Source organism: Streptopelia decaocto (assembly GCF_964273445.1).
Source record: "Streptopelia decaocto genome assembly, chromosome: 27".
Classification (NCBI taxonomy): Eukaryota; Metazoa; Chordata; class Aves; order Columbiformes; family Columbidae; genus Streptopelia; species Streptopelia decaocto.
The window spans coordinates 1,372,167-1,440,507 of NC_138682.1; the positions used below are offsets into that span (position 1 = coordinate 1,372,167).

Consider the following 68,341-nt stretch of genomic DNA (forward strand, 5'->3'; position numbering starts at 1 on the left):
CCTGCGAAGAATTAAGGGCAGGGGGAGCTGGGGGAACCGCTCGTGCAGCGGGCGATGGGCTCCGGAGCTGCAGGTGCAGGCGGTGGGGTCTGATCCCCCCCACAAAACACACACAGAAATAAATAAGATGTATTGAGAGCTTTACCTTAAGTGTAGAGTGTAAAAATGCTGCTTGTGTGTGTGTGTGCAGCGCTCGTGGGGACTTGTTGGGATGGAGGCAGATGCCGTCCTGCTCCCCGGGACCCCCATTTCTGCTGCAGTGGGGCCATCCCCACCGCAGCCCCAGCTACAATGCGCTGGTTGGACTGAAAACGGGTTGATTTCCTTCCTGCATTACAAACCTTTCTCTTTCCCAGCCAGCACGCTCATGATTTGCACTCAGGTTGAGAACAAGCAGATCCCAGCCCAGCACAGGGTTCATGGTTTGAATCGCTCTGCTCTGAGAGCCAAGGACACTCTGAGCTCTGCCCACAGGGGTGAGGCAGCGAGGAAGGGGATGGACGGACAGAGCTGGACTGACACCCACACGGAGCAATCACAGTGTTCCAGCCCATTAGCATCCTGCTCATTATTTAAGGAGAGTCGGGACTCTCTGGTTGTCTCTTCCGCTCTCTCTATGGGGCGCAGTTGGGGGAGTGTTTGGTTGGGACATTTAGTTCAGCCTTTTGCTGCTTTGCAGAGACCTCTGGGCTTTTCTGCCTTTCTCCTCTTTTCTCTCTCTGGGATCGGCTTTGGGACCAGGTGCCGTTTCCTGGCACTGGCTGCTCAGCGTGTTCATGAGGAATTGCCTTGACTATCTTTTATTTCTCTATATATTTACTAGTAGCGTATGAGTATTTTGTTATTTTATTAACCTGTGTTGATCTCAGTCCAGGTTTCTCCCTTCTGATTCTCTCCCTATTGGAGGGTGAGCGAGCGGCTGCGTGGTTGTGTTGCCCACTCGGGTTCAACCACAACACAAAAACAGCAGGAGGGGGAAAACAAACGCATGAAGGCGCCGGGTGAGGCGGGGACCCCGTGTCTGGCCAGGGGGGACAAGCACCTCGTGCCAGGGTAGGGATGAGCATCCCCCGCAGCAGCACCGAGGTGGGCGGACGGTGGGACCTGTGCTGGCTCTACCTGGTGCCGAAAGGTCCCCAGAGCGCGGTGCCATCATGCCAAAGCTCCCGTGCTTCACCACCAGCGTGACCGGGACATTAATCACAACCGGGTGTGCTCCTGTGGGTCAGTATTACCAGGTGAAAGCGGTGACGTACCTGCCCGGCACCAGATCACAGCCAATGGATGACACATCAAGAATTGCCCCAGCTGGCAATAACCCTGCAGGGCCCCCAGGACCCCCTCCCCGTTTACACTCTTTGGGGGCCTCTCTCTGCCCCTCAATCACACACAATCCTCCGCCAGCTGGGGACACTATGGCACGAGAAGCAAAGCCCCAGATCTCCCCGCTCTGCGCTCGGAAACACGCGGCTGCGCTGCAGAGACGGCGCCGGAGCCCTGGCCCGTGTTGTCTGTCTGTCTGTCTGTCCGCTCGCAGCAAGGAGGTGAAAAGCAGCCGGGCCCCCTGCAAGAGCCCGTCCTGGGTGCTGCTCCAGCCCTGGGCTCTGCTCCCTGCCCGAGCCGGGTAGGATGCTCAGCCGTGGCTCATCATCCTTTCCAGTCTGGGCGCTCTACCCACCAACCGCCTGCCAGCAGCTTACGTGACTTTCAGCTCGTTAACCGTCCCCAGGCCACCAGCCCTTCCAGGTCCCCAGGGAGGGCAGTGGGGACAGGCAGCGGGGACCCTGTGACACAGGGCAGGGACACTCACCCAGCTGCTGTAGTTTGAGAGTTTAAGCATCTTTACACACAAAACTCAGAGCTTGAAATGTTGACGGCGGGGGAACGGGGACAGATGTGAGTTGAAAGGATGAGGGTTGGTGCAACAAACCTGGGGCTTGATTTCCATGCCCACCCCCTCCCCAAAGATGCCCCCGGAGCAGAGGGAGGGTGGGAAGGAGGGAGAAGGATGTGGGGACGCACAGGGAAACTGAGGCACGTGGCAAGAGGAGGGCAAGGACGAGGCGGGAGGGATGGGGAGGGGGCAGAGGGATGCGGGAGGATGGGGAGGAATGGGGGGTCCCTGGAGGGAGGGGGTTTGGGGTGACTCACCCCCGGGTGCCGCTTGCAATGCCGGGAGAACCTTCCTCCGAGCAGGGGGCCCATGGTGGCGAGGGTGCGGCAGGTCCGGCTGGGTGGTGGTTCCCGAGCGCCGGCCGAGGAGGGCGGGTGGGCAGGAGACGCGAGGGAGGCGTCTGCGCTGGGGCTGGGAGGGACGGGGCGGGACGGGACGGGATCCGGGCCCTGGGATGCTGGGGCTGGACGGGGAGAGCGAGGCTGAGCGGTGGCTGCTCGCTCCCCCTTCCAGCCTCTCCCATAATGACAACCTCTCCCTTAATGACAACCTTTGTGTTTGGACACCCGAGGTGCCCACACGCTGCTGCACCCCAGCCTTGTTCGTGCCTCAGTTTCCCTTTCTGTGCACCGGACCAGCCCCTTCCCTCCACGTGCAAATCCCGCGCAGGTTGCTCCGCACCTTCCCGCGAACGATGAGTTGTGTGATTTGTTATGACAACCCCGCCGATGTTTGCTGCCTCCCCTCGGCGCCCCCCTCCACCCTCCCGTTTATGATAAATGACATAACACCCAATTTACATTTAGCAATGCAAATCTCCCTGGCAGTAACAGATGCTGCTGTGCATATGGAAAACAGCTATTTGTATCCACTGGCTCTTAACAAAAGACTGGGGAGCCGGACGGAATGGGCAGCCAAAAGCAGAGGGTCTGGGTGTCCCTGACACTTATCCGGGTGTGACCAAAAACGGGTTGATTTCCTTCCTGCATTACAAACCTTTCTCTTTCCCAGCCAGCACGCTCATGATTTGCACTCAGGTTGAGAACAAGCAGATCCCAGCCCAGCACAGGGTTCATGGTTTGAATCGCTCTGCTCTGAGAGCCAAGGACACTCTGAGCTCTGCCCACAGGGGTGAGGCAGCGAGGAAGGGGATGGACGGACAGAGCTGGACCGACACCCACACGGAGCAATCACAGTGTTCCAGCCCATTAGTGTCACACTAATTATTTAAGGAGAGTTGGGACCTTCTGGTTTTGGCTCTTCTGATCTCTCTGGTTCTTCTCTTCGCTCTTTTTGGCGCAGCCGGGGGAGTGTTTGGTTGGGATGTTTAGTTCGTCCTTTTACCATCTTGCAGAGGCCTCTGATCCTTTCTGCCTTTCTCCTCTTTTCTCTCTCTGGGATCGGCTTTGGGACCAGGTGCCGTTTCCTGGCACTGGCTGCTCAGTGTGTTCACGAGGAATTGCCTTGAGCATCCTTTATTTCTATTTTCTCTATATATTTACTAGTAGCGTATGAGTATTTTGTTATTTTATTAAACTGTGTTGATCTCAATCCAAGTTTCTCCCTTTTAATCCTCTCCCCTATTCAGGGGTTGAGTGAGCGGCTGTGTGGTTGTATCACCAGCTGGGGTTCAACCACAACACCCCCACCGCACAAGCGCTGCTCCATCCTCACCTCATTTCCTTCAGCAAAGTATAAAAGGACGAAGGGGAGAAACTTCTCTGGAGCGCGTGGAAATAAATAAACGCGGCCTGAACTGCAGCCGGCAGCGCCGTGTTGAGGCCTTTGTTGATATAATTAGAGTTTGGAAATGGGATTGATTAAGTGCCACTCCCCAAGACAGGGAGCATCCCGCCCTCGGCACCGGCACGCGCGTCCTTCACCGCACAGGGACAGCAGTGGGGTGCGTGGGGTGGGGATGTGGGGGCGTCCTGGGGTGGGTTAGAAGGGGGGGGTCAGTAGGTCAGAGAGGTTCTCCTGCCCCTCTGCTCTGCCCTGGGGAGACCACACCTGGAATCTTGTGTCCAGTTGTGGCCCCTCAGTTCCAGCAGGACAGGGAACTGCTGCAGAGAGTCCAGCGCAGCCACCAAGATGCTGGAGGGAGTGGAGCATCTCCCGTGTGAGGAAAGGCTGAGGGAGCTGGGGCTCTGGAGCTGGACAAGAGGAGACTGAGGGGGGACTCATTCCTGGGGATCAATATGGAAAGGGGGAGTGTCAGGAGGATGGAGCCAGGCTCTTCTGGTGACAACCAGGGACAGGACAAGGGGCAATGGGTGCAAACTGGAACACAGGAGGTTCCGCTTAAATCTGAGCAGAAACTTGTTGGTGGTGAGGGTGGCAGAGCCTGGCCCAGGCTGCCCAGGGGGTTGTGGAGTCTCCTTCTGTGCAGACATTCCAACCCGCCTGGTTCCTGTGTAACCTCAGCTGGGTGTTCCTGCTCCATGGGGGGATTGCACTGGATGAGCTTTCCAGGTCCCTTCAACCCCTGACACTCTGGGATTCTGTGATTCTGTGACTCACCGTAACCCATTTGGAGCTCCGCACAGAGCACTCGCAGGGATCCAAGCGGGTGTCCGGCAGCTCTAGGCACCTGAGGTGTCATGGGGATCCTGTTCCATCACAGGTCAGCACCCAGCGCGAGCTCCTGACTCCCTGCGGACGCACCCGGGACCTCTAGTGATGCAGCGGGATTCCCCGCCCACAGATCCTCCGTGCTCATTAATGCTTGTAATGAAGAGACAGCTTAATTGTGCTGTGCTTTCCTCTTCATGGTGATCACAGCCCCGCTGCTCCGGGAGCCCCCTGGGTACGGTGCCCACAGCCCCGCGGGAGCGGCTGCCGCGGGGGGGTCAGCAGGGGCCACACTGAACACCAGCAGACAGCGCTGGAGCTTCTGCTCTGTCCTGGCTCCCCTCGCTGGCACCGCGCACATCTGGTGGGGCAGCGCTTTGGGGGCGCACGAGACACCCCACGAATTTTCCTAGAGAGGCAAGAATGCGAGTGGGTGACCCGAGGAAGCACACACGTGCACGGATGCACAACACGGAGCGACCTCCATGCACGTCCAACGGCTCCGCGCTCCCGCAGCCCTGCACAGCTGCTCTACCTGCACACACACACGTGCATGGACACCTGCGCACACCCACACGCGTTCCGACAGACGGACACACACATGCCTTTGCGAGCAGACACACGCTTGCACACGTGCACACACACACACACCAAGATGACACTGATGTGACAGCGCAGTCCACCGGGGAGCTGCCCCGGATTGGGGGGGGAGCTGGGAAGACGAGTGGGGTGGGTGGGGATGGAGGGAGCTGCTCGGCTTCGGCGTCTCCGCTTGCAGCTGCCGTGGCGGGTTGTTTTACAACCGCTCCAAAAATATTATTCAAGATGAAGGAGAATCACGGCTGCTGCGAGCGAGCGCAGGGCCGGCGCGGGGAATTCATCATGCCGAATTGGGTGCCCCCCCCTCCCCGCACCACCGCAGTGATGAAGTGCTTCATTAATGGGAGATGCTGCAGCTCGGGGCGGAACGTGCCTGCACCTGAGCGTGCCCGTTTCCTCTGGTTCGCAGCTTGGCGCTCAGCGTCCCCCCCGTCCCCACACAGCCCACCCAACCCCATTGCATGGACCCCCCCACAGCTCCCAACTGCTGCCCCACAGCCCCCCCAGCCCCACAACAGCACCCACCGGTTTTTCTCCCCACCCCACGTCCCCATCTGACGGTGACACGGGCTCGTCCCTCGCTGCCGACAGGGACCTTTCCCTCGTTAAGGCTCCGCCGGTGCCGGAGCTGTAAATCTCGTTGGCTTTTGGCGGAAACCGCCATAAAAAATTCATACCAGCGAAAGCAAACAAACAATAAACAAACAGCCAATAATTAAACGGTGGATTAACAGGGTGTATTTCATCACCCCACAGAGCCCCGACGTGGGGAGAAGGGGCTGGATCCTGGGGGACACGGCCCCTCCTGGGGACAGAAGGACGTTCGTGGTCCGGATCCCTCGTGGTTGGTGACACCGGGTAGCACCAGCAGCTCCATAAAACCGCCCCGGGCAGCACTGTCACGACATATCGCGACGGTTTGCACAGCCGTTAATGGTGGAGCAACCACAGGTCTTTCCCCCTGCCCCCCTCGATTCGAGCACAGGTGGGACATTGCGCCCACCCCATGATGTCACCGATCCCTGTGACATCACAATCCCCTCCTTGCTCCTGCCTTGGCCGTAATTTGCCTCTGGGCGCCCGGCTTACCCAGGGGCTGGCCCCGCACCATCCATCACGCAGCGTTTGTAACTGGCACCTTCATTTAAAGGGCTGTAATCATCCTAATTCCCCCCATTAATCACGCGGCGCTGCGCCATGAGCACCGGGAGGACCCACTGCTGACCCACAACCGCTGCGGGATGGCGGGGGACACCAGCCTTGGGGACCCTGATGCCCCCCGCTCCGCTGCAAAACATGGAAGAGATGCTGCCCATCCTTGTCCCCACCAGCAGCGTCATTGTCCCCACCAGCAGCGTCATTGTCCCCACCAGAACACACTGGGTCCCCAGGACAGGGGGGTGTCCCCCCAGCCCCACGGCTGCAGGACACAATCCCTGGATGGGGGTTTTGGGGAGCTGGGGGGGGACATCAGCTTTTCCACACCCGCCGTGGCACCGGGAGGTGTTTCCTGGAACCAACCCCGCAATTAACCACCGACTTGGCCCCGTCCCACAATATCGACTCTTTTTTTTCCATAATTCTCCGAAGAAAAGCCCGAGCCCAGAGCTGCGATTTCCGAAGCCTGTTTTATAAATAACCGGGGTCACCAGCTGCCAATTGCTGTAATGCTGCCTTGATACAATTTAATAAGCATAATAGCCTCTTCCCTCATTGTGACAAAGATACAGGTGGGGACGGAGCTGCGCGAGAGCGGAGCACACGGCTCAGACACGTGGCGGGGACGCGCACGAGTCCGAGACACAAGCGCACGGTGAGACACATGTGTGCTGGGACGGCGGGGACACATCCTGGGGGACACACCCAGAGGGACAAGCCCTGCTGGGACACACCCTGGGGGACACATCCTGTTGGGACACACCCTATGGGGACACACCCTTGGGGACACACCCTGTTGGGACACACCCTATGGGGACACACCCTGGGGGACACATCCTGTTGGGACGCACCCTATGGGGATACATCCTGCGGGAGGTGCCCTGGGGGACACACCTTTACTGGGATGTACCCTGGAGGACACACCCCTACTGGGACACACCCCAGGGGACACACCCTTCCGGGACACGCCCTCGGGGACATGCCCTGTGGGGACACACCCTGGGGGAGACACTTTGGAGGGACATGACCTGGGGGACATGCCACGTCCCTACTGGGACACACCCTTCTGGGACATGCCCTACGGGGACACACCCTGGGGGACACACCCTGGGGGACACACCCTATTGGGACACACCCTGGGGGACACACCATGCTGGGACGCACCCCTATGGGGACACATTTTGGGGGACACGCCCTGCGGGGACACACCCTGGGGGACACGTCCTGGAGGACACACCCTATTGGGACACACCGTGGGGCACACACCATGCTGGGACGCACCCCTATGGGGACACACTCTGGAGGACACACCCTGCGGGGACACACCCTGGGGGACATGCCCTGGAGGACACACCCTATTGGGACACACCCTGGGGGACACGCCCTGGGGGACACACCCCTACTGGGACATGCCTTGGGGGACACACCCTGCTGGGACACACCCTGTTGGGACACGCCCTGGGGGACACACCCTGGGGGACACACCCCTACTGGGCCAGACCCTGCCGGGACACGCCCTGTGGGACACACCCTGCTGGGACGCACCTTGGGGGACACCCCCCGGGGGACACACCCGTTGGGGTCCCTGCCCGTCACCCCCGTGCCCGGTTCCGCCGCCCCGGGCCCTCCCGGAGGCCTCTGGCGCCCTCTGGCGGCCGCGGGTCGGGCCGGCGGGACCCGGGATCGGGCCCGGGGACACGGAACCTCCCGCAGACACAGGGACATGGGGCAGAGCTGCTGCGGACCCCAGCCCCAAAACTCCCTCGAGCGCCAGGGTGTCCCCCCAGAACCCCGTGGCTCCAGATGGGGTGGGGGATTCCAGGCTGGGGAGCGCCCTCCGCACCCCCGGCAGCTCCGGGTCGTGTCTCCGCGTCCTGGGCGCCCGAGCCGAGCCCTGGCAGCCGTCCCCTCCCCAGCTCCCCACCTGCCACCCCCAGACCTGCTGACTGATGCCAGAGCCTCCAAAATCAATTCCCATCCCGCCAGGACACGGCGCGAAGGCGACAAATCACGGCCGCTGCTCTGCAGCCCCAGCGCCTCATTTTTCTTGCTGAACTCCATAATAAGAAATCAATGGCAGACACTGCACTCCTGATGCGTCTCCCCTGGGACGGGTGCCAGCAGGTCCTCTCCCACCCCTGGCAAATCTTGGGTCCCCATGCCAGACCCACACTGCAGGGGGGGTTCCCTTCTCATTTCTGGCTCCATAATGACCCCCCTTCCCTGCACCCCAGACATCAGGCTGGCTCCCACCTGCAGCACAAACCCCCCAGCGCCCCAGCCAGCGGCTCCGGCAGCTGCGCCCCATCCTGCTGCACCCTCCGAGACGACCGTGGGGCTGGGGGAGTGCAAATAGGTCCCCAAAATACCAGGGAAGGGGGGGGCAAACCCATCCTGGAGCATCGCACAGCTGGAAGGCACCTGCAGGCTCCGTGCCAAAACCTGCAGCGCCAAAAGGACGGGGCAGGCGAGTGGGAAGGACCCAGGCGTCCTGCGGGCGCAGATTTTTTGGAGGGGGGGACACGGAGCCGCTGTCACGCGGCAGCTCCAGCAGCTGCAGAAGGGCCTGGGCTGGGGAGAGCCGCTCCAATTAGCTGTAATCGCGCTTCCCCGCGGTGCCTGACACCGAAAAACCTACATAATTACCAGCAGCGACAGGGAAGGCAGGACCAGGCGCTCATGCTTAATTGAGTGTTTACAGCCCTGTGAGGGGGGGGGGGGGAAACAATAACAGCTCTACAGAAAAGCAACCCCCCCCATCCCAGCCAGAGCGCCCTATCCCTTTGCTGTGGGGGTTGCTGTGTCCTCCCTGGGGTGTCCCCAGGACACAGGCCAGGTGGCCGCTGCCACCCTCACCACCTGCAGCCCTGGAGTCCACGCTTGACTTGCAAATGCAGCCGCAGGAGCTGAAGGTCTCGCTCCTGTCAACCAGCCTGAAATCCCCAGGGCCAGCTCGGGGTGTCACCGCGTCCAGAAGTGCCCCAGAGGTGGTGACAGGGCACGGGGACACACCTGCCCGAGGGCCGTGTCCTCCTACCGGGGTGAGAGATGCTGATCCCAGAGGGATGGGCAGGTTTTGGGGCTGGAAGGGTCACACCAAGGAGGGGCGAAGAAGTGACAGGCGCCACGCTGACACCAACCTGCCCACGCTGTGCCACCCCCAGCCCTGGTGGATATTGTCTCCTCGTTAATTTTTCATGAGCATAATGATAATTCTGCTCACTGCGTTGCCACGGACCCCATAACAATGAGCCGCGGTGCTTCCCCCAGGTTTGGCAGCACCGGTGCCAGGGGACAACCGGGCCAGAGGTCTCCAAAGGGCACAGCCGGGGGTCCCCCCATGGCACCCGGTCCTGGGTGGGCGCCGGCAGAATGAGAACGTGCCCCTGCGTGTGCTCCCTTCCTCCTCTGCCCGCTGTGCCCAGAGATGGGCGCGGGGCACCCAGGTGCTGTTTTCCATAAACTACAACACTTAGGAGGTGGCGGGGGGGACGTGGGGCGCACTGATGCCCCCCCACACCCCACAAGCGAGCTTGGGAGGGACAGAAATTGGAATTTCTGCCACCCCGAGTCCTGCCTGCCGGTGTCTGCCCCGTTCTGATGTGCCCAACTAGAATCGCCAATTCCAATAAACCCAAGCTAGATTAATTTTCATTTCCCCATGCAAATCAGTGCTAATTAGGATGGATTTAGTTCACATCACAGGGACTGTGGGGACAGACACTGCGCACGGTCGTCACTCCCCAGGCAGGCTTCGGGGCGGTTCAGCCCCCATTAACGATTTGGCTTCGGGGCGGTTCAGCCCCCGTTAATGATTTGGCTTCGGGGCGGTTCAGCCCCCGTTAATGATTTGGGAGGGCGGACCCCACAGTTTGCAGGTCAGGGGTCGGGGGGGGGGGCGGCAGGTAGAGCAGGGATTGCCCCTCTGACCAGGCTCAGCCCCCCACATCCCCCCGGCCCTCCCCATAGCATCCTGGAGCCAAATCCACCCCTCTCAGGGCTCCCCACAAGGGCTTTTTGCTACCCCCGATTAATGCCCATGTGGGATGTCGCTGGACCACAGAGGTGATGAGCGAACTGATGGGGGGAACACACGTACCGGGGGACCAGGGGGGTCTGACACCCAGGGACTCGGGGCTGTCAGGGCTGGAGCGAAGCGGTGACGGGGGGTCCCCGGGGGCCCCTTTTTCACCTTTTAAATGCAGATCGAGGTGGGGAGGCTGCGCTGCCCATGATGGTCCCAGCGCTGGGAGATGCCAGCGGTCCCCAGCAGGATGCGACCATCCCTGTCACCTCGGGGCTGCCCCGCGCTGCTGTGGGACAGGCGACAGCACAGCCCCCCCCACCCCCCCAGCTTTTTCAGATTCTGCCTGTGCCTTCTCCTTTGCCAAATATTTAACTAATTAACGCTGCCCGCAGGCTCCTGTTTACGCAGCTTGTTGTTGAGCCAAGAAAAGACTCCTGGCTGCCTCAGAGCAAAGACGGTGCAAACTGCAAATGGGACCCCCCAGGCACAAAGCTCAGCTCAACTCAGCTGGGGCACCTGAGCTGTCCCTGATACGCGGCTGCGCCCCTGCCCACGGGAGCCCTGCGCGCCCACAGCTGCGACAGCCCCGCGCCACTGAGCACCAGGCGGCCCCCAGGACCGGGGGGGGGCACATCCGAGCTGTGCAACCGCTTGCACTGCGGCCCCCCCCAGGACCGGGGGCACATCTGAGCTGTGCAGCCGCTTGCACTGGAGACACCAGGATCGGGGGCACATCCGAGCTGTGCAGCCACTTCCACTGCAGCCCCCCCAGGACCGGGGGCACATCTGAGCTGTGCAGCCGCTTGCACTGGAGACACCAGGATCGGGGGCACATCCGAGCTGTGCAACCGCTTGCACTGCAGCCCCCCGCAAGGACCGGGGGCACATCTGAGCTGTGCAGCCACTTCCACTGCAGCCCCCCCAGGACCGGGGGCACATCTGAGTTGTGCAACCGCTTGCACTGCAGCCCCCCCAGGACCGGGGGCACATCCGAGCTGTGCAACCTCTTCCACTGCAGCCCCCCCCAAGGACCGGGGGCACATCTGAGCTGTGCAGCCACTTCCACTGCAGCCCCCCCAGGACCGGGGGCACATCCGAGCTGTGCAACCACTTCCACTGCAGCCCCCCCAGGACCGGGGGCACATCCGAGCTGTGCAACCGCTTGCACTGCAGCCCCCCAGGACCGGGGGCACATCTGAGCTGTGCAGCCACTTCCACTGCAGCCCCCCCAGGACCGGGGGCACATCCGAGCTGTGCAACCGCTTGCACTGCAGCCCCCCCAGGACCGGGGGCACACCCGTGACTGTGCCGTGCCGTGGGGGACCCACGCAGCACAGCCCGGGGTCTGAGCGAGGCTGCGAGGCCAGAGCCAGTGTGACAAACAGCCAGAGGCGCTCCTGCCTCCTGCTCTCATTAAATTCCCCCTAACGAGCTCAGCACTGAGCCCTGGGGCCCAGCTGGACTCGGAGCTGGTCATTACTGCTGACAAGGACCTGTCAAAGCGGGAGATATGGGGCGGGGGGGTGTCCCATGCACGGCACCACCCGTGGGTGCGCATTGCACCCCCAGAGCTGGGGACGCCCACCCCCAAACCTCACCGGCTCCCCTTGGGCCCTTCCCTCCGCTGCTCCTGGACAGACGGACAGGGCTGCAGGACAGGACAGCTGCCCAGCCCTGGGTCTCCCTCTCCCAGGACCCGCCTGGAGCAGGAGAGATGGAGGATCCGAGCATCGCTCCCCCCGCTCTCCCATCCCCGAGCGGAGCTGCTGCTTCCCGGGAGCACCCTGGCACAGATAAGGAGCCCTGGTGATCCCCAGGGCACGTTTAATCTGGGACAGGACAGTTATTGGATAAATACCATGAATATGTAAATTGCATTTATGCTGATTTACAGCTGGGGAGGGGAGATGGTTCAGTTTAGTTTAATGCATTTATTTCCCTGCCTCGAGATGGAGAACAATCTCCGAGCGCTGCATCTGCCAAGCCAGAGGAGGCAATTCGGGCAGATGGATGTGAAGGGACTCATTTGTGGGGACAAGAGGTGGGCAGGACATGGGGTGCAGCACCCAGACACCTCTCGGGGGCTCATTGTCCTTGTGTGCACCCCAGAAGGCTGTTACCCCCATCCCCTCCACGCCAGTGCTGCTCCTGGGATGATATATGGATCCAGCACAGGACCACTGGTATTTCAATTAATTTCCAGGCCTTGCAAAGCCTCCTGACCTTTCCCGAGACGCAGAGAGAAATCGAGGTGATTAATCTGGCAGGTCGGGGTGGCTCCCCCACTCTGCCATTCCCTGTGCGTGACATGGGGTGGGATGGGCGGCAAGACCCCTTTGCATCAATGCGATCGGATGCATTGTTGTTGAGCGGAGTCGCAGCCCCGCTCTGCAAACCGCTGGGGCACAACCAGGCTGGGGGCACCGGGAACGGGACAAACACGAGCAACAGTGAACCCCAAACTTGTGCTCAGCAGCTGCAGAACGTGTTCCCCCGAGCACTCGCGAGCAGCCTGTGCTGGTTGGTCTGAAAACGGGTTGATTTCCTTCCTGCATTACAAACCTTTCTCTTTCCCAGCCAGCACGCTCATGATTTGCACTCAGGTTGAGAACAAGCAGATCCCAGCCCAGCACAGGGTTCATGGTTTGAATCGCTCTGCTCTGAGAGCCAAGGACACTCTGAGCTCTGCCCACAGGGGTGAGGCAGCGAGGAAGGGGATGGACGGACAGAGCTGGACTGACACCCACACGGAGCAACCACAGTGTTCCAGCCCATTAGCATCCTGCTCATTATTTAAGGAGAGTCGGAGTTGGGATCTTCTGGTTGTCTGTTCCGCTCTCTCTCTGGGGTGCAGATGTGGGGGTTTGGTTGGGACGTTTAGTTCATCCTTTTACCATTTTGCAGAGGCCTCTGAGCCTTTCTGCCTTTCTCCTCTTTTCTCTCTCTGGGATCGGCTTTGGGACCAGGTGCCGTTTCCTGGCACTGGCTGCTCAGCGTGTTCATGAGGAATTGCCTTGACCATCTTTTATTTCTATTTTCTATCTATATTTACTAGTAGCAAATTAGTATTTTGTTATTTTATTAAACGGTGTTGATCTCAATCCAAGTTTCTCCCTTCCCTTCTGATCCTCTCCCCTATTTGGGGGATGAGTGAGCGGCTGTGTTGCGGTTGTGTTGCCAGCGGTTGTGTTGGTTGCGGTTGTGTTGCCAGCTCAGGTTCAACCACAACATTGTCCCTTGCGTCCCACTCGCTGTGTGACACCAGTGACTCCCGCGTCCCTCGGGTGTCAGTATTGGGACTGGTGCTGCTGAGCACCCTCGTTGGTGACGCGGTTTGTGAAAGTTCGCCAAGAGGAAGACTACTGACTTCAGCCCAAAGACACCAACAGACAACCACCATGAGGCAGCACACGTGGGTTGGGGATATTACAATGATTTCGGGGATCCAATTGTAATATTACAGCCCATTCTAATAAATGGTCTGAATATGCATGAAGAAACGGGCATAAACCAGCAAGCTTTGGGCAAAAGGGTGTGCGAGCTTTGGGAGCGACCCCCTTGCACCCTGGCGCCACAATAAACATTCCTGCTCTATAACTCGGGTTGTTGAGCTCATTCCACAGGTCAGGGTGATGCGCAATGGGACCATAGGGACCTGCAGAGGGGGCACTGGGGATGGAGGGGACAATGGGGACTGGGAGGCTCCGAAAAGCAGCTGGGAGGCACATGGTGGAGCTGGGTGGGAGGGAACAGATTCACCTCTTAATTTCCTATTAACTGCTGATCAGTCCAATTAGATCCTGCATGTAATGAAGGCCATCTGCTCGGGAGGGCCCCAGCGCTCCCTCCCCATCCCAAATCACGCACTGTCCTTTGCAGCCACCACAGAAGCCCCCGAGCGCTGGCAGGGAAGGGGTTTGGGCACTGGAGTCTTATGAAAGGGGTTTTGCCCAATTTTCCTGATTACTCTAATTAAGTTGTTCTCTTCAGTTGTTAATTGAGACGGAGCCCTCCCCGCTTCCCTGGGTGGTTTCCCCTCTTCCCCAACCTACTTCTCAGCCACAGCAAATCAGCTTTCAACCCCCCCAGCCCCACGCAGGGCTCTGCAAATAAATAAATAGGCAGTCCCAGTAAAATTAACCATATGAAGAGCTGCAAATGAGCTGGAAAATTGTAATGGCTCAGCATTTAAAAGCTGTCAGGAGGGACGGCGGGAGTGAGCCCTGCATTGCCCCCACCCCCGGTATTTTCTGCTGCACATCGGGCACTGGGGGGGGACCCGCCAGGGTTGAGACTGGGAAGAGGGGCTCAAGGTGGGGGCTGCGTTGCCCTTGAACCCCCCCCAGGCCCCGCTCGTCAGCGAGGGTCTGACTATGAATATTCATGGTTGTGGCGGCGGTGACAAGGACGGGGCTCGCATAGCAAACAGCCGCCCTGGGTGGTGGAGAAGGGACAGGCGGCGACCCCCGGGAACGGCGGGGGTGCGACACCCGGGACAGGGGCACGCGCCGTCCGCCAGGGGGCGCCTCGGTTGCTCCTGTATATTTGCATATATTTGCATACGGCGCATCCGCGCAGCGCGGCAGCAGCGCCCCCACCCGGCCCGCGCCGGGAACGCGACCGAGAGGCGGCTCCGCCCGGCGGCCCCGTGGAGCCCGCGGCATCTGGAACGTTGTGTCCGGTTGTGGCCCCTCAGCTCCAGCAGGACAGGGAACTGCTGGAGAGAGTCCAGCGCAGCCACCAAGATGCTGGAGGGAGTGGAGCATCTCCCGTGTGAGGAAAGGCTGAGGGAGCTGGGGCTCTGGAGCTGGACAAGAGGAGACTGAGGGGGGACTCATTCCTGGGGATCAATATGGAAAGGGGGAGTGTCAGGAGGATGGAGCCAGGCTCTTCTGGGTGACAACCAGTGACAGGACAAGGGGCAATGGGTGCAAACTGGAACACAGGAGGTTCCGCTTAAATCTGAGCAGAAACTTGTTCGTGGTGAGGGTGGCAGAGCCTGGCCCAGGCTGCCCAGGGGGTTGTGGAGTCTCCTTCTCTGCAGACATTGCAACCCGCCTGGTTCCTGTGTAACCTCATCTGGGTGTTCCTGCTCCATGGGGGGATTGCACTGGATGAGCTTTCCAGGTCCCTTCAACCCCTGACATTGATTCTGCGATCGCGCCATCGCTGCCGCCGCTGTCACCGCGCGGACCCCCCGGCCCGACACCGTTTCCTGTCGCCATGGCGACGGGCGACACGCGGTCCCGGCCCCCGTCGCCATGGTTACCGCCGGCGTCACGTCCCGGGCCGCGCAGCCGCCTCCGCCGCGGCACCTGTTCCCGGCGCCGCTCCCCCCGCCGCGTTCCAAGGACTCGTCCTGTCCCGTCACCTGTCACCCGCGGCCCCTATTCGGGCTCTGCCGGGCCCGGCGCCAGCGCCCGGGCCTGAGCGGGGCCGGACTGGGAACCGGGGGGTCCTGCCCCTTCTCCCCGTGGCTGTGGGACCCCCGGGTGCTGCGTTGGGGGGCGGCGGTTGCACTTGCACACGTGTGTGTGTGTAAAGAACGTTTAATGGTGTTTTTACAAAACCGAGGAGCTGGTGCCTGGTCCCAGTCGGGGGAACGAGACACATCGGACTATGAATCCTCAATGTAAAACAAAATCTCTTCAAACTAATCCCGGGATGCAAATTGATACCTGTATTTACAAGTTAATCTGGGAGGACGGGTGGGCAAAGAACCAGGAATCCATATTTTAAACAGATCAATAAGGGGAAGGGTATTGTTAGAATGAGATGAATGAGATGGGTAAACTGAGGCAGGGCCGGGGGGGCTGTAAACCCCGTGGTACCAGCCACTGGGGAACAGGGGAGGCAATTTGCGATGGGATTTGGGGGATATAAGCGGGGGGGGGTTTGCGCTATTCTATATGCCGACCTTTAGGTAAAACACCCCATCTTGCAAAATCGTTATTGCTGAGAGATCTTTCCTGGGCCTTTTCTATTGGCAAGATGATTGTTTCCTACAACACGCAGCCCCCCAGCCCCATCTGCAGCCCCACAGCGACCCCCCCAGCAACTCCAAACCAGGACCAGCGCCGAATGGGGTAGCAGACGTGTATTGGCACAACACAGGATTACACAGCCCGGAGCGGCCCCGCTGACGGCCCCGAGGCGCCCGCCACCCCAGCGAGTCTGGGGGGGCCCCCTCCTTGCACCCAGCGTGCTAAAGCGCTACAACCCCCCCCCCAGGGGAAACAGCGCGAGAGGCGCCTCCCGAACCCCAGGCCTGCGCTTGTCCTGGTGGGGATGGTCCCCACCGGAGCCCCCGCTGCTGCGGCACCAGGGACAGGGGGTCCTGCTGTCCCCGTCCCCATCAGGGTCCGTCCGCCCCCCGGCTGGGGGGCCCTGGGATGCTGCCCCCGCTCAGATCTCCTGCAGGAAATCCACGGGGAAGAGCCCGACTTTGCGGCCGGTGTAGACTTTGACGTAACCATTCACCTCCTCACCCTTCTGCACCACGATCTGGGGGTGAGGGGGGGCGGGTGAGGCTCCTGTGAGCTGGGGGGGGCTGGGGCAGAGGTGTGGGGGGGCTGCAGGACCGTGGGCTGGGAGCGCGCGGTCCCGTCTCACCTGATCCTTCTTGAGCGTGATCTGCCCGATCTCCCGGTTGCCCACAAACGAACGCGTCACCTTGTGCACCCGCTCGCCCGCCCGCACCCGGATGATGAAGTTGGGAGGGAAGTAGCCAACTTTCTCACCGATCTTCCCCTGAAAGAAGTCACAGAATCATAGGATCACTTCAGCTGGAACAGACCCTCAGGATCACCGAGTCCAACCATAACCCAACTCCAGCACTAAACCACGTCCCTAAACCTCGTCTAAACGTCTTTTAAACCCCTCCAGGGATGGTGACTCCAGCACTGCCCTGGGCAGCCTGTTCAATGCCCCACAGCCCTTTGGGGAAGAAATTGTTCCCCAGATCCAACCTCAACCTCCCCTGGTGCAACTTGAGGCTGTTTCCTCTTGTTTTATCCCTTGGGAGCACAGACCAACCCCCTCCATGCTCCAAGCTCCTTTCAGGCAGTTCAGAGATCAGAAGGTCTCCCCTCAGCTCCTGTTCTCCAGCTGAACCCCCCAGCTCCCTCAGCCGCTCCATCACACTTGTGCTCCAGCCCCTCACCAGCTCCATCACCTCCTCTGCACCCTCTCTAGCGCCTCAACGTCCTTCTGATGATGCGGTCAGCATCATGGGTGTTGGAGCCGATCTGTCCGGCCCCCAGGTCCCCCATGACAAACACCCCGCAGCTCGTGGGGATTTAGGGTGCGCTTTGCGCTGCTCTCTGCTTTAAGCACCGCGTCCTTCCCCTCCGTGCTCGCAGGACACCAGCCTTACCCGCCACCACTCCTCGTTGGAGTCATCGACCACCGTGATCTTCTCCCCCGGCCTGCGAAGGGAAGGGAGGGCAGGGTGTTGGGGAGCTCGGGGGGTGCCCTCGTTCATCTGCGTTTGGTTGCGATCGTCGTCGTTGAGGCGAAGGCTTCTCCCCCTCCCCACCGCCCACCCCGCACCCTCCCTCGCCGCCCCCGCGCCCGCTCCGTGGCCGAGAGCTTACGGGAAATCGAGGTCGTCCTTCTCCAGGGCTTTAAAGCGATAAAGCGCCACGAAATAGTGAGACTGCAGAAAGCCACCGCGCAGCCCCGGCTGCGGCTTCTTGTTCTGGGGAGGGGGAGCGGGGGGCTTGAGGCACAAAAGCAGCCCCGGGGAGCCCAGCAGGGAGATCCCTGCAGCCTCTGCCCACCCTGCTCCAAGGCCTTCAGGGTGGAAGGGGAGTTCAACGGCTACCTTGTCATCTGCTGGGCTCTTCTCAGTCTTCTTGTCCCCTTCGGAGGTGCCTGGAGGTGGGAGGAGGGTGGTTATGTCGCTCTCGGTGTTGCCCCCTACCCCCGGATCTCCCATGTCCAGCAGAGAGTGGAGACCTGAACCGAGGACCCCGTTGCGCAGGGCAAAGTCCGTTCTCCCCATCGGGCTCCCTCCCTGCCCCACTTTCGTGTTCCTCGGCCCCCACGTGTGGTCGCCGCACTCACCGCCCTCGGCTTTGCCCTGTTCTGGCTTTGCGGCTTCTGGTTCCTCATCCATCATGGCAGCCAAGGGCTGCAAGGCAGAGGGTGGTCAGGGAGAGGGGGCAATGGGGTGCAGCGCGGCGCCAGGACCCTCGGGCACTCAGAGCCACGGGCCAACCCCGCACTCACGTTTTTCTTGTCGTCCTGCCCTTTCTTGCGCTCCTTGTTGGCCATAATGACGCCCGTCCGCAGGGTCTCGAACACGGGGTCGCTCCTGTTGGCTGCTGGGGCGCAGGGGTGGGGACAAGGTTCGTCTCCGGGACACCAGGAGGTGGGGGACCCCGCTGCGGGGACCGTACTTACACAGCAGCTCCTTGACGCAGGCGTATTGCTGGTCGCTGTAGAGGGGTGAGCTGTACGCCCGCCGAAACCCCGGGGGCTGGGGGGAAGAGGAGGACAGAGCATCACCCACCACCCAGACCCATGGGTGACCCAGGAGCGGGTGGGCGCTGGGGACCCACGAGCACGCAGAAGGGGAGCGACACCCGGGACCCCCGCCGGGAGGAGGGGAGCGAGCGCTTTGGCGCGGCGGGGACACTCACGATCTTGCCGAAGCAGCGCTGCATCTCCACGTAGGACTGGCAGTGGTGGTGGATGTTGGTTTTGCAGTTCTTGCACCTCAGGCCAAATTTGTTGTTGACTGGCGGTGGCGGGGTGGAAAGGAGAGGCAACGTGACACTGCAGCTGTGGCCTTGGCCCCCAGCCCTCGCCCTGCCCGCGGCCCCCAGCCCCAGCCCCCTCGGCACTCACGGACGATCATGCGGGCGCAAACGTCGCAGAATTTGGGCTTTTTGAAGTAATGATCTTTGAACTTGTGGGGTTTGTCGTTGACAAGTTTCTGGGGTTCGGGTGGGGGTTCAGGCTCCTCCTCCTCTTCTTCCTCTTCCTCCTCCTCGTAGATGTAGTAGATGGGGCCGCCCGAGGGGCTGACCAGCTCCCCGTTGGGCTGCGGCTCCGTCGCCGTCTCTTCCTTGGGTTTTCGATGGAAAAGTTGCTTCAGCTTCTGTAGCTGCTGGGGCGGGAGAGGAGGCATCGACATGGCAGGTGTGGGGAGCAGGAGCCGCTGCCTGGCTCCCGGCCCCCTCGCTCTGACCTAGAGGCTCCTCCACCCCCACGTGGGCACCCTGGGCACCCCACGATTGGGATGCTGCGAGGACAGGGACCCCGCGAGGTCCCCACAAAACCAGCGGCTGCGACTCCTCAGCACCACGTCGGTGTGGGCACCCTGGGGAGAAGCCAAGGTGGGAAACGGCCCCGCTGGAGCGGGATCCCACCTGAGCCCCGCAGAGACAGCGCTGGAAAGGCGGCTCCCTCGCCCACCCACCCGAGCTCCCCTGGGGGCACCCACTTACCCGGCTCTTGGGTTTCCCACCTGGAGCAGGTGAAGCCGCCGGCTCCGGCACTTCCTTCTCTGTCATGCTATGAGGGGAAAAGAGACAAATCATGGTGGAGGGAATGGCCAGACCCTGCTGGATGGGAAGCATCTCCCCGGCTGCTCCTCCTGCCCCAGCTGTGCCGCCCAAGGCCCGGGGCTCCCGGCCCAGCCCGGCGCTGCTGATGCTCAGTGCAGGTGGTGCCAAGTGTTGCCAGCCCGGCCCTGGGCTACCTGCGCACACCCAGACGTCTCCATCGCACGGATTAACCACAAACGGTGCCGCTCTCGACCCCCCGGGACACAAGCACCTGCGCCGCTGTTTGGCATCGCTGCACAGCCGCTTTTCTCCCCATAGCAGCCCCATGTTACCAGGGGGGCAGGAGCTGCTCCTGCATCCCCCCAAACGCGCCTGTTCCACCATTGACCCTCAACCATCCCCACAGCCCTTGGACCCAGACATCACTATTTTTGGTGATGCCTAACCCAGGGCCCCCCGTGTCCCCACAGAAACCAACCAGGACGACCAGCAGGGAACCAGCGACGTGAGCTGGGGCGCCCTGGGGTGCTGCAGGAGCAAAGGACCCCGAGGTCTTGCAGGAACACGGGTGGACCAGCGGCCCGTGGGGGCCGGCGGCCGCGACGAGGGGGAACCGCGCGGAAACGCACTCACGCTGCGCTCGGAGCTCTCGTCCCGCGATGGAAAACCCCGCGAGCGGTGGTGGCGTCGGGGTCCCGTTGGCTGCAGAGCCCCCTGTGCTGGGTGAGCAGGGAGGGGGCAGCCGCCCCGGTCCCGTGGAGAGCGGGAGTGACAGGGCGAGGGGAACCAACAGCTGAGCGCTGGCGGAGGCTGACGCCGAGAAATTGGAGCCAGCGCATGAGCCAGGAGGGGAGTGGGGTGGAGAGGAGCCACTGGCTATTTGCGTTAGTGGGTTGCTGGGCGTCACAGGGGCCCACCCACCCCCTGGCACGGGGCACAGCGAGCGCTCTGGCCTCCACAGCTCCGAGGCTCCCACATCCGAGGCTCCTGCAGCTGGAGGGGAGCAGGGCAGAGTGGCGGCGGCGGGTCTGCGATGGGGCGGCTCTCGTGGCTGCCCCAGTGCTCCTGGCAGCAAATCCTGCTGGTCTGCTCTGCTCTGGGAGCTGGGACCACGCTGCCATCATAGAATTATTTCAGTTGGAAGAGACCCTCAGGATCATCGAGTCCAAGCACAACCTCACCCAACTCCAGCACTAAACCACGGCCCTAAGAACCTCGTCTAAACGCCTTTTAAACCCCTCTAGGGATGGTGACTCCAGCACTGCCCTGGGCAGCCTGTTCAATGCCCCACAGCCCTTTCCATGAAGAATTTCTTCCTAATATCCAACCTCAACCTCCCCTGGCGCAACTTGAGGCCGTTTCCTCTTGTTTTATCACTTGGGAGCACAGACCAACCCCCTCCATGCTCCAAGCTCCTTTCAGGCAGTTCAGAGATCAGAAGGTCTCCCCTCAGCTCCTGGTCTCCAGCTGAACCCCCCAGCTCCCTCAGCCGCTCCATCACACTTGTGCTCCAGCCCCTCACCGTCTCCTCTGCTCTCTCCCCCTCTGCCCTGCAGCGGGTGGCAGGTCCCTGCTCCCGTGTCCCTGCCAGGCCGTGGGACACCAGTTTGCAGCGAGGTTGGGGCTGCAGCCCAACCCTTCCAGGCAGCTCTTACCTCTCCGCTCCCACCTGCTCTCGAGGGTCCCATCCAGCTGCTGCCAGAGGCTCCAGGTGCTGCGTGCGAACGCCCCGGCGAAGGTGCTGCCAGCCCTTAAGAGTGTAACCAAAGTTATCTTGGCACTCATGAAACACCGAGTCAAATGAGAATTTTCCCAATGAGATCTCTCTTTCAATTTAAACTGTTTTTCCTGTGTTTCCACCAAGTGATTTAGACCATTGGTTGGCTCCCTGTTCACACCTGCTACTCGGTTTTAACTCTATGGACACCCTGGGTGTAACAACATCCTCGTTGTTACGCCCTTATGTGTCTCAGTACCTTCAATAGATACCTTTAACTAGAAAGGATAAACCTGGGCTTTATGTCTTAATGGAAACGTGTAGTCCTGCTAATTTCATAAGATAATAAAGGTGTGATACATTTCACATGTTTTTCCTTTTTCCAGGTATTTTTCCCATTGTACAGTTTGGGAATAGTCCCAACTACGCAGCTGAAGTTTTATAGTGTATTTTCACGTGTAACTACCAGTTACCTGGCAACACCTGCACCTACTCCTGTCATCGGGGGGAATATGTTGCTGGGGGTACAGTGGGACCACCCTGCACCCCCATTCTTGCCATTGCACAGCGAGGCTGCGAACACCAGACAGGGGGGACCAACCCTTCTGCTCCCCCATTGTCGTCTCAGGCAGCACAGGCAGCTCCAGCTCTGGTACAGAACAGCAAAGCAGCAGGAAAGTGATGGACAAGTTTTCTTTTTATATTTAAAAACGCCCCCCACCCCCCCCCCAAATAAAATAAAACCAAAAATAACCCTCCCCCTCCCTCCCTCCCCCCAAATAATAATCAGATTAAATAAAATGTGCAGTGAACATACCAATCAACACCTGTATGTGCGGTTCAACACAGTGCTTAACAAAACAATATACACAGGGGAAGGTGGGCGGGCACGGGCATCACTCCAAAAATAATAATTAAAAAAAAAAAAAAAAGAAATCGATTTCTTGTCTCTTAATTATGTCCATATAAATATATCCAGGAAGGAGGGCGAGAGGGCGGGAGGGCAGAAAGGAGGAGGCAGAGGGAAGTGCCCACGGTCCAGTGTGTGGGGTGCCCGCGCGCCCTACTGCGAGCTGGCCCGCTCCAGCACCCGCAGGTCGTAGTTCTTTTTGGCCACGCGCAGCTTGAAGCGGCTGAGGGAGTTGTTGAGGCGGAGGGAGGCGTTCTGGGCAGCCAGCGGGCTGGGGAACACGGCCACGATGGTGTATAAGGCAGCGAGGTCACTGTGCCTGCCGTTCTCCGGAGTCCCGGCGCTGTCGCCGCCGCCGCCGTCTCCGCGCCGCCCCTGAGTCTCTTTGAGCCACTGGATTTTGGCACCGGCCATGGCGAGCTGGGTGAAGAGCTTGTCGGCCTCTGTCCGCGTGATGCCCTCGGGCAGGTCTGTCACCTCCAGCACTCGGCCCAGCACTGCGGGGAGAAACAGCGTCAGAGGTGCCAGCAGCACAGGGGAGCTGACACCCAGGAAAGCAGCGCGGTGCGGAGCTGTCCCCACGCTGGTTGGACCCAAAACGGGTTGATTTCCTTCCTGCATTACAAACCTTTCTGTTTCCCAGCCCGCACGCTCATGATTTGCACTCAGGTTGAGAACAAGCAGATCCCAGCCCAGCACAGGGTTCATGGTTTGAATCGCTCTGCTCTGAGAGCCAAGGACACTCTGAGCTCTGCCCACAGGGGTGAGGCAGCGAGGAAGGGGATGGACGGACAGAGCTGGACTGACACCCACACGGAGCAACCACAGTGTTCCAGCCCATTAGCATCCTGCTCATTATTTAAGGAGAGTTGGGAGCTGGGATCTTCTGGTTGTCTGTTCCGCTCTCTCTCTGGGGTGCAGATGGGGGAGTTTTGGTTGGGACGCTTAGTTCGGTTTTTACCATTTTGCAGAAGCCTTTGAGCCTTTCTGCCTTTCTCCTCTTTTCTCTCTCTGGGATCGGCTTTGGGACCAGGTGCTGTTTCCTGGCACTGGCTGCTCAGCATGAGTATCTTTTATTTCTATTTTCTATCTATATTTACTAGTAGCGAATTAGTATTTTGTTATTTTATTAAACTGTGTTGATCTCAATCCAAGTTTTTCCCTTCTGATTCTCTCCCCTGTTGGGGGGTGAGTGAGCGGCTGCGTGGTTGTACCACCAGCTGGGGTTCAACCACAACACCCCCACATTCGCAATGTTTGGCTTTCCCAGGCGTTCCCACCCTGATCTTTGGGCACCGGGATGGGGAGGTAGCGCAGCGCTCTGCCCTCTGTCCCCGGGAGGGAGAAGGACAAGGCTGCGCCACCGCGGACGTCGACACGTGCAGATCCCGACCGCGCTTCTCCAGCGTCACACCAACCTCTTTGCGCTGTGGTACCCAAACACTCCTGCTGCCTCCTGGCTCCAGCCCCGGCTTTTGGGCTTAGCGGAGGGCTGGCTGAATGGATTCTTTGCTAATATTAACGCGGCATGTAACGAACACGCCAGCCGCGGGGAGGGGGACAGCTCTCTGGCAAGCAGCTCTTAAAGGGCCCCCCGCGGCCAGCTGCTGTTGCTGCTGTGACATGGAGGTGACACAGGGGACAAGCATGAAGCCTCTGGTGAAGACTGTCTCCCTTCCAGGCTGGCTGGCTCGTGCCCAGCTAGCAAGTCTTGTGTTGCTGCAGGGAGAGGACAGACACGTCCCTCTTCTTCCCCCCGCGATGAGCGAGCGGAGACCCCCCAATGTGAGGGAGCCCCTTCCCTTCTGGGGAGAAATGACCCCCTGGGGATTTCAGCCACACCTGGAGGATCCCAAAGCCCTTTACAAAGACAAGAGCTCTGCAGCTCCTGGTCCCACTGGGAAATGGATGAACAAACCAGTTGGGAAGGCAATGATGGGGACAAGATGACTCAGGGCTTTGGACACTCACTTTCTGCTGCCAAAGAGGAATAAAATCCCGGGAGTTCTGCCAGCTCCATCATTCCAACCCCCATAAAAGCAGGAACAGGGCCCAGGTGGCCACAGGTTCTGTGGGATGCTGATGTGGGCAGACACGGCATCTGGAGTCTCTGCCAATGCCAACTACACACGTGCACCGGGGACCAGCCGAAGGGGGAACCGCTTGGGGAGGGTCACTTGCCTACATCGCTGGTCCCAAGGTCAGTGGACGCAGACTTGAGGGCCTGTCGCTTGCTCCGGTTTCCATGTTTCATTCCAGTCTGCCCCTTTAAAGAATAAAAACGGCAGCGTGTCACCCGAGAGACGCCGCGGCCTCGCAGTGCCCACGGAGCACCTGGGGGCAAGACCCAACTTGACTAGGCCACGGCTGTGAAGGCGAATGAAGGAACCTCAATGAACCTTGCACCCCCTGTCGCTTTTGAGGTCTGCGCCCGGGACAGTGAAAGGGTTGGGGGGGGTTTACCTGGTGTGCATTGTAGTTGGGCTGGTTGTGGAGCAGCGGCGGGGGGCAGATGGACAGGTTATACTGCAGGGGCTGGCCCAGCAATGAGTAGCGCCCGTCACCTGCAAAAAGGAAGCAAATAGTTGAAGAAATCGTAGGACAGACCCAGCCATGTGCTGTCTCTGTTCCTTCCCCTTACCTTGTGCTGGGCCCATGGGCCGGGGGAACTGTGTGAGGACGGGGAGGGGGCTCAGCCCCGTGCAGACGCTGTTGAGGTTGGTGACAGGAGACGGCGTTGGGGACTGGGTGGGGGACGTGATGGGGCTGCTCAGCTGGGTGCTGGCCTGGGGGGGGGAAAAGCGTTAGACAGCCCCGGTGCTCGTGACCACCATGGGATGACCCCAGCACGGACACTGGGGTCCTCTCCCTCCCCCAAAGACGAGCTGCTTTCTTCCCAGTCCCCTCAATACCTGGGCGCTGGCGTCTGGGTTGTACATGTCTCCTGGCTTCTGCCCCCGCTGGTCCAGGCTGTAGTACTTACAGTGGCTCCACTGCACCACGGGAGGGTTCTGGGGGGGCTGGGGGCCGTTGGGTACATTCAGCTGCATCACAACCACACCAGGGCCTGAAGGAGTCACCCCTGGGGAGAGACGACAGCAGCAGTATTGCCCGGGCTCTGCACGGGGATGCTGCTGCTCCACAACTTCGCACTCTTCCCTACAACACTCCCTTTGTGCTCTTTCTTCTGCTGAAAACCCCCCCACCAAGACCTGGCCAGAATCTCTCTCTGTTATCACAGTTTACATCAGAGAGCGATGACTTTTAACCCAGAAGAAACGTGAGCAGAGGGGCCAAGCTGAAGGGAACTCGGGTGACCTCTCTGAGCATCACAGCAAAACTTTAGGCAGAAGATCCAATGCCAGAGCTGCGCATGGAGCTCAAGGATCCTGGTTCCAGCTCTGTCCCCAATTCACCAGCCCCAGCAGATGGAGCAGGATGCAGGAATCCTGATGCTCCGCCATCCACGCTGCTTCCATGAACTGTCCTGCTGACACTGAGCCGCGTTGCCAGCAGATGGAGTCTCAGCATCGCCCACAGCAGCTCCCTCTGCCCGCTCCCACCCACCATGGCAAAGAGATGCCCGGCACAGGCCAAAGTCGCCGTGCCACGTTCTGATAACGCCCAGCGGGTTGTGGGATGGGTGAGAATGAGGAAAAGCCCGTTGCGCAGAAGCTGCCGGATTGGCCGTGAAGCGGCAGCTCCGTTCACTCCGCAGCCCTTACAAAACCTGATGTGCAGAATCAGTGCCAGCGCTGAGCGGCAGCCGCTCTTACCTGAATACTGCTGCTGCATCTGTGGCGGGCTGCAGGGCGACGGGGACTGCGGCATCTGGTACTGGTCAGAGCCAGGTGGCTGAAGGAACCCCACCGAAGGGCTGTGGAGCAGAGAGAGCTCTGGTGAGGTGCTGGGGATGGGGAGAAACAGCTCGACCAGCTCCTCAGTATGTGAGTTGGTTGGAAACACAGCTGGCTGCGGAGGAACACGGTGCGGGACAGCTGCGGCCAGATGTGCTGACTCTGGGAGACAGGACTGGGTGAACTTGACAGCCAGCGTGTGCCCAGGTGGCCTAAAAGGCCACCAGCATCCTGGCTTGTATCAGGAATAGTGTGGCCAGCAGGACTAGAGGGGTGATTGTGCTGCTGTTCTGGGCACTGGGGAGGACAAACCTTGAATCCTGTGTTCAGTTTTGGGCCCCTCATCACCAGAAGGACATTGAAATACTGGAGAGAGTGCAGAGGAGGTGATGGAGCTGGTGAGGGGCTGGAGCACAAGTGTGATGGGAGCGGCTGAGGGACCTGGGGGGTTCAGCTGGAGAACAGGAGCTGAGGGGAGAACTTCTGATCTCTGAACTGCCTGAAAGGAGCTTGGAGCATGGAGGGGGTTGGTCTGTGCTCCCAAGTGATAAAACAAGAGGAAACGGCCTCAAGTTGCACCAGGGGAGGCTGAGGTTGGATATTAGGAAGAAATTCTTCCTGGAAAGGGCTGCTGGGCATTGAACAGGCTGCCCAGGGCAGTGCTGGAGTCACCATCCCTGGAGGGGTTTAAAAGGCGTTTAGATGAGGTTCTTAGGGACATGGTTTAGTGCTGGAGTTGGGTGAGGTTGTGCTTGGACTCGATGATCCTGAGGGTCTCTTCCAACCAAAATGCTTCTATGATTCTATGAAACTCAAGAGCTGGCCAGCACCTCTGGTGCCCGGCTGCAGGAGGGGGATGCTGTGCCCTCTCAGCCGGATCCTTTTCCCGCCCTGGGCAGGCCACAGATACAGCAGCTTTACCTGGTGCCGTTCTGCTGGGCAGTTGGGATGACGCTGTAGTAGATGGGTACCCCTCCAGCCTGAATTCCCCCCTGAACAGACTGGCTGGCTGGTACAAGCACTGGCTGCTGGAAGGGCTGCTGGACCACACTCTGGGACTCGTTGGCCACAGGAACCTGCGCAGGGAGGAAAGAAGCAGCCCCATGGAACAACAGGTAACCGAGCAGGAAGAACTGGCCCTAGAGACACCAGTGAGGTCTATACAAGGTAGAAGAGATGCCAGATGGTTGTCTACTGCATCCCTGAGCTGTCTTGCCCAGGCAAGGGCGGCCCCTCCAGCTTTTCTGCAAACGCAATAGCACTCAGACATGTCCCACGCAAATTCCAACGTGGACGTGCCCTTCCCAAGCTGGCCAGCATGCACTGTATTCTCCAGGTGAATAAATCTCTGTCTTTGGCTCTGTCGCTCATGCTCAGAACAGGGCACGTCCCACAAGGCCTGCACAGCTGAGGGTCCGTCCCCAGCAGCCCCTCGTCAAACAGCAACCGCTGCCTACCTGGTACGAAGGAAGCGGAGTGTACTGCACCATCAGGCCTTGCATCTGGCTCCCCATCCCGCTCCTCTGGCTGCTGAGAAGGCCGGGGGGCTGTGCCTGCTGCACCCCCATCATACTCTGCATCTGGCCCCCCATGCTGTTCCTCTGGCTGTTGAGGAGCCCAGGGGGCTGCGCCTGCTGCACTCCCATCACACCTTGGTACGTTTGCTGCTGGTTGGACATCACTGGCTGTAAACCTGTCAGAACGAGGTTTAAATGGCACAAGGTTCCTCAAAAGAGACAGCCTGAGGCTTGGCATATGAGGGCTCAGATGCTGCTTTGCCCCACCTCTTGCTGGAGAATGGGAAAAGGGCTTCTCTTGTGGCAAATGTAAAACACCTGAAAGAAGCTCCTGGCTTTAAATCCACCGTGCGGCACCTCGGTGCGTGATACACGCTGAGAGGGTGGGAAAAGCCTAAACCAGCCTTTGCAGCCAAGCCAATTTCAACTTGTGTTTGCACCAGCAAGAGACGCTCTATAGGCAGCAAGTCCAGCAAGGAGGAGACAGGGAAGAACAGCCCGGCCCCAGACAGCGCACGGGAGACCCCCAAGAGCCAACATGAGCGGTGGGAAAGGGAAACGTGCCCCACCTCCCCACTCTGCACCCCCTTACCAGGCTGCTGGGACTGCTGGGGGAGCTGCTGAGTGCGCTGGGAGCTGTAGGCCACTGGGTGACTGAGAGATCGGTATTGCTGGCTGGAGTTCTGGTACTGCCCAGGAGGGTAGTAAGAAACCTGAATCTATCACAATGAAGAAAACACGGCGATGAGAACACAAGAGGGAGCGGGACCAAGCAAGCTGGTCCCCTAGGAGCAGTTTCCTCTCTCACCTGGCCTGGCTTCTGCTGAAGGAAACCACCCAGGGCTTTGGCTCTGGCCAGATGGAAGCTCCTCGGGGAACCGCGGCCCCTTCCCGCTCCTCCCAGCCTCCACAACCAAGCCCTTCCCAGCACAGCAGTGCAAGAGCACAGGAGGAACCATCCTCATCACAGCTCAGGGGAACAATCCCAGAGCTCATAATGGCCTGCAGGACCCCAAGGGGATCTTAGAGCTGTCAGTCCTGAGCCTCATCACTGTCCCTCCCCAGAACTACAAGCCAGGAATGGCCAGGGGGGCCTCCAAAGAAGTGCCTTGTGAGCTCAGAGGGACAAGGGGGTGCAGCAGGGACACATGCCAACCTGGAGCTTGGACCCCTGTGTGTCCATCCATCACGAAAAGGAAGGTACCCGCTCTCAAGGAACGGTTGGTTCTCTGGGCTGCTCCCTGGTAGCCCCTTTCCCAACAGCTCCGGGCCAAAATGAACGTCCCCTCTGGGCTCGCGCGTGTTCTTACTTGCTGGGGAGGCTGAATGTAGCCCTGGGGCTGCAGCACCTGCTGTGTGGGGGCTGTGTGCCCTGAGGCAGAGTAGTTGGAGGTGGGAATGGGCTGCCCAGGGGTTGCCATGATGAATCCTGTCTGCTGAGGATGCTGGGAGATGAGGGATGACTGGAACATGGCCGAGGAAGGATCCGGTGCTTCCGTGGAGCCCTGCCGGCTGAGGCTGATCTGCCCAAAGGGGTTGCTGAGTTCATCAGCCTGCATTGGGGTAAGCGGGAAGGATGGAGGAGGACAGCGTGGAGGACAACAACATGTAGGACATCACTCTGCTGAGTACATTCCAGACCCCTTCTCCCTAATCTGTGTGGAGGGGCTCGCCCAGCAAAAGTCCCCAGCAATGAGCCACAGACCGAGAGCATCCTGCAGGACAGGGGGCAGGAGCATGCGAGGGGCCCAAACACTCAGCGGACACTGGTGACATGCAGGGCCTCACAGGGCCAGGGGTGGCCCCAAGCACAGAGGCCACGTCCCATGGGGCGCACCCTTCGCGGTGGAGACAACACAGCGGCCGACTGGGAGCACGGGGCATCCACAGCCCCCGGGCTCCATCGCTGGGCATGAGCGTCGCTTCCCAGCGGAGCTCCGGGCTCAGCGCTTGCCCTTCCCCAGGCTCTTTCCAACATCAGTGCCCTGCCCCTACATGTCCCACAGCCTCGGATATCCCACTGCCTTGACCCCAAAGCCTCCATGAACCCCAAACCCGCTGGGTTTGTCTGCGACATACCTGATTAACAAAAGCTCATACAACACAAACACAGCACGTGAGTACAACAGAGACAGTGCAGAAGAGGAAATGGGGTTTATACCAGGTTGTACTGCTGGGGTGGAGAGACTGGCAAGAGGACTTGGGGGCAGGAGCTTGGAGAATACTGAACGGGCTGCAGCGCTGGGACCGGCTGAGACCAGCAGAGAAGGGAGTGGAGGAGAGATTCAGGTGGGAAAAGGGCAGGAGGGTGAGGAAGGAAGGAGAGAAAGAAGGAACAACCAGGTTAGTCAAGTGAGCCAACTGCAAACACACAGAGGGGGCATTGCAGGGGGGTGGAAAGCACAGAGACCAGAACAGGGGGGGCGTTCGTCTTTCTGTGAAGACACACAGCCCAGCCAGTTGCTTTGTGGAAGGCTGAGCATGTCCACAAAGCAGCTCTCGCCTGGCATGAACGGTGACACAAGGCCCCAAAGGCCAGCGGTGGCCAACAGCGGCGGGAGAGTGCAACCTCTGTATTGACCCCACTCTGTTGTGTGCGGCACCACTCTTCTCTTCCCTATGTGCCCCTCTCTCTGCTTCTACCTCCCACCCACGAGCCCGAGGAGCTCCCGGAGCCCTGGACACGGCGCAGCGACTCACCTGGGACAGCATGTGGTTACTCATGGCTGGCGGCTGCTGGGCTGCGGGCGCCAGGCCCTGGGGCTGCGGCTGCGGGGCTGTGCAGGGCAGGAGGCCGCGGCTGGGCTGTGACGAAGGGGGTTGGCTGCATGCTTCAGGGGCACCGAGTACCAAACCTGGAACAGAGAAAGGCATGGCAGGGTTGGTACCTGGCAGAGAAAAACATCGGGAGGATGGGGGTCAGATCCTGTCACTGTGTCTGGCACATCCCTGCCCATTCAGATGATGCCAACCGTGTTCCATTTCAACCAGTGTGCTGGTTGGACCCAAAACGGGTCAATTTTCTTCCTGCATTACAAACCTTTCTCTTTCCCAGCCAGCACGCTCATGATTTGCACTCAGGTTGAGAACAAGCAGATCCCAGCCCAGCACAGGGTTCATGGTTTGAATCGCTCTGCTCTGAGAGCCAAGGACACTCTGAGCTCTGCCCACAGGGGTGAGGCAGCGAGGAAGGGGATGGATGGACAGAGTTTTTGGTTGGGACGTTTAGTTCGGCTTTTACCATTTTGCAGAGGCCTCTGAGCCTTTCTGCCTTTCTCCTCTTTTCTCTCTCTGGGATCGGCTTTGGGACCAGGTGCCGTTTCCTGGCACTGGCTGCTCAGCGTGTTCATGAGGAATTGCCTTGACTATCTTTTATTTCTATTTTCTATCTATATTTACTAGTAGTGTATTAGTATTTTGCTATTTAATTAAACTGTGTTGATCTCAATCCAAGTTTCTCCCTTCCCTTCTGATCCTCTCCCCTACTGGGGGGGTGTGGGAGGGAGCGAGTGAGCGGCTGTGTGGTTGAATTGCCAACTCAGGTTCAACCACAACAACCTGTCACTGACCAGAGTGTCATGAGCTCGTCCTCCAGCCCCTAGTCCACGTCTTCCAGGTGCCCTTTGGCAGGAGGTGTGCGGGGAAACAGTTCAGTACCTGCCCGGGACGTTCTGCTGGCAGCGCTGCCTTTGCTGCTCCCGATGCTGTCCCCCCGCGTCAGGATGGAGATGCCGCTGAAGCTGCTGGCTTTGGTAACGGGCGGTCGCAGGCTGCGGATGGAGCCGTCTGAGTCTGTGCTGCTCCACGGCCGAGGCTCCAGCGACTTGACCTCGCTCTCCGTGCTGCTCTGGCGGCTGCCCGAGGCGCGGTTCAAACCGTCCCGGTTGCTCCTGGGGAGAGCAGGGGAGTCAGACGGCGGCTGCGGCGTAGAGGGGCAGCAGCAGGACCTGCGGGCAACGCCGCGGTAGCCACGGCAGCCGGCTCTGCCACACGGCGCTTCACGTATGGATCTGACAGCAACAACCAACCCAGGTCACAGCGTTCTTGGGCATGCACTGTGAACACCCAACCACTGCTCATCTCCTTGGCGTGTGTTGAGAGCCCTTGGCCCCAGCCAGAGCCCAGCCTGGAAGGGAAGCCAGGCCGGTCAGAGCACGATCCCTCGCTAAAGCCTTGTCTCAGAACAGGGAGCTTTTAACAGAGGCCTCGAGACACGGCTGAGATCTTGTGAGACCACTTTCCACACCGGTCCTGCTACAGCTTTCTGCCCACAGGCTGGGATATCATTATGCTCAGAGCTGTGCTCCCACTGATCATCCTTCCTCGGCCCCACAGCAGGTCTGGCCATAGCAGGACTCGGTGGAGCATCAGCAGAACATTCCAAGCAGTAAACTTGGTTTATCAGCCCAGTAAAGGATCGTAAGCAGAGGAATGGGCTCCTGGGCCTTTGCTGGGGAGGAACGGTGAAGGCAACACTGGGAGAGGTGCTCATGTAACGCTGCACTTGTGGAGGGGAAAAGATTGGAAGGAACTTCTGAGGTGATGTCCTGGGCTGCTGGGAGCACTTGAGAGACAAAACACATCTATTGGAAAACCAGTACAAGGGTTATTCCCCTAAAGGAGTGAAGGAATTGGGACTACGCAGCCTCGAACCCCAAAGTACAGCTGACCTAACAAGCACCGCTGTCAAGCTCAGCCTCTGCAGCCTGAACTCTGAAGTCTCTCCCCACTATGGAAAGCACAAAACAAAGACAGCAGGTTAGCAAAGCCCTTTAGGGACCGTGCACAACAGCTCCTGGCTGCAGCTCAGCTCCTAAAGTCCATGTAACTGTGCTGAGGACACCGCGTTTTCCATGGAGATGTCTCTCTAAGGACAGCCCGAGCCACACGAGGGACTGAGGACACAGCCAAAGCTGTTCCTGCACCTCCTTGGATCCTTCTGGCCCGTTCCTGCACAGAGACGCTTCATCTCTAGAGCTCCAGCTATTAAACGAGAGGCCAGCAGGGTTCACACGAACACGCTGCTCAAACATGCTCCCAGTGCCCTCTGCAGAAATAAGAGCCTGAGACACCTCGTTGCCACCATTGAGTAGCGTGGCGTTTATAATCGGCGATTAGGGACAACCCCACCTTGTCTGGGTGCTGATCTGCCACTGTAGGGGCTTCCCTGTCCTTTGGGTTTCCCCATTCCTCCCTGCCATTCACCTCCCACCCCTCCGTTTTAACTGATGAATCAGCAAAGAAAGGACTCCGGAGTTGATGTTGCAAAGAATACAACTTCACTAACTCCACAAGCAGCCATGCATGGGGCAAACTCGCTCAGCAGGACGATGTACAAAAGAAGTCACACCGAGATACCTAAAAATCTGCCTTCATTTGTGAGAACTAGAAGAAAAGCCTTCTTTGGAGATTCTGTCGGTTAACATCAGAAAGAAGCATCGTTACGGAGCCACGCAGGCCTCGCAGAGGTACAAACAGTGTCTGCGAAACAGCACTAACCTGCTGTCGGTGAGATATCCGTTCTGGCCAGCCTGGGAGCGCCGAAGAGACGTGGAGATGGGAAGGAAAGAAAAGGAGACTTAGAAACTTTGAAAACAGCAAACCCAGGTGATTTCAAAGCAAAGAGGAGCATGACTGACAGCATGGGGCTTGGACACAGTTGATGCTATACACCAGTTATGTGGTCACTCCGGAGTCTTGCTGAGCCCTCCGCACCCCAGTCCCATTGGACTCTCCACCCAGGCCGTCAGGAGCCTTTCCTGATACCTGCGACCCCGGGATCTCTCAAGAGTTCAAAAATCTCAGTTCTCAACTCCTGACTTCCTTGCTCTAAGGCAGCTGCGCTGGTTGGACTGAAAACGGGTTAATTTACATCCTGGAGTGACAAACCTTTCTCTTTCCCAGCCAGCACGCTCATGATTTGCACTCAGGTTGAGAACAAGCAGATCCCAGCCCAGCACAGGGTTCATGGTTTGAATCGCTCTGCTCTGAGAGCCAAGGACACTCTGAGCTCTGCCCACAGGGGTGAGGCAGCGAGGAAGGGGATGGACGGACAGAGCTGGACTGACACCCACACGGAGCAATCACAGTGTTCCAGCCCATTAGCATCCTGCTCATTATTTAAGGAGAGTTGGGATCTTCTGGTTGTCTGTTCCACTCTCTCTATGGGGCGCAGCCGGGGGAGTTTTTGGTTGGGACGTTTAGTTTGGCTTTTACCATTTTGCAGAGGCCTCTGAGCCTTTCTGCCTTTCTCCTCTTTTCTCTCTCTGGGATCGGCTTTGGGACCAGGTGCCGTTCCCTGGCACTGGCTGCTCAGCGTGTTCATGAGGAATCGCCTTGACTATCTTTTATTTCTATTTTATATACTAGTAGTGTATTAGTATTTTGTTATTTTATTAAACTGTGTTATCTCAATCCAAGTTTCTCCCTTCTGATTCTCTCCCCTGTTGTGGGGGGTGAGTGAGTGGCTGTGTGGTTGTATTGCCAGCTCCGGTGAAACCACAGCAGCAGCTTTGTCAATGGAACAATTAAGGCCAGACATACAACATCCTCCTCTCTTCCCGCTAGGACAAATGAAAGGCACCGTCCCCAAGACTCTCAAAAGCAGCAGCGAAAGGAGCTGGACTCTGAACATGATCCACGACAGATGGGCACTTGGAATCGCCCCCGATCGCAGCGTTTGGCACGGCGTGGGGAGCTGCCTCCAGGACGGCGCTCAGCGCAGCAGCCCGAGCCAGACGTGAGCCAGGAACGCTGCTCCCGCTTCGAGGAGATCTCAAGGAAGCCACAACCCAGCCAGACACTTGGCGAGGAAGACAATAAACGTGCTGCTCAGCTCCAGCCTGTACAGCCACAAAGCTCCGCCTGATGCTCCAAGGCCAGCGCAGCTCGGTCAGGAGCTCAAAGCTGCGCTGGAGAGAAGCTGGCGGAGCTTATAATCCTGATGGGCAGCAAGGAGAAAAACTGCCTTGTGTCAGTCCCCACGCATCCATTGCCCCCAAAACAGGGAGTTTGGGAATGAGCAGACTGGGGAGGTGCGGCTCCTCTATCTTGGTGTCTTAGACATCTTTGTTAGGAGCTCGAATTCAATGGTAAATACCAAGAACACTGGGATATTTGTTGAAAAGGCAATGGTGAGATCTGACCTCTTTGTATATTAAAGGTCACCGTGTGCCGCAAAGTTCTGGGAGGGTACCTGGCAAGCGAGCCATCCAAGCTTACCTCTCGTGCAAATATCCGCTCCCTGACCCGCTGATACTCTTCCTCTCGCTCTTCTATAGATTTGCTCCTTCTCCCATCCTGCAAGGGGAGCCTGATCTGAAGGGACAAACACATCTCAGCGGGTCAGCGGTTGCCAACGGGAGCAGGGGGCACAGTCGGCTGCTGGTATTTTAACGCAGGGTGTGGATTACGGAGCGTGTGTGACGCCTGGACGCAAGGACGCAGCCTGTGCCTCTGCGCCCACCTTCTGGACACCTGTGTCTAGGGATTGACATCCTGGAGACCTTAGTGCCCTCCACCTCCTGGCTCAAGCGCAACCACTGAACTCTGCCTGATTTGGAAAGGACAGATCAGGAATATCAGACAGGTTGTTCCCGGGGGCCAAAAAACTAAAGGCCGCTCTTTGGAGCATTCAAAGGTACAGAAAACTCCCACAACCCACACAAACTCTTCATCCATTTCCACAGTAATTTGTAAAGGCTTCATTATGTATCTAGAAGCTGCTTCTTGGGTGGGGTGGAGGCTTCTATTAAATAAGGTTATTGCAGGAAATCCGAGAGAAATTTGGAGTTGTTCTCAGCTGAGAAAGTTGCGTTTGACTTTCAGGCAGTACGCAGATATCCCATCGCCACCCCTTACCTGATTATCATCTCTGTCCATGCTGGTATCATCTCGTTTGAGGATAAACCTCTGCGGGAACTCTGCATTCTTCTCATCTTTGATGTGCTCAGAAAACCTCTGCTCAGGGCTGCGGGAAGAAACAGCCCCGGTGAGACGGGTGAAAATGGGCACAGAACTGAGGGCAAGGGAGGGCAAGGGAGGGCAAGGGAGGGCAAGGGAGGGCAAGGGAGGGCAAGGGAGGGCAAGGGAGGGCAAGGGAGGGCAAGGGAGGGCAAGGGAGGGCAAGGGAGGGCAAGGGAGGGCAAGGGAGGGCAAGGGAGGGCAAGGGAGGGCAAGGGAGGGCAAGGGAGGGCAAGGGAGGGCAAGGGAGGGCAAGGGAGGGCAAGGGAGGGCAAGGGAGGGCAAGGGAGGGCAAGGGAGGGCAAGGGAGGGCAAGGGAGGGCAAGGGAGGGCAAGGGAGGGCAAGGGAGGGCAAGGGAGGGCAAGGGAGGGCAAGGGGATGCCAGCCCAGTTGTTCTTACATTCGTGTGTTACTGGTCTTGTTGATAATAACCGCCTTCCCAGTTTGGTCCACGTTATGGTCCATGCCGAAGTAGGCAGCCACCCGGTGCAGCAGCATCCTATGGTACGAGGTCATCTGAGGGAACTTCTTAAACTGATTGCTGAGGAGAGAGGAGAAAAGCCTCACAAATCAGAAGGTCTTAAAAGAGCCAAAGCTGCCCTGACACCAAAAGAGAGATTGAGGCTCAATGTGCCTCAACCAGACCCCAGATCAACCACTCTCTTCTCCCCTAGGTGCCCAGGCTCCTAAAGTGTAAGTTACAAACCTCTTTTTCATGATGATCACTTACTTGTTATCACTAATAAACTCCAGAATCTCCTGTTCTAACTTTAGTAGCATCATTCTATCCCTGTCAAGAAGAGAAAAATGAAAAAGCCGCCTTTAGAGACAGTGAAACGCAGTTTCGTATGCCTGGTGCCCCCCTCCCTGCGACACAGAAAAGTCACAAATACCCGCAGCAAGCAACACTATTAACCCAGCTTCACACACCAGGCATGGACCAAGGAAAACCCTCCATATTTTTTCATTTATAGTAAATTAATTGCCATTATTTTCAATTTCAAGTTGTTTTGCTAACAGTATTTGGTAATATTGAACCTCTGCTCTGCTGGAAGCTCCACTGGTAGAGACTTTTGGCTTGATGGGATGTACCCTGGTTATGGGGAGGGGAGGGGATTCCTTTAGAGCCTGGTGTTTGACAATCATTTCTAGCAAGGGTTTTAAAGCAATCAAGATTCCTTCCTGCTTGCATTCAAACAAATGACTTTCTATCTTTCTCTCTCTCCGTAATACACAATTACATGCTTTGATTGACTGCGGGATTTCAAATTACAGTTATAGTTGTTATTTCCATGCCGCCCCGGCTCCAGTAACGCTCTCTGAATCCCAAAAAGTCAAACACACTCTCAGGTGCTTTCTGTAGTCACCCCTCATCCCTGCTTCGCTCCATCAACAAGTTGTTTTACTGACGAGGGACCTACCGTGGGTTTTTTTTCAGTGTATTTACTAAAAATTCATGTAAATCTATTCCAGTGGAGTCCGTGTATTCCTGGCTGGAATCTGAAACAACAACAGCAGCAGCAGAATGAATTAAGGAAACACTGCGGTAGAACAGACTGAAGGATGATGTCCCCATATTTTTGCCCAAGGAGATTCAGCCTCATTCTCAGCGCCAGCTCTTTGTGACAGGAGGAAAACCCACCTTGTTAGAGAACTGAGCACCCTGGGCTCAAGTCCAGCTCCTAGGACCTGTTCTTTCCCTCTCCCCACACACTTTTTAATTTAAAAGTAATCACAGAAAAGAGTGTGTGTGCCACTGAATCCGCACCAGGGCAGAGGTGCTGTCTGTACATGGATTTCAGGTTCAGTTTGCTCACCAGACTAAACATGTATCTTTTAGCCATTTGTGTGTCCCAAAATCATACCGCAGAAACTCAGCTCACCTCTTTCACAGAATCACAGAACCGACTGGGTTGGAAAAGACCCCAGAGACCATCAAGTCCAACCCTTGGTCCAACTCCAGTCCATTGACTAGATCATGGCACTACGTGCCATGTGCAATCTCAGTTTAAAAACCTCCGGGACGATGAGTCCAGCACCTCCCTGGGCAGCCATTCCAATGCCTGACCACTCTCTGCACAGAATTGCTTTCTCATCTCCAGCCTCAATTTCCCCTGGCAGAGTTGAAGCCCATGGCCCCTTGTCCTATTGCTGATGCCTGGGAGAAGAGCCCAATCCCCACCTGGCTGGAACTGCCCTTCAGGTAGTTCTAGAGAGTGCTGAGCTCAGCTCTAAGCCTCCTCTTCTCCAGACTAAACAAGCCCAGCTCCCTCAGCCTCTCCCCATAGGGCTTGTGTTCAATCCCTTCCCCAGTCTTGTTGCTCTTCTCTGGACCCGCTCCAGCACTTCAATCTCTTTCCTGAGCTGAGGGGCCAGAACTGACCACAACACTCCAGGTGTGGCCTCCCCAGTGCAGAGCACAGGGGAAGGATCACTGCCCTTGTCCTGCTGACCACACTGGTTTGGATACAGGCCAGGATCCCATTGGCCTTCTTGGCCACCTGGGCACACTGGTGGCTCATGTTGAGCTTCCTGTCCATTAGTCCCCCAGGTCCCTTTGCCTGGCTGCTCTGCAGCCACTCTGTGCCCAGCCTGGAGCGCTGCAGGGGGTTGTTGTGGCCAAAGTGCAGGACCCGCCACTTGCCCTTGTTGAACTTCATCCCATTGGAATCAGCCCATTGTTCCCGTCTATCCAGACCCCCCTGCAGAGCCTCCTGCCTTCTTTGCAATCTCCCATCTTGCCACCCATCCCACTCCCATCTTGGCAGGTTTCATAACATCAAATTGAAACCAAAAAGCAAAAGTCTATGCAGTGGGTCTTTTGTGGTTTACACCTGCACATTTAAAAAGCCACCAGAGAACTGTTCTTGCAACAACTGTACCCCTGGCCAGCAGAATCAAAGCACGAAGACAGGACCTGACCTCGAGACAGCATCTTCCTTGGCACCTTTTCTTTATTCTTGTCTTTTTCTTCTTTCTCGGCCCCATCTTTCGTGGACTTTTCCTCTTCCTTGTCAGAGGGGCAGCTGACGTGCAACTGAATGATGTCCTGGAACAAACCAAACCAAACCAGGCTGCTCTGAGGCACCTGGACGCTGCCTGGAATCAGCAGCATGGCCGGAGATATCGGCAGCTGAGAAAGGCAGGAGATTCAGGTCTCAAACCTGAGACGGAGCAGCATCTCTCCCCACCCTCCTCCCAACAAGAAGCATTTGTGTGCTGCTTTCACTGAAAATGGGTTAATTTACATCCTGGAGTTACAAACCTTTCTCTTTCCCAGCCCGCACGCTCATGATTTGCACTCAGGTTGAGAACAAGCAGATCCCAGCCCAGCACAGGGTTCATGGTTTGAATCGCTCTGCTCTGAGAGCCAAGGACACTCTGAGCTCTGCCCACAGGGGTGAGGCAGCGAGGAAGGGGATGGACGGACAGAGCTGGACTGACACCCACACGGAGCAACCACAGTGTTCCAGCCCATAAGTGTCACACTAATTATTTAAGGAGAGTTGGGACCTTCTGGTTTTGGCTCTTCTGATCTCTTGGGTCCTTCTCTTTGCACTTTTTGGTGCAGCCGGGGGAGTTTTTGGTTGGGACATTTAGTTCGGCTTTTTACCATTTTGCAGAGGCCTCTGAGCCTTTCTGCCTTTCTCCTCTTTTCTCTCTCTGGGATCGGCTTTGGGACCAGGTGCCGTTCCCTGGCACTGGCTGCTCAGCGTGTTCATGGAGAATTGCCTTGACTATCTTTTATTTCTATTTTATATATATATTTACTAACAGTGTATTAGCATTTTGTCATTTTATTAAACTGTGTTGATCTCAATCCAAGTTTCTCCCTTTTGATTCTCTCCCTGTTCTGGAGGGTGAGTGAGCGGCTGTGTGGTTGTATTGCCAGCTCGGGTGAAACCACAACACTTGTTCAGGCTCTGACGGGACCCTCAACAGCATCTGTCGCTGTTGAAAACCCACCTTGCCCGGATCACCTCAGGATCGAAGGCATGTGCTTCCCTGCTCAAAGCTGATAAAATGCTGTTAATTTTGCACTCAGGAGTGTTTTGCCATGGCCAAAGCCCCAGGGTTTTGTGAAGGCCAAGGATCATTCCATTTTTGGAGGCCTAAGCTTGCACAACTCGAGTAGTTGTGGGTGCCTCAAAAGCAGCTTTCTGGGGGAAATTCTTGGCTCTCAGAGGCAAAAGCGTAGGACAGGACATCACTTTGAGCAAGATGTGGATATTCCAGGCTTCCCTGCTCCACAGTTTGTCTCATTCTAGGCCTACCTGGGACTCCAGCAACCCATCCACGAAGGGGCTAGATGATTCTTCACATACAGCCAAACTCCTGACCAGTTTAAGCTTCGAATTAGACTGGAGAAGGAAAAGAAAGGCTCTAGTTAGGACATCTCGCCCAAAACACACACACTTAATGCTGCTGCATTGCCAAGCCACTCGTGACTCAGCTTGGAATGGCCAAAAGGCGAAGGGGACATGGGAACAGGTCGTACCTTGGCTCTTTTTCTGGCGTGTCCATGACTCGATGTTCGCCTCTGTGGAGAAAAGAGAGAGAAGGTGAGCAGCTCAACCTGAACGTGCACACTGCAAACAGCATCTGCGGCGTAAAGCAGCATAACACCGAAGAAAATGGAAACACGTGCAAATAGGAAGAGCCGGAGCTCTGTCAGGTCCAAGATGGGCAAAAATGCTTAAGAAACTTCAGGTGGATTACAGAATCCCAGAGTGTCAGGGATTGGAAGGGACCTCGAAGCTCATCCAGTGCAATCCCCCCATGGAGCAGGAACACCCAGATGAGGTTCCACAGGAACCAGGCGGGTTGGAATGTCTGCACAGAAGGAGACTCCACAACCCCCTGGGCAGCCTGGGCCAGGCTCTGCCACCCTCACCACAAACAAGTTTCTGCTCAGATTTCAGTGGAACCTCCTGTGTTCCAGTTTGCACCCATTGCCCCTTGTCCTGTCACTGGTTGTCACCAGAAGAGCCTGGCTCCATCCTCCTGACACTCCCCCTTTCCATATTGATCCCCAGGAATGAGTCCCCCCTCAGTGTCCTCTTGTCCAGCTCCAGAGCCCCAGCTCCCTCAGCCTTTCCTCACACGGGAGATGCTCCACTCCCTCCAGCATCTTGGTGGCTGCGCTGGACTCTCTCCAGCAGTTCCCTGTCCTGCTGGAACTGAGGGGCCACAACTGGACACAAGATTCCAGGTGTGGTCTCCCCAGGGCAGAGCAGAGGGGCAGGAGAACCTCTCTGACCTACTGACCCCCCCCTTCTAACCCACCCCAGGTCCCATTGGCTTCCTGGCCACAAGGGCCCAGTGCTGGCTCATGGTCACCCTGCTGTCCCCAGGACCCCCAGCTCCCTTTCCCCTACGCTGCTCTCTAACAGCTCATTCCCCAACTTACACTGGAACCTGGGGTTGTTCCTACCCAGATGTAAGACCCTACACCCAGTTCTTCTGTTTCTGACTATCCTGGCTTCAGCTGGGATGGAGTTAATTTTCCTTCTGGTCTAGTGCTATGTTTTGGGTTTAGTCTGAGAAGAGTGTTGCTAATACACTGATATTTTGGTTGTTGCCCAGTAGCCAAGGACTTTTCACCTTCCCATGCTCTGCCTGGTGCACGAGGAACCAGGCAAAAGGTGCACGAAACGCCACTTCTACGTGGGAAAACTAGAACTCTCCTACCATTTCTGGGACGCGAAGGTGGTTCTGACACAGCGGATCACGAGAGACACAGCGCTGCTCTGATTTAAGAGGCGCTTGGCAAACTATGGTGTGTTTATAGGAGAGGGCGCAGACCGCGAAGGGCCGACCCGCGCGTCCGCTCCCTCACCTGCGATTCCTGGCGCACGCTGGCGTCCTCCCCCGCGTCCTTCTCCGCCTCCTCCTTGCTCGGTGACCTGGATACGTATTTGGTTTTGTTCACGGATTCCTCGACCACCTTTTTTTCAGACTCCTTCATTATTTCCAGAGCCTCCTGCGTTGTGGTGCTGGTTGACATCTTCAGCGCCTTACGACGCAGCGATGGGCACCTGCGAGGGGACAGAACGGGGTACAGGGAGTCAGGCCTGGCCACTGGAAATGACAACAGGCCTCAAGTTGTGCCAGGGGAGGTTTAGATTGGATATTAGGAGAAAATTCTTCATGGGAAGGGCTGTCGGGCATTGAACAGGCTGCCCAGGGCAGTGCTGGAGTCACCATCCCTGAAGGGGTTTAAAAGGCGTTTAGACGAGGTTTAGGGACGTGGTTTAGTGCTGGAGTTGGGTGAGGTTACGGTTGGACTTGATGATCCTGAGGGTCTCTTCCAACCGAAATGATTCTAAACCAGAGCCGATGTTTAACAACTTGTTTTATGAATCACTTTGGCAGATACGGCTGAAAAAGAGTCAGACCTCACATTTATCAACTCCTGGCTTTCTGTGGCAACTGCTAATATTCATTAACTAATTCAACCTCGTTCCCCTTTAATTTGTGGAGCTGCTGAACATAGAACATGTATTTGACTCTTATTACAGCTACAGGAATCAGTTCTACATACAGAAAGCGGCTCCCGGAGCAGCCCTGCAATAGGCTCAGTGTTGCTGAATCTCTTTCTCAATGCTGTGGATGAAGGGATCGAGTGCACCCTGTGGATGAGGGGATCGAGTGCACCCTTAGTCTGCTAATGACACCAAACTGGGTGGAGTGTTGATCTGCTGGAGGGTGGGAAGATCACACAGAGGGGTCTGGATCGATGGGCTGAGGCCAATTGTCTGAGGTTCAACAACAAGGCATGGAGATGAGGTTCTTAGGGATGTGGTTTAGTGCTGGAGTTGGGTGAGGTTATGGTTGGACTTGATGATCCTGAGGGTCTCTTGCAAGCAAAATGATTCTATGATTCTATTTTTACCCCCAAGCCAAGCGCCTCAGTCAAATCTGAGACGAGTAACGGGATCTTTTCTCATCATAGTGCAATGTAACTTCAGCATCACAACAAGCAGAACATAACCAGTTCTCCCTCTCCTCTTCCAGAAAAGACGACTCAGAGCCACCGAACTGACGTTTGTAGGCTGCCTCCTCCTGACAAAGCACCAACAGCCCTCCAGGATATCTCCCTTCGCATCAAACTCAGGGGAGATACGTGCACTGCAAGTGCTTCTCAATCGCAATGCTTCCGAGAGGAGGTTTCCTTTCGGAATGAATGAATCAGCCCCGCTCCCCCGGGACGGCCGGGGGCGATGGAGGGGGCGGCACACACGAGACAGCGGCTTGCGGAGAAAAGTGGAAGCTCATAGGGCATGGTGGGACTGAGCTGCGCCTTGCCAGGGAGAGGAAAAGATTGCAGAGAGGCAGCATTAGGGAAAGCGCAAAAATCTGTGTTAGAAAAGAGAAGCAGTGTAGGGGAAAGGGACCTGGGGGTCCTGGGGACAGCAGGGTGACCATGAGCCAGCACTGGGCCCTTGTGGCCAGGAAGCCAATGGGACCTGGGGTGGGTTAGAAGGGGGTGGTCAGTAGGTCAGAGAGGTTCTCCTGCCCCTCTGCTCTGCCCTGGGGAGACCACACCTGGAATCTTGTGTCCAGTTGTGGCCCCTCAGTTCCAGCAGGACAGGGAACTGCTGGAGAGAGTCCAGCGCAGCCACCAAGATGCTGCAGGGAGTGGAGCATCTCCCGTGTGAGGAAAGGCTGAGGGAGCTGGGGCTCTGGAGCTGGACAAGAGGACACTGAGGGGGGACTCATTCCTGGGGATCAAGATGGAAAGGGGGAGTGTCAGGAGGATGGAGCCAGGCTCTTCTGGTGACAACCAGGGACAGGACAAGGGGCAATGGGTGCAAACTGGAACACAGGAGGTTCCACTTAAATACGAGAAGAAACTTGTTTGTGGTGAGGGTGGCAGAGCCTGGCCCAGGCTGCCCAGGGGGTTGTGGAGTCTCCTTCTCTGCAGACATTCCAACCCGCCTGGTTCCAGGAGGTTTGCTGGTGCAACTGGTTAATTAAAACCAACAAACGAGCCTGTGAGAGGGGAGGGGGAAAGCAGCGGCCTTCTTCCAGCGTCACTTCACCACTCCGTGTGCAAGGCTTTAGTATTAGCATCATATATCACTGAGTAAGCACCTCCTGCAAGGTTAAATGATGATGCTCTCGTGAACAATTTGCTCATTGGCTTCCGCATCGCCCAATCAAAACCGCGGCTCCATGGCAACCGGCTCTGTCACCAGGGGCAACCAGCCCGGTTTGGGGGGGATGCAGGTTCCCCCTCCTCGCTCCCCTTCCCCAGCACAGCGTCTGCTGGTGAGAAAGGCTTTTTCACAGGGAAAAGCGGAGGCGGCGCGGTGGGGAGGGCGCTGCAAACTCAAGGCGTTAAAGCCTCCTCGGCGCTCCCTCTGCGCACCCGGGGATCTTCGGGAGACTTGAGTCTTCTCCTTTTCTACCGAGGCAGAGCAGCTGGGAAGCTTTTCCCATTGTAAAGCACACCTACCAGACGCAACAAGAGGCTGGAGGGAAAGGCTTTGCTAGTCGGACCAAGCAAAGCCACGTGGCTCCTGCATCATCTCCCTCGCAGGCTCCGTTTGGGCTGTTCTGCCTGCACTGATGCTGCTGATGAGGGCAAAGCCAGCACCCCATCCAAAATCTGCAACCTCAGCTTGGGAACAAACAGGTAAAGAGCCTTTGAAGCAAACTGCTGGAAAAACAGCGAGGTTACAGCTCTAGCGAGAACAAGCACCTGGTTCAGTAAGAAAGAACTCAAGAACACCCATAAGCTACAACTTTCAGCCAACAAATCAACCTCTCAAGTCTCCCCATTGAACAGAGGGGTTGAATTCCTCACTACCAAAACTTAGCGAAAGCAAATCAATGAGCAAAAAAAGCAGGAGGGCAGATGTGTTTGGCCGCACAGGCTCCCGGTGCTTAGTCATGGCTTCAAATCTCCATCTCCACCCCCACATTGCATCAAAGAGGCGGAAGGATGATGCGGATGGAAGGGTCTGGCTCCAGGTGGACAGGGGAGAGACAACCTGATGTGAACAAGGGGACGGGAAACGCTGTTCGCTGGGACAGGCGCAGGCAGCGCCGCTGACCGGCACAACAGCCGGTAGGTGTGTTCTGGGGAACAGCCGAACTATCACCATGGCTGCAGCTCTCAGTTGTGCGGTACATGCATGGATTTCATTACGTAGAACGTTTCGAGCCACAGGATAATTTCAAGGGGAAGAAAACAACCAAACCCAACCGGTTATTTTGTTACCTCTCTCACTCAATTCAAGCACTAAAATCAGGATAAGCATCAACTCGCTATTACTGGACTCCAAGACGGACACAACCGGCGGCAGCGCTGCCCAAACCATCTTCACGTGGCACACAAGAATTCAATGTGCCACAACCATAAAGGCGCATTGGCATCTGAGCTAAGAGAGAATCGAAAAGACACGGCGTGCTGCGCCCGTGGGCTTCCAAAAGCCAAACTTCAATAGCCTGACGTGTCCACCTGGATGCGACTCGGGGGGTTTTCTATCCAGAGCGCTGCTGTCAGGGTCCACCGCACCATCACTGAGGCAGTTGCGGAATTTGGGGGCTCGCAACCAAAGGGAAACAGCGAAAGGATAAAGGGGTGTGTTGGTGTTTTTCCCTACGCGTGAAAAGCGCTGGTTGGGTGGAGCAGCGGCAGGAAGAGTCGCCATCAGGCTGATGGGGAAACTTGAACGGAGAGCTGAGCGATGCGGTGGGAGATGGTTTCTCTGGGGTCCCCTGGGCAGAAGGGTGGGATAAGAAAAGAGAAGCGTGAGATGAGAAGCTCCCCATCCAAAAGTTCTTTCCCTTCTCCGCTTCGCAGCGCTTTCTCCTCTCCCCATCTATTCCCGTCCTCATCCCAAGCGCAGGGAACTGCTCCCGTGACGTCAAAGCGGTTTCCCAGCAACAATTAAGAGGGTTGGCCACCACGGGGGTTTCCTCAAAAGCCAGCGAGGAATTATCCACCTCCTTTCCACAGTGTCAAGACTCAATAGGGCAGCATTGAGCAGGAACCTCTGTTAACCCCTCGGCGCCCGGAGGAAAACCCGGCGCTGCTCCCGCCGACGCGCGGCCTCATTCTTTCAGACAACCCCATGCAGAATTCCTTCCGCCTCGCCCCATCCGGAACGAAATACAGGAGACATCTGCAGATAGAGAGGTGGCAACACGCTCAGGAACAAGGCACAACGTTAGAAATAGCTCTTAACGCCTTGCTGGCACCTTCCTGTTGTGCCCGTGCCAGAGCGAGGGATCCCCAGCCCAGCTCGCTATTCCCGATGCTCAAACTTCACTAATCAGACCCAAAGCATTGCAGCTCTTCCTTGGGAAGAAGGAAAAGAGTCGGGCTGCTCTTTATATCCACTTTTCTATTTTCAAGATGCTCCTTCTGCTACCGCGCTGGCAGAGGACACGGAGCCACTTGTCACCAAGTACAAGTCACTGGGGCTGGTTTCCAGGTGGGATCCAGAAATTGGTTTGATCGCTGCAGCTGCTGTTTGCAGAGTCTCGAGCCACAGGTGATGCTTCCAGTTTAAATAAGCATTTAAAGACACTAAGGAAAGGGAAAACCAGCTCTGATGAACCTGAGTGAAGATCCTGCAGCGCGGTAACTGCACCTCCAGCCCAAGAAACCCAGCTCCAGGCACTGAATCTCAAATGAATGGAACATCACTTCCAGCGCTTTGATTTTTAGGCAGGACTGGATGATTAATGTGTGGGAAGGATTTGAAGGCTATCGAAACTCCTGATCCCACTAAAACCAAGCCAAACTCAGCGATGGCTTTAAAATAGTTTAAAACCGGGGTTAATACATCCGTGAACACAAACACAGTCCTGCAGAACACGGAACTGCGCGAGGTAGCCTGGAAGCGTCATATGGCCCATAGCCAATGAACCAGGCAACATTGCTCATCAACTAGCCAGCTTTGATCAGGTAAATCCTTTAAAGCGCAAGCCGGCAGAGGAGCGGGAAGTATTTTGGCTCTGCAAAGTGATGGGAAGCGACGCAGCGGCGCAGAGAGCAGGAGAAGCCCTGAGACCGTCACGGGAACTCCTTAATGACATGGCTGCTTATCGGGGATTCCCCCGCTCCGGTGGGTGCGACGCCGGCGTCGCAAAACGAGGCAAAAACACACGTCTTGAATGGGATCACAGAGCCACATATTCATTACTGCACCATTTTAAATTAACCCCATCAAGCAGCTGTCGCTTGAACGGTGGCAGGTCCCCCATCCCCAAAACACTTGTATTTATACACTGTATGTTGCACGGTGGGGATATAGGGAGAGGAAGTCAACCCTCCTCAAGCCAAAAATAATTGAAGATCTATTCTAAAAATAAACTCACCGTGGCGGTTCTGTGCTCTGGGCAGGTCATCTGTTCCCCGATCTCAACGCAGAGCTCATGGTCACGACCGCTCGGAGAGGAATTTTGCCCAAATCATCTTGCTCCTTCGGGGCCAGCTCTCCACCCGAACGAGACGGCAGCGATTTGCGCTGCTGCTCCGGCGAGCTAATTGCTCCGACAAGCGGCTCGGAAGCGAAGCAGAGCCCAGCTGTTCGGAGGATGTCATCGAGAGCTCTGCCAATAGCCACATGCGCACCCCCTCCTGCTCTCATTCAAACACTTGCATGGAGCTGCCTCCACGCCGCCCCGAAAAGGCTTTAAAGACACAGCCCCCACAGTTCCCCGCCAGCAACTGGAGGCAGCGCAGGAGCAAAGAGGGGCCACAGCATCTTCCAGAGGACGGACGGCGCTTTGCGGAACGTCCCACCTGTGCGCAGGTAGGTCGTGGGCAGCCTCACGTCACTGCGATGTTTCCAAGGGGTCCGTTAATGGTTTAATTGGGTCTTTTTCTTGCTCGTTTACTAGTGATGAAATGCTGACAGGCGCACGGAACGAGATGCAAATCACAGAATTCTTTCTGGACTAGCGGGCGATGATACGGGGTTTATTAATCATAGAATGATTTCGCTTGGAAGAGCGATTCATCAATCCAACCATAACCCAACTCCAGCACTAAACCATGGCCCTAAACCTCGTCTAAACGCCTTTTAAACCCCTCCAGGGATGGTGACTCCAGCACTGCCCTGGGCAGCCTGTTCAGTGCCCCACAGCCCTTTCCTTGAAGAATTTCTTCCCAATATCCAATATTTTAAACCTCTCCTGGTGCAACTCGAAGCCGTTTCCTCTTGTTTTATCACTTGGGAGCACAGACCAACCCCCACCATGCTCCAAGTTGTATCCAGGTGTCTGCCCAAGGAAACAGAACCACGATCTCCACGCGGTGCCAGCCAGTTTCCCCCCTTTTGAACTCATTATTGTGTGTTTTTCATTCCCAGCACCTACGCAGGCCCCTGAGCTTCAAACCTGGACTTCTGAGCCCCGAAGAAGGTACTTGACCAACAAAGAAGTGATAGAGTTCAAGTCCACGGGCAGTTCTCCAACACACCTTGCACAGGCCAAGGGTCTTTGCTCCACAGAACCTTAAAATCGCCAAAACCCCCTAGTGTTCTGCTGCATTTCAATCCAATTTAAAGACAGTCGCTGGCAGGCTCTACTCTGTGTAAGGAACGTTTAACGAAGGAACGGACACCGTTGCTTTTACAAAACCGAGGAGCTGGTGCCTGATCCCAGTCGGGGGAACGAGACACATCAGACTATGAATCCTTAATGTAAAACGAAGTCTCTTCAACTAATCCCGGGATGCAAATTGATACCTGTATTTACAAGTTAATCTGGGAGGACGGGTGGCCAAAGAACCAGGAATCCGTATTTTAAATAGATCGGTAAGGGGAAGGGTATTGTTAGAATGAGATGAATGAGATGGGTAAACTGAGGCAGGGCCGGGGGTCTGTAAACCCCGTGGTACCAACCACTGGGGAGCAGGGGAGGGAATTTGCGGCGGGATTTGGGGGATATAAGCGGGGTTTTTTGCGCTATTCTATATGCCGACCTTTAGGTAAAACACCCCATCTTGCAAAATTGAGAATAAAATCTGCTTTGCTGAGAGATCCTACCTGGGCCTTTTCTATTGGCAAGATGATTGTTTTCTACTCTCCGGAGCCTGGCAATGGCAAGATTAATACTAGAAAAGAAGGGAACTTAGGATGCTGTTCTTCCCTTCTACCAGATCTTCCCGTTTCCAAAGCAGCCCACCCTAAGCACCCAAGAACACACCGCGAGCTTAGGACCCTCTGCTGAACCCACTGTCAGTTCCCACCATTGATGTTAAAGCGGAACGAAAAGCAGCTCCGCACCGTTTGCTCGGGTACCCGTGAAACCGGCTCAGGGAAAACCGGGCACGGAAATCGCAGCAGCTCCGGGTGTCGTCTGTGCCCAACACCAGGACATCGCCGAGCAAACAACGCTTGGAGTCTACTCCGGTTTCTGACCCCGCGTTCTGCACATGGAGCTGCAAGGCTGGAGCTCCAGGCAGTAATAAAGCATTTTGGTTTAAAAAGGGACCTTCCCTTCGAATCTGGAGCAGCGGAGGGTGTGTTATCATGGCAACCATCCCCTCCCCGTCTGCCCCGGCGAGGAGAGCGTTAAACACGCAGAGAGGCGAGCGACCCTGTGCTGGCACGGGCTGCAAGCAAAGCCCAGCGGCCCCTCCAGCCCCTCTCGGCGCGTTTGACATGAACCAAATCTGTCAATGGCTCAAGACAGACACGTGGGCAGTAACGAGCGGTGGAAAAAACGTAGCGTGCGCGCGCTCCATTCAGCTCCGAACGCTGATAAATAATTCAGGAGGAGAAATGCCGCAATACAGAGCGCAGCGCCGCTTAAAAATAGAACATGCGCCGATGCCAGAGGAACGGGGGGAGAATCAGAGAGAGGCGGCGTGAACTACAGCGTGTGTGTCCACAAGGCGGGCAGCCCGGGGGTGCTGCAGCGCCCCAGCTCTGCGTATTGAGCCCGGCACATGGCGAGCTGTTTACCCTTTAAACTGGGAATCCAAACAGTTCTGATGATGATGAGCATGGCAGCCAGGGCTGCCCCTCCTGGATCGGAGCCCTGTGGCGAAGCGCCTGCCCAAAAAAAGAGGCGGCGGAGCCAGCGCTGGGTGGGAAGACGCGGGGACTTGGGATCAGAGACGTTCAGCTCGGAGGACTTAGTTGGTACAATCTGTTTGCTATTGGGGGGTGAAGGTGGAACGAGCGCCAGCTGTTTCTAATGGCACAATTAAAGCCTTTTTCTCTATCCAGCTGTTCTTAAATTCAGGCGCTTTCACGCATCGTTCGTAACATGGCAAACTGTCCCACCACCTCCATCCCACAAAATAGATGTAATAGACAAAAATATATGAATATACTATACATCACCACCCTGTTAGGCAACAACATACTGTTCTCTCCACATTCCACCACCTTTCTTGCACTAAAAACCACGTGTTAAACACCAAACACTTTGCTAACCTAAAATATTCACCTGCCTCAAGACGTCTTGATGTAGGTGTGACCTGACACAAACCGCTCACTTGTGAAGAAGAACGACACCGGTTTCCCAAGTGCTTCCCAGATAGGAAACGCCGCTAAGAAGAAAATACAGTAAATTTCGGATAGGGAAAATTAAAATGCTATTAGGTAGAGTTAATTCAAAACCTAATGAATGCACACGCAGAGGCGGCTTTCCATCAATATTTTGGGATTCCCCCCCCCAGCCGGCTGCTATTTCTGGAAAGCACGTCATGGGACTGTATATTATGAAAGGAAGATGGGATGGAAGGAGTCCAACCAATCTTCTATACATTATCAGACTTGCAGTTATGACAAGAATAAATCTCCCAACGGCATCAGAATCTCCAACCGCAAAGTTTTGTGCATTGAAAAGCTGATGATGGGCACCTGAAGTAAATCCCATGTTAAAAAGCCATTTATGCCTCTGCCCCTTGCTTGGTCGAGGTCATAGGGGGTGCCAACTTTTCCTCCTGCACCCCAAATGGAGAATTTCCTGGATAAAAACCCCTTCTGCTAAGCGAGCAGATCAAAGAGAACCTATTAATGCTCCTGCTAGTGGCAAGACAGAACCATGACACCGATCCTCAGCGCAGAACCGGCCACTAGACATCCATCGTCATTTATTCGCCTCGTTATGTCGGTACAACCCCCAGCACAGAGTCGCTTATGGGCCAGAGGTTTTGTTACCCAAGGAGCTTGTTCCCATAGACTGAGTGCATTTGTACCCATAAAAGCCCCAATATCAGGCAACAGGGCAGAATCGCTCCCCGTGCACCAGCACAAAGCCACGTGCTAAAACCCCATAAACATATCACATGCGAAAGTTGAGGGTTTTGCCAGTTTTGGGGGAGCTAAAGCCTCCCAAAAGAGGAGATACACAAAACACCTTCTGTGATAGAGCGGCTCTTGTGTCTAAACTCGGCTCGGGAGAAAATCAGTTTCTCAAAGCAATAGGAAGATTTAAAAACTTCATTAAATAAATCCAAGCGAGCTGCTATAAAGAGCAGACTGCATCTGCCCACACCCGATAATCATCGCTGAAATTCACTGGGAGGCAGCAGTGACTCAGCCTGCGGTACAGAGACAGCCTGTGCTCCCACTACATAATGAAACCGGGCTCGATACGAAACCATAAATCCGCATGCGCCCCGTTGACAACAGACATGCCGGGGAATCCCGGCGCTGGCAGACAGGAGTCAGGAGCCCTTCCCCTTGCTGCCCACGCTCGGGCACAGCAACAGCCCCGCAGCGGCGCGTCTCACCTCGGCTTCCATCCGGGACGCGGGTCGCGTCATCCTGGGTTTAAATAGAGCGCAGAAATCAAGAGAATGTTCAAGAGAAGATGGAGAAGAGCGTGGTGTATTTGAAGAAGGAGGGGGGCGAACGCTGGTTCTCAGCTACATCCCACTATCCTTTCAAATGTCAGCTCCGGCTCTTGAGAAAAGACATTCTACCAAATTGGCGTGGTGCACAGGATGCGAGAGGCCACGGTCTGCTCTAAAATGCACCGTGTTCTGGCCAGATTTAGAAGCATCTGCTTCTCCCAGCTCAGTGACTGCAGCTCCTACCCCAAACCAGCAACAAACAACAAAACACCCAAGGAGAAATGTGACAGAACTAATTAGCTCCTTTAATTGCACTCTGCTGAATGGGCTACCAGCCTTGACCCTCACAGCTGCAGCTCAAAGTTTGACCACATTATATATCTCTGAATTGAGAGGAATACAGAATATAACTTCTCAGTTTTGATCACAGGAAGGTTGAAGCAAATGAAGCTACTAAGACTCAGCCAAAGAGGAGGGCGACGCTGTCTGATATTGTTAAATCAAGCCAGGTTTTGTTCTGCGCACGTCGCTCCAACTGTCCCTGAGGAACCACTCGGCAAAGACCGCGATGCCCTGAGGGGTCAAGTGGCCCCGTAACCTCCTCATCTCCAGGGCACCAGCCCCCATTCGCAAGCAGGCGGACAGATAAGGGAATGGCCCATATCCAAGTGATGTTTCCCCTTCACAAGTGGCAGGAATTGATTTGGGAGCCTTAACCCAGCTCCTCAAGAGCCGGGTGGCATCTCCAGCAAAGCGTGGCCATGGAGGGCAACCTGTTGAAAGGCATTAATAGGACAAGGGGGCATGGGTTTAAACTCTGCCAGGGGAAATTTAGGCTGGATATTAGAAAGAAATTATTTACAGAGAGAGTGGTCAGGCATTGGAATGGCTGCCCAGGGAGGTGCTGGACTCACCGTCCTGGAGGTTTTTAAACTGAGATTGGACACGGCGCTTAGTGCCATGATCTAGTCAATGGACTGGAGCTGGACCAAGGGTTGGACTGGATGATCTCTGAGGGCTTTTCCAACCCAGTGATTCTGTGATTCTGTGTGATCCTCACCTGGGCAAGCCCCGCAGCAGCGGATCGCCATCCACAGGCCCACCTGTTGCTCTCCCTCCTCGGCCTCTCGCAAGTACAAAGTGCGCTGGAAACACAGGGGCAGCTCTTGCGGGCTGGAGCAAACCCAGGGGATTTCTACTTTAGTTTTAATTCATAAGCACAAGCTGCAGGACGCACCTCCAGCAGAAAACAACAACCGGCAAGAAACGCTCCGACAGCTCCTCAGAGGAGCAGAACGGGGAGGAGAAGCAGGAGAGAAACAGCGGGGAGGTGCTGGGAACCCCCACGGCAGCGCCCCAGCGAAGGCTCGTCCAAACCGACACCCGCCGATGGGGACGGCGCGGGGCTGCGAGCCCTCCCGGCGCCGCCACCGCCGCCACCGGGGCGGACACCGAGCGCGCCCCGGGACTCACCGCTCGGCTCCAGGGCCGCGGGGTCCCCGGGGGCACCGCCACAAGCCGCCCCGCGCTCCGGCCCCGACCCGCCGCCCGCCCCCCCCAGCACTTACCGGGCCGGGCCCTGCGCCGCGGGGCCGCCGCCGCCACCCCGGGCCGGGCCTGCGCCAGCGCGGGCCGCCCGGGCGGGGCGGCGGGCGGACGGCGGGACAGGATGGGGGGGAAGGGGCGGCCGGAACGGGGAGAAAAGGGGAAGAAACGGGAAAAAAAAAAAAAAAAAAAGGAAAAAAAAAAGGGGGGGGGGAGGGGGGAAAAAAAAAGGAAAGAAGCGGGCGGGCCCCTCCCCCGCCGGGCGTGCGCGCTGCGTCACTGCTCCGTGCGCGTTGCGTCAGCAGAGCGCGCCCGTTGTCGTGGCAACCGGCCGGACGCGGCGCCCCGGGAAGGCGGGAGGGGCGCGGCAGCGACCCCTGGTGTGGTGGAGGTGGCAGCGGGGAGCGCGGACGTTCCCGCCATTCGGGGGTAAGGCTCCACCCCCGAGGCCCCGCCCCTGGGGAGCCCCGTGTCACACAATCACACAGTCACAGAGTGTCAGGGGTTGAAGGGACCTGGAAAGCTCATCCAGTGCAATCCCCCCATGGAGCAGGAACACCCAGATGAGGTTCCACAGGAACCAGGCGGGTTGGAATGTCTGCAGAGAAGGAGACTCCACAACCCCCTGGGCAGCCTGGGCCAGGCTCTGCCACCCTCACCACGAACAAGTTTCTGCTCAGATTTAAGCGGAACCTCCTGTGTTCCAGTTTGCACCCATTGCCCCTTGTCCTGTCACTGGTTGTCACCAGAAGAGCCTGGCTCCATCCTCCTGACACTCCCCCTTTCCATATTGATCCCCATGAATGAGTCCCCCCTCAGTGTCCTCTTGTCCAGCTCCAGAGCCCCAGCTCCCTCAGCCTTTCCTCACACGGGAGATGCTCCACTCCCTGCAGCATCTTGGTGGCTGCGCTGGACTCTCTCCAGCAGTTCCCTGTCCTGCTGGAACTGAGGGGCCACAACCGGACACAAGATTCCAGTTGCGTTCTTGGTCCCAGACAACCTGCCTTGGCCAAGGGAACAAACACACCCCAGCAGTGGCACCCAGGCAGGTGACAGTCGTCCCTGCACACAACGTGAGCCCCCCGGGGCAGCAGGGGCTGCCCAGAGCGTGGTGCAGGACACCACCATGTTGCGGTGCGGGACCCTGGGAACGGGGCTCCCTAGGGGTGGTGTGAGACCCTCGGTTCAAGCCGCAGCCCCCGGGCAGCCTCTGCCGAGCGGGGGCACCATCCGCCCTTGTGCACGTTAACCCGGCTCCCCCGTGCCCGCAGACACTCCGGCGGGATCACAGGGGCGTTTATCTTGTCCGGGATCAGCCAATATTTGTGGCCACGTCAGGAGAACGAGCCCATCCTCACTCTGCTCCAGCGCTGCCGTCCCGCCGCCACACTCCGCTCTCCCAGCCCCGGCGCCGCTGTCCCAGTTCGACTCCGACTTATCGGGCGGCCGGAGGAACGCCTGGGTTTGCTTGAGACCCCCAGGTTGTCACGTCTGGCACCGGCGATGACAACCATCGTGGCTCTCCTGCTCCTGAGCCTCCTGAGGATGGCGGCTCCCAAAGGCGTGTGGTGCCCATCCTGCGGGCTGGCCGCCCTGGCGCCCAGCGTGCAGCGGGACGTCCTCATCGCGCTGGCCAAGCAGAGCATCCTCTCCAAGCTCCACTTGCCGGACAAGCCCAACGTCACGCAGCCCACGTCCGGACGGGCGCCGCTGAGCGCTCTGCGCAGGCTGCGTGTGCCGCGCCCCGGCACGGCCGCCCCGCCGGGGCTGCGCCGTGGCGGCCGCGTCCTGCGTCCCGGGGGGGGCGTGCAGGAATACGAGATCTTGAGCTTTGCCGAGGCAGGTTTGTACAGACCCCACGTCCCATGGGCCTTGAGGTTGGGGGGCACGGGGGGAAAGTGGGGAGATTTCCTCCGTTGCATTAACATTCCTAAAGCTTTGCATGAGGGCATCACGCTCCTGCGAGCAATGCCAGGCTACGACTAGCAACGAGAAGCTCCATATCCAGAACCTTTGCATCCACACCCCGATCTTATCTCAACCAGCCACCCCTCGCCACGGGCAGGGAAACACCACCGAGTTTTGGGACCCTCTCATTTCCACGTGGGACGCGTTGGGGCGAGGGGGTAGGCACAGGGATACATGCAATTTGTTGTCCATTTCTGTTGAAGCCTCCCCGTTTGTGTTAGAGGTGGAGGGGTCAGATAGCCGTGTTTTTCAGAACGTGTTTTTAAGCCTAGATTCCCTTTAGCTCGCAGCGTTTGGACTTAGGCTCCGAAGCCCATCTGCTTCCCGCACTCAGCCGTGTCTCTGCTTCCTACGCAAAGCCGTGGGTTTTGTGTAGGAACCAGAATCAGCTCCAGAATCAGCTGCATTGCTGGGGGACAGGGCTCTCCAAGGCGTGCTCAGGGTTCCTGACAGGTGTCACTAGAAAAACAGTGTCCTATACCCCCCACTTCACCCAGACAGATACAGCCGCCTTTGGAAAGAAGCAGAATTGCTGCAGAGCATCCTTGTGCATCGTCGCTTTGCCCAGCCCAAAGTGCTGCTTGGTGAGGGTTGCGGGGCACACACCGTCAAAGGATCCCAGAGTGTCAGGGGTTGAAGGGACCTGGAAAGCTCATCCAGTGCAATCCCCCCATGGAGCAGGAACACCCAGATGAGGTTCCACAGGAACCAGGCGGGTTGGAATGTCTGCAGAGAAGGAGACTCCACAACCCCCTGGGCAGCCTGGGCCAGGCTCTGCCACCCTCACCACCAACAAGTTTCTGCTCAGATTTAAGTGGAACCTCCTGTGTTCCAGTTTGCACCCATTGCCCCTTGTCCTGTCCCTGGTTGTCACCAGAAGAGCCTGGCTCCATCCTCCTGACACTCCCCCTTTCCATATTGATCCCCAGGAATGAGTCCCCCCTCAGTCTCCTCTTGTCCAGCTCCAGAGCCCCAGCTCCCTCAGCCTTTCCTCACCCGGGAGATGCTCCGCTCCCTCCATCATCTTTGTGTCTCTGCGCTGGACTCTTTCAATCAGTTCCCTGTCCTCCTTGGTTCGCATGGCTGCTGTGGGATAGCGAGGGCTTGCCATGTCCTTGAAGACCCCTGGGAACAATGCTCCTCCGCAGCACATTGTGTTCCAGCACACGGGACAATAGGGAGCTGTCTCCCGGCTCGGTGGAGCGTCTGCTGGAAGCAGAAGAGCTGGCGTGAGCCATGGGGCTGAGCTCAGGCTTTTCATATAGTCTTTACCAGCTCGTGCCTTTTTGCTGTAATAGTAACATATCATTGGCCAATTTTTGCTAACGTCAATGTTTTACTCCCTTCTTTCTCACGGCTACACCTTAATATCTCCAGATACTCCTTTACTCCCATCTTCCTCACAGGTAGGCCTTAATATCTTCAAGGCTAATTTCAGTTTCCATACCCCTCGCCATAGTTTCCCACAGCGAATGTCTTAAACACAAGGCTGGTTTACACAGCCAGATAACCCGCTCCAGAACCCTGCAGCAGCTTCACTGGCAGGGCGGGTGGAGGTGGAACCAAACCAGGTTCAGCATCAGCCCAGCATAAGGAGGACAAGAGCAGCGCAGGGAAGGGGCAGCCCCTCAGCATCTCCGTGTACTGTTTGGCTTTGACATCCCCCCCATTTGGTGGCCTTCAGCTTTGGGAGCTCCATCATCCTCCCTTCAGCTCCTGACTCTGCTTTCGGTTCTGTGCGCAGGGTCCTTCACCTCCCGCAGCGTTCGCCTGCATTTCCGCTTCACTCGGGAGCTGGCTGGGAGCACCGAGATCCTCCAGGCCACCCTCTACCTGTTCTGGGTGGCCCGCGGCCCTGGGACGCGTCCCGTCACCGTCAGACTCTTGCAGTCAGATCCAACGGGGCTCAATGTGACGGTGGCCAACGAGACACAGCTGGAGGTGCCCAGGGCCGGCTGGGCCACGCTGGACGTGGGCCGAGCCGTCCAGAGCCTCTTTGGCCGAGGGAGCCAAAGGCTCACGGTGGAGCTGGAGATGCTGGAGGACCGGGGGGCTCCCCTCCTGCTTGGCCACAGTGATTCCCACTGGCCGTTCGTGGCAGCGCGGGCGCGGGACAGGGCGCCCCACCGAGTGCGGCGGCGCGGCATTGAGTGCGGCGCGGACTCTCGGATGTGCTGCCGCAAGGAATTCTTCGTGGACTTCAAGGAGATCGGCTGGGAGGACTGGATCATCCAGCCGGAGGGCTATCACATGAACTACTGCGCGGGGCTCTGCCCCCTGCACATGGCCGGCATCCCCGGCCTCGCCGCCTCCTTCCACACGGCCGTCCTCAACCTCATCAAAGCCAACAACGCGGACGCGGCCGTGGACTCCTGCTGCGTCCCCACGCGGCGTCGCCCCCTCTCGCTGCTCTACTACGACCGCGACAGCAACATCGTCAAGACCGACATCCCCGACATGATTGTGGATGCGTGCGGTTGTACCTGAGCGGCTCCCCTCCTCCCGGCCCCGCTCTGGCACTGCGATGGGAACCCTGCCCAGGTGTTTTCTCCTCCTGAGGATGAAGTATCAAGGGTGATGCTGACTCTGCAAGTCCTCTCCTCCCTCCCAGCTCTTTTCCCCCTTCAGATCTGCCCATGGATTCCTCTCTGCTCATGAGCCACAGGCTCGGAGACGCATTCCTGATGGACGCCAGACCCTCTACCTGCAGAGCACGACTTCCCGGGCACGTCCGGCCGCTGGTCCCAGGAACGTGTGCTCTGCAGGTAATGGGTTCCAGCAGCGGACACCTCAGTGTGCTGAGGAGACAGGAGCTGAAAAGATGCTGGGGGGTGGGGAGGTGTCGTGGTTTCACCCGAGCTGGCCATACAACCACACAGCCGCTCACTCGCCCCTCACACACTCCCCCGGTAGGGGAGAGAATCAAAAGGGAAGGGAGAAACTTGGATTGAGATCAACACAGCTTAATAAAATAACAAAATACTAATATGCTACTAGTAAATATATATATAAAATAGAAATAAAAGATGCTCGAGGTAATTCCCTATGAACTCTGGCCAAAACTGAGCAGCCAGTCCCAGCAAACCACACGTGGCCCAAAGAGCCGATCCCAGAGAGAGAAAAGAGAGGAGAAAGGCAGAAAGGCCCAGAGGCCTCTGCAAAATGGTAAAAGCCGAACTAAACGTCCCGACTGAACTTCCCAGCTACCCCAGAGGCAGAGAGAAGAACCAGAGAGATCGGAAGAAGAACCAGCTGGAAGGTCCTGACATTCTTAAATAATGAGCAGGATGCTAATGGGCTGGAACACTGTGGTTGCTCCGTGTGGGTGTCAGTCCAGCTCTGTCCGTCCATCCCCTTCCTCGCTGCCTCACCCCTGTGGGCAGAGCTCAGAGTGTCCTTGGCTCTCAGAGCAGAGCGATTCAAACCATGGGGTGTTACCTGCTTGTTCTCAAGCTAAGTCCAAATCACGAGCGTGCTGGCTGGGAAAAGAAAGGTTTGTAACTACAGGACGCAAATTAACCCATTTTCAGTCGAAGCAGCACATGACATCCCGTGTGTCGTGGGGCAGGTTCTCCCACCTGCACCTGCATCTCCCATCAGGTCACAGCACCCGCTGTGCTCAGCTCCAGGTCCTGGTGCCTCCAGGGCTCAGGGCTGAAGGGTTCCCGCTGACCCAGCTGCTGCACGAGCAGGGTGGAAGACTTGGGAATCAATACTGTCTGGGACCCAAGGCCACTTGCGCAAACGCAAAGCGGGTTTGCTCTTTGTTTTGTTGTTTGTTTTTTTTTTTTTCTTTTTTTTTCCCAACACCTCTTTTCGCCACCTGTATTTATCGAACGAACAGCTTTCCTGGGGCCAGTGCGGAGTTCTCGAGGCTGCAGCAGCCATTGGTAGAACAGGGCCAGACCTACGAGTTGTCACCGTGTTGCCTTCTGTCGTCTGGGCTGCGGTACAGACAGCGCAAACCTCACCGGGCGGCTGCGTCCGAATGGACATGAAGGTCATAGACTCACACAGAACCCCAGAGTGTCAGGGGTTGAAGGGCCCTGGAAAGCTCATCCAGTGCAATCCCCCCATGGAGCAGGAACACCCAGATGAGGTTCCACAGGAACCAGGCGGGTTGGAATGTCTGCAGAGAAGGAGACTCCACAACCCCCTGGGCAGCCTGGGCCAGGCTCTGCCACCCTCACCACCAACAAGTTTCTGCTCAAATTTAAGTGGAACCTCCTGTGTTCCAGTTTGCACCCATTGCCCCTTGTCCTGTCACTGGTTGTCACCAGAAGAGCCTGGCTCCATCCTCCTGACACTCCCCCTTTCCATCTTGATCCCCAGGAATGAGTCCCCCCTCAGTCTCCTCTTGTCCAGCTCCAGAGCCCCAGCTCCCTCAGCCTTTCCTCACACGGGAGATGCTCCACTCCCTGCAGCATCTTGGTGGCTGCGCTGGGCTCTCTCCAGCAGTTCCCTGTCCTTCTTGAGCTAAGGGGACCACAACTGGACACAATATTCCAGGTGTGGTCTCCCCAGGGCAGAGTAGAGGTCCTGCTGATTTGGGGCGCTCCCCCAAGAGAGTTGAAGTCTCTGAGGCCCCTCCCTGGCAGCTTGAGGTTAGGGCAGAACACATTGTCCGGGGGGTTTTCCAGCCACCTGAAAACGTGCCCTCCATGGTGTCTTCAGGTCGGAGGTTCCCCGGCCGAGCAGGGTCCAGGGTCCCGCAGCGCAGACTCTTCCCCTCTCTCCCACGCAGACGGCGCTGACCCAGCGCTCGAGCCATGCCCTTGGGCTGTGCCAGATCTGACACGGGAGGGAACACGGGGCGCCGCCAGGTGCTGTCCCCTCGGGCTCCGCTCCGGGCGGGCACGGGGATGCGCGGCTGCTGCCGGTGGCTCCTGGAAGGAGCCGCTGCCAGTATCAACAGACCCTGAGACAAAGGTCCAAGTGCGCTGCGCCAAGGTGGCCCTTGGCAGGGCCTGGAGCGCAGGGGAGGGGTGGGAATTCCTGAAAGCCTCCGCTGTTGCCTTGAAAAGGATTAATTTTTAATTTTCAGCCTCACGGGCAGTTTTATAGAATCATAGAATGATTTTGGTTGGAAGAGACCCTCAGGATCACCGAGTCCAACCATAACCTCACCCAACTCCAGCACTAAACCACGTCCCTGAGAACCTCATCTAAATGCCTTTTAAACCCCTCCAGGGATGGTGACTCCACCACTGCCCTGGGCAGCCTGTTCAGTGCCCGACAACCTTTTCCATGGAGAACTTTTTCATAATATCCAATTTCAACCTCCCCTGACGCAACTTGAGGCCGTTTCCTCTTGTTTTATCACTTGGGAGCACAGACCAACCCCCTCCATGCTCCAAGCTCCTTTCAGGCAGTTCAGAGATCAGAAGGTCTCCCCTCAGCTCCTGTTCTCCAGCTGAACCCCCCCAAATCCCTCAGCCGCTCCATCACACTTGTGCTCCAGCCCCTCACCAGCTCCATCACCCCCATTTCAAGCCAGCAGCCCCGGCTCTGAGGCGCACGGTGATCTGCGCTGGGCACCTTTGGCTCTGCCGCTGCGAGGCGCCGTTCATGGGGCCCAACCCCGCTGAGCTCCCCAGGGGAGCCTGCAGGACCGGCCCCCGTGGTGGATCTGGGTGGCCTGCAGCAGTTTGTCTCGCAGCCGTTTGTCCCGCGCCGCCGGGCGGCACCCACGGGCCGCTCAGGAGGGCGCCTGGCACAGGCCGCTCTCTCGCTCCTCATGGCTTGGCTGGCACCGGGGGCACAGCCCCGGCAGCCCAGGGAAGCGGGGCCGCCGACCTTCCGTCCCTGGCTGCGGGCCCTGGCCGCGTTCCCTTCCCACGGCTGGAACCGGCCTGCCCGGCCCCGCCAGCCCAGCGCCTCCAGCCCCCGCCCGGCCTCCCGCTCCGTGCTGCCCCTCGGCTGCAGGGCCACGGGCTGCCCACTTGCCACTGTCCCCTTGGAAGCCGCTGGGCCGGCCCTGGCACTCGCTGCACCGCCACCCTGGGCACTGCTCCCCCAGCCTGGTGTCCCTGCAGCCCGCGGCTTCCAGCGCTTGATCCGGGGAATCACAGAACCACAGCATCCCAGAGTGTCAGGGGTTGAAGGGACCTGGGAAGCTCATCCAGGTCAATCCCCCCATGGAGCAGGAACACCCAGATGAGGTTCCACAGGAACCAGGCGGGTTGGAATGTCTGCAGAGAAGGAGACTCCACAACCCCCTGGGCAGCCTGGGCCAGGCTCTGCCACCCTCACCACGAACAAGTTTCTGCTCAAATTTAAGTGGAACCTCCTGTGTTCCAGTTCGCACCCACTGCCCCTCGTCCTACCATTGGTTGTCACCCAGAAGAGCCTGGCTCCATCCTCCTGACACTCCCCCTTTCCATATTGATCCCCAGGAATGAGTCCCCCCTCAGTCTCCTCTTGTCCAGCTCCAGAGCCCCAGCTCCCTCAGCCTTTCCTCCCACGGGAGATGCTCCACTCCCTCCAGCATCTTGGTGGCTGCGCTGGACTCTCTCCAGCAGTTCCCTGTCCTTGAGCTGGGGGGAAGAGGAGTCTGTGCAGAGGAAGGTTTTCAGTGCTGGAGTCTGGACTGTGCCGTGGGCCCCGCGTGCAGGTCACAGCTGCCTTGGTGGACATTGGTGGCAGAGCTGCACAGAAGGGGTGTCTGGTGGGAGCCGTGCTCCGGCGCTGGTGCACAAGCTCTTGGGGGGAGCTCTGCTTGACCCAGCCTATTGGCACCTCTAGGTCAGGTTGTCAGGTGCCACGCTTGCCTCACCGGACACGAGGTCGGAGGCCCAGAAGCCATGTGTGCAGCAAGTGCTGGGCCCGGGGGGTACCCAGGGGAGGTATTTTGGTCCGTCCAGTCCCCAGGCTTTGCTTTCTGGGAACTGCTAAATCAATAACACACTTATGCAATGGGTGCAAGAGCCGCTCACAGCTCCGCGCTGACCCCTGGCCTAGATCTGGTGGGCCAGAGTGCACCGAGGGCCACGCGGCCGCGGCGCGAGGAGCCTGGCGCAGCGGATGCTCTACCTAAGCTGCAGGTGCAATGGGGGTGCATGGTGGCAGCCGTGGGGTGCTGGCCGGTGCAGAGGCATCCTGGCAGGTTTTAAGGTGTTAATACCTATGGGGAAACCCTGCTCCAGCCTGGGAAGGATGTTGGGTTAGACAGTAATTCACACTTTTTGCAACAACCTATTGCCTCCTTTGTGTCATGCTGTGCCACAGCCCTGATCTTGGCTCCGTGGATCTGACGGCGATGGGCGAATGCAGCAGGCGCTGTGCCTCAGTTTCTCTTTCCTGCATGTCTGAAGCCGTGAGGTGGCTGCTGGGAGATGGTGGTGACACAGGGGCTTTAACGGCCCCCTGACCTGGCACCTGGGCCGGTGCCACTCGGTGATGCCACCTGAGGATCATTCCAGCATGTGGGAACAGTGTCAGGCTGAGGGACCCGGTTCCCTCCGTGGGCTGAAGGCAGGAGCAGCCCTGTCCTGTGGGGAATTTAACCTGCTCTGAGCACCAGAGCGGAAACGGTCCACTTCCAATATGGGAACATGGAATAGAGAATCCCAGAGTGTCAGGGGTTGGAGGGACCTGGAAAGCTCATCCAGTGCAATCCCCCCATGGAGCAGGAACACCCAGCTGAGGTTCCACAGGAACCAGGCGGGTTGGAATGTCTGCAGAGAAGGAGACTCCACAACCCCCTGGGCAGCCTGGGCCAGGCTCTGCCACCCTCACCACGAACAAGTTTCTGCTCAGATTTCAGTGGAACCTCCTGTGTTCCAGTTTGCACCCATTGCCCCTTGTCCTGTCACTGGTTGTCACCAGAAGAGCCTGGCTCCATCCTCCTGACACTCCCCCTTTCCATATTGATCCCCAGGAATGAGTCCCCCCTCAGTGTCCTCTTGTCCAGCTCCAGAGCCCCAGCTCCCTCAGCCTTTCCTCACACGGGAGATGCTCCACTCCCTCCAGCATCTTGGTGGCCGCGCTGGACTCTCTCCAGCAGTTCCCTGTCCTGCTGGAACTGAGGGGCCACAACTGGACGCAAGATTCCAGGTGTGGACACAAGATTCCAGATGTGGACACAATATTCCAGATGTGGTCACAATATTCCAGGTGTGGTCTCACCAGGACAGAGTAGAGGGGGAGGGAAAGGCAGGAAAATGGGCTTGTGGTGCACATGTATGTCTGTGAATGGATCATGTATCCAAATATGTGGAATGATGGACCGTTCGCGAGGGAGTGTGCAGATGTGTAAGTACCATTGAGCATCCGTGCAAAGGAGCACGTGTGCACTGTGATTGTGCACAATGAACCTGCATCTGCATAAAGTGCGGGCAGCGCTGCCTGCGCAGGGCTCCCGGGTCCCGTGGGAGCTGTGCCCCCAGGCCAGCCTGTGCCCACTCCTGCCTCCCTGTTGACATTCCTGGGCTATTCTGGGAGCTGCCAGCAAGCCCAGCCAGCTGAGAACTTTGTCCCTTGCACTCTGGTTGCATCATCTCCGGTGGCTGCTTTTTTCCCAGACAGCCCACTCTGTTTACACGTCACCTCTGCGCTTGGCCGCGGGCAGGGGCTCTGTGTGATCGAGACCTTGGAGGCAGTGCCGCATGGCAAGGTGGGCACAGGACATACCCCAAGGGCTGGCTGGGCTTCAGGTTCCCACCGCGCTCTGTGGGTTCCTGGCTCTGGCACAAGAGCGCTGGGCTTTCCCGCTCCCCCAACGCGACACCTTGCACCACTTTCAGGAACATTCTCCAGGACCCTGTGTGCCCTGAGTGCCCTGCATTTGGGCTAAGGATCCAAAGGACATCCTCGGGTTGATGTGACACTGGCTGCCACCTCACGAGCCCTCAGTACATGCAAACATCCATTTTAATTTGTGGGGAGGATGGGGCATGGTATGAACCTTTGCTGGCCCTGCCCAGGTTGGTCCTGGCATGAGGGTGGACCAAGCAGTCCAAAGGGTGGGCTCAGACCCTCCAACTCATCAAACGGTAGGAGTGACGAAAGCCCAGAGATGTGAACAGTCCCCAAAGAGCCACAGGGCTCATCCTGGGAACAGCGTCTGATCCCCGCTGGCTCCTCTGTCAGCAATGACACTGGCCCTGTTAGGATGGCTGAGGGGCTGCCCGAGGGCAACGCATGGGTGGTGGGGGCAGGTCTGTGGGCTCCATGGCGGGGTAGGTCCATCCAGCAGGCTCCTCCAGGCCCGGTGCTCCTCTCCCAGCCAGGATTTCCCCCAGCCCCCCCTTCCCACTGGTTTTGGACCAGGCAGAGGAGCTCAGTGTGGCCAGGACCCTCTGCACCCTGGGCAGTCACTGGGGAGAGCTGCGGGCCGGCAGAGCCCATGCACACGTGTGTGCGAGCCCCATGGGCACACACCTCTGCAGGTACCACTGCTTGTGCTCACCCAAATGAAGCCCCTCGTGTGACCCTTCCTGCTCCTGTTCAGCCCCACTTGACGCTTGTGACTGGCTGGGGGGGATCCCATCCTGTGGGGACCTGACGGCCTCGCCCGGAGCGCATATGGAATATTGTGTCCAGTTCTGGTCCCCTTAGCTCAAGAAGGACAGGGATCTGTTGAGAGAGTCCAGCGCAGCCACCAAGATGCTGGAGGGAGTGGAGCATCTCCCGTGTGAGGAAAGGCTGAGGGAGCTGGGGCTCTGGAGCTGGACAAGAGGACACTGAGGGGGGACTCATTTCTGGGGATCAATATGGAAAGGGGGAGTGTCAGGAGGATGGAGCCAGGCTCTTCTGGTGACAACCAGGGACAGGACAAGGGGCAATGGGTGCAAACTGGAACACAGGAGGTTCCACTTAAATATGAGAAGAAACTTGTTCATGGTGAGGGTGGCAGAGCCTGGCCCAGGCTGCCCAGGGGGTTGTGGAGTCTCCTTCTCTGCAGACATTCCAACCCGCCTGGTTCCTGTGTAACCTCATCTGGGTGTTCCTGCTCCATGGGGGGATTGCACTGGATGAGCTTTCCAGGTCCCTTCAACCCCTCACATTCTGGGGTTCTGTGATTCTGTGAGGGTGGGCGACAGCGGCCCCGAGACAGCGGGGCGCCGTCCGCCCCCGCCGCGGGGGGGCTAATCCCGGTAATCCCCCGCCCCGGCCACCGCCCGACGGGCCGGGACAGGCAGGTGAGCCGGCCAATGGCGGGGGGGCCCCGGGCCCGCCCCCGGCCGCAGGTGCCCAAAGCGGGCGGGCCCGGCCGCGCCACTCCCGGTGCCGGCCCGGTCCGTCCCGTCGGCGCGGATGGCGGCGCGGGGCGCGGGGCCGTGGCTGCTGCTGGCGGCGGTGCTGAGCTCGATGCTGAGCCCGGCGCTGTGCGCGGCGGCGGAGCCGCGCTGCCCGGCGTGTGCGGCGGGCGCGGAGCGGCGGCTGCTGGAGGAGGCGGCCAAGCGGCAGCTGCTGGAGAAGCTGCGGCTCCGCGAACGGCCGACGCTCGCCCACAACGTGCCCCGCGCCGCCGTGGCCCGCGCCCTGCGGCGGCTGCAGCCCGGCAACACCCGCCGGGGCCCCGGCGACGACGAGCGGGGCTACGAGATCATCAGCTTCGCGGAGCCAGGTGGGTGCGAGGGCCCGTGGGCAGCGGGGTGTGACCCCACTGCTTGCCCACGCAGCCCCCGATGGGGCTGGAGTCACCTCATTCATGGTTATCAATACGGAAAGGGTGAGTGTCAGGAGGATGGAGCCAGGCTCTTCTCAACCAGTGACAGGACAAGGGGCAATGGGTGCAAACTGGAACACAGGAGGTTCCACTTACATTTGAGCAGAAACTTGTTGGTGGTGAGGGTGGCAGAGCCTGGCCCAGGCTGCCCAGGGGGTTGTGGAGTCTCCTTCTCTGCAGACATTCCAACCCGCCTGGTTCCTGTGGAACCTCAGCTGGGTGTTCCTGCTCCATGGGGGGATTGCACTGGATGAGCTTTCCAGGTCCCTTCAACCCCCTGGCATTCTATAGTTCTGTGAACCAGGCTGCACCCGGTGCCAGCCCACGGGCCACCCTGGGTAAGCCCCTGCTGGGCCAGCATCTCCCTGCCCTGGGCTCATGGGGACCCAGAAGGATGTGCAGCTCCTGCACCTCGGGTGCTTCAGCGCCACTGGGGTGGGGATCCTGGCCATCTGCCTCCTCGCAGTGGGCTGAGGGTGCCTGGAGCTGTGCAGGCTGTGATTGAACCATTAGTTAATGTACCTGCTGTGCGCTGACGACCTCCCAGTGCTGCAGGTGCAGGAAGGCTCCGTGTGGGAGAAGGAGAGATGGCCCCTCTTTTGCTCCCATATTGGCTAATTGGCACCCTGCACCTGGAGTGCTGCAGTGCCCGTCCCCTTCCTGGAGCAGCTGGCAGAGACTGGCCCTGATGTGCGGGGTGGTGGTGCAGCCTCCCCTTCCCGCAGATCCTCCATCATTCACCTCATCCCTTTCTCCCCTCAGAGCTCACGTCTCCCTCTGCCTTGGGGCTGCAGTTCCAGTTCAGCCGCGCTCAAGACCAGGACGTTCACATCCTGCGGGCTCAGCTTTGGCTCTACCTCCGAGTTCCCCGAGACCTGGTAGCCGGCCTCACCCTGAGAGTCTTCCTCGCCGGTGGGGAAGGCGCTTTGGTGAGGGGCAATCGCACGTTGCTGAGCGAGAGGCGACTGAGCGCGAAGGGCAGCGGCTGGCGCGCCTTCCCCCTCACGCCTGCGCTGCAGAGTTTCTTTGGGGGAGAGCACAGGACCCTGCGGCTCGAACTGGAAAGCGGCGGGGACAGGGGTGATATCGCGACAATAGTCAACGCCAGCCAGTCCCACCAGCCCTTCCTGGTGGCCGAGGCGAAGGTGCGGGAGCCAGGACACCGCGTGGCCAAGCGCAGCCTCCGCTGCAGCCAGAACTCCAACCTCTGCTGCCGCAAGGACTACTACGTGGATTTCCGCGACATCGGTTGGAATGACTGGATCATTAAGCCCGAGGGCTACCAGATAAACTACTGCGTGGGCCAGTGCCCTCTCCATGTGGCAGGTAGCCCTGGGATGGCCTCTTCTTTCCACACAGCTGTATTCAACCTCGTCAAAGCAAACAACATCCAGGCGGCGGGGCACTCTTGCTGCGTGCCCACGCGACGCCGGCCGCTCTCTGTCCTCTACTTTGATCGCAATAGCAACATTGTCAAGACTGACATCCCTGACATGATTGTTGATGCCTGTGGCTGTAGCTAGGGGTGGGGGGGCCATGCTGGGTACCCCCCTTCTTCAGGACTGTCTCTCTGGGGTGGGGGAAGAGCTGGGGAGCTCCCTTGAGCTCGAGTCAGCCCGTGGTGCAATGGACCCCTTTGGAACGGTTGGGAGGGAGGGAGGAGGGGTTGTCTCCAGGGAGCACCTGGAGCAGGGGGCTCAGGGGACACGTGGGACAGAGCCAAGGCCACACCAGACCGCCCGAGTCTGAGCTGTGGGTTGTTGGTGCCTCTGGGCATCCCTGGACCGCAGCATCCCTTTGGTCCCCAGCCGGCCCCACGTTCCCGTGGTTGTGTTCCCCTCTGTGTGGGGGGCGAGGGGGCTGCTTTGTTCACGTTCAGAGTGGCTGGTGACAGTTTGGGACTCGTCTCCTTGAGAGCAGAGTGGGGTGCGGGGATGGGTCTGTGTCCTGCGGGGGGGAAACGGGAGGACGAGGGGCAGTCCTGCTCTTCTGCGACAAACCTTCCTGCAGCCTGTCGTTGGGGACAAGCGGAATGAAGCACAAACAACAGCCCTGGAAGATGAGGATGAAGGGGGTGACTTTGCCAGGAGCCCCGAAGCCACAATGAGCAGACGCAGGAGGGCACGGAGCTGTGAAGGATGGCTTCACCTTTACTAACGATACAGATTACTCTGTACCTCTACTTGTGCAGCTATTACCACTTTCACAGCAGAAGTTTCCGCAGCTGCTGGGACTCGCTGGTGCTCCATCCTGCCCACCCACCTCTCTGCTGAAGATCCCACTCTGCCTTTGCCTTCCTGATACTCACGTTTGCAACGCACCCGCACAGCCTGTGCTTTTAATTTATTTTAATACTTTGGTGCGGCTTCCCCAATAAATGGGTGGAAATGCAACATTTAGGCTCTGTGTTTTGTTTCTTAGCGTCACCTGCATGAATGGATGGGGTGGGGGGAAATGGTTTGGTGGGAATGGTCCCACCTCCCTGGGGCTGGAGAGGGTAATGTGGCATCAAATAAGCTGTTTACTGGCAGGTGCTGCTAGGGGACATGGCCCAACCTGAAGATGCTGTTCTGCACCTGGATGAGTCCCAAATGGAGTTCAAAATACCATAAATTTGGAGACTCTGACCTCGGGGGGGTGAGTGAAAATGAT

General features: G+C 57.8%; 5 protein-coding genes across 9 annotated transcripts in view; 2 read left to right on the forward strand and 3 right to left on the reverse strand.

Annotated features, from left to right (window-relative positions):
- Positions 1-2,281, reverse strand: part of NDUFA4L2 (NDUFA4 mitochondrial complex associated like 2) — a 5,073-nt gene extending 2,792 nt beyond the window's left edge. The window contains exon 1 of the mRNA XM_082073542.1: positions 2,152-2,281. Within this exon, the coding sequence (XP_081929668.1) occupies positions 2,152-2,205 (54 nt within the window). The 5' untranslated portion in view covers positions 2,206-2,281. The remainder of the gene's footprint in view (positions 1-2,151) is intronic.
- Positions 2,282-15,783: 13,502 nt separating this feature from the next.
- On the reverse strand, positions 15,784-20,554 carry STAC3 (SH3 and cysteine rich domain 3). 3 transcript variants are annotated; one of them, XM_082073556.1, is made up of 12 exons: positions 20,399-20,554; positions 19,706-19,772; positions 19,104-19,362; positions 18,896-18,993; positions 18,657-18,732; positions 18,483-18,577; positions 18,318-18,384; positions 18,076-18,125; positions 17,846-17,949; positions 17,626-17,677; positions 16,863-17,000; positions 15,784-16,754 (listed from the first exon to the last, which is right to left on the reverse strand). In XM_082073556.1, the coding sequence occupies exons 2-12, from the start codon at positions 19,769-19,771 to the stop codon at positions 16,656-16,658; spliced, it is 1,104 nt and encodes a 367-aa protein (XP_081929682.1). In that variant the 5' UTR covers position 19,772; positions 20,399-20,554; the 3' UTR covers positions 15,784-16,655. The 3 variants fall into 3 exon arrangements, with proteins under 3 accessions (XP_081929682.1, XP_081929681.1, XP_081929680.1); XM_082073555.1 differs by having other exon boundaries at positions 18,483-18,574; positions 19,104-19,365; XM_082073554.1 differs by having other exon boundaries at positions 19,104-19,365.
- A 1,738-nt stretch (positions 20,555-22,292) lies between these two features.
- R3HDM2 (R3H domain containing 2) lies at positions 22,293-53,205 on the reverse strand. 3 transcript variants are annotated; one of them, XM_082073683.1, is made up of 24 exons: positions 53,073-53,205; positions 41,569-41,767; positions 40,228-40,269; positions 40,004-40,090; positions 38,652-38,778; positions 37,151-37,229; positions 36,460-36,519; positions 36,130-36,270; positions 35,627-35,735; positions 34,988-35,065; positions 33,266-33,297; positions 31,424-31,656; positions 30,467-30,621; positions 29,928-30,017; positions 29,077-29,319; positions 28,359-28,485; positions 27,707-27,942; positions 27,171-27,325; positions 26,169-26,269; positions 25,305-25,474; positions 25,034-25,178; positions 24,856-24,956; positions 24,574-24,658; positions 22,293-22,889 (listed from the first exon to the last, which is right to left on the reverse strand). In XM_082073683.1, the coding sequence occupies exons 2-24, from the start codon at positions 41,734-41,736 to the stop codon at positions 22,546-22,548; spliced, it is 3,108 nt and encodes a 1,035-aa protein (XP_081929809.1). In that variant the 5' UTR covers positions 41,737-41,767; positions 53,073-53,205; the 3' UTR covers positions 22,293-22,545. The 3 variants fall into 3 exon arrangements, with proteins under 3 accessions (XP_081929809.1, XP_081929808.1, XP_081929810.1); XM_082073682.1 differs by having other exon boundaries at positions 34,988-35,083; XM_082073684.1 differs by lacking the exon at positions 29,928-30,017 and having other exon boundaries at positions 34,988-35,083.
- Positions 53,206-54,552: 1,347 nt separating this feature from the next.
- Positions 54,553-57,504, forward strand: LOC309450537 (inhibin beta C chain-like; the record flags this gene model as incomplete). The annotated part of the gene is made up of 2 exons (XM_082073474.1): positions 54,553-54,892; positions 56,762-57,504. The coding sequence occupies 2 exons, from the start codon at positions 54,553-54,555 to the stop codon at positions 57,502-57,504; spliced, it is 1,083 nt and encodes a 360-aa protein (XP_081929600.1).
- A 7,770-nt stretch (positions 57,505-65,274) lies between these two features.
- LOC309450582 (inhibin beta C chain-like) lies at positions 65,275-67,212 on the forward strand (the record flags this gene model as incomplete). Its single annotated transcript, XM_082073548.1, has 2 exons — positions 65,275-65,587; positions 66,452-67,212. The coding sequence occupies 2 exons, from the start codon at positions 65,275-65,277 to the stop codon at positions 67,210-67,212; spliced, it is 1,074 nt and encodes a 357-aa protein (XP_081929674.1).
- Positions 67,213-68,341: the final 1,129 nt, after the last annotated feature.

Excerpts from the sequence above, each read along its gene's own strand:
- STAC3 (XM_082073554.1), bottom strand. The coding sequence starts at position 19,771 with ATGACAGAGAAGGAAGTGCCGGAGCCGGCGGCTTCACCTGCTCCAGGT. Across the intron at positions 18,578-18,656 it reads CTGCGTCAAGGAGCTGCTGT|CAGCCAACAGGAGCGACCCC; the intron begins GTAAGTACGGTC and ends CCTGCGCCCCAG. Across the intron at positions 17,678-17,845 it reads AAGGACGACCTCGATTTCCC|GCCGGGGGAGAAGATCACGG; the intron begins GTAAGCTCTCGG and ends TTCCCTTCGCAG.
- R3HDM2 (XM_082073682.1), bottom strand. The coding sequence starts at position 41,736 with ATGTCAACCAGCACCACAACGCAGGAGGCTCTGGAAATAATGAAGGAG. Across the intron at positions 29,320-29,927 it reads CACCCCAGCAGTACAACCTG|GCTGATGAACTCAGCAACCC; the intron begins GTATAAACCCCA and ends ACCCCAATGCAG. Across the intron at positions 25,475-26,168 it reads GATGCAGCAGCAGTATTCAG|GGGTGACTCCTTCAGGCCCT; the intron begins GTAAGAGCGGCT and ends GTCTCTCCCCAG.